At 36.0% G+C, this 72,089-nt stretch overlaps 4 protein-coding genes across 5 annotated transcripts; 1 reads left to right on the forward strand and 3 right to left on the reverse strand.

The window, feature by feature from the left end:
* The first annotated feature begins 11,183 nt into the window (after positions 1–11,183).
* On the forward strand, positions 11,184–13,787 carry LOC143533172 (transcription factor bHLH112-like). The gene is made up of 7 exons (XM_077028027.1): positions 11,184–11,476; positions 11,645–12,056; positions 12,331–12,441; positions 12,522–12,587; positions 12,677–12,742; positions 12,842–12,892; positions 13,253–13,787. The coding sequence occupies exons 1-7, from the start codon at positions 11,229–11,231 to the stop codon at positions 13,406–13,408; spliced, it is 1,110 nt and encodes a 369-aa protein (XP_076884142.1). The 5' UTR covers positions 11,184–11,228; the 3' UTR covers positions 13,409–13,787.
* An 8,669-nt stretch (positions 13,788–22,456) lies between these two features.
* Positions 22,457–23,045, reverse strand: LOC143533174 (receptor-like serine/threonine-protein kinase SD1-7). Its single transcript, XM_077028030.1, has 2 exons — positions 22,901–23,045; positions 22,457–22,785 (listed from the first exon to the last, which is right to left on the reverse strand). Exons 1-2 carry the CDS (start codon positions 23,042–23,044, stop codon positions 22,477–22,479), a joined length of 453 nt encoding a protein of 150 aa, XP_076884145.1. The 5' UTR covers position 23,045; the 3' UTR covers positions 22,457–22,476.
* Positions 23,046–23,097: 52 nt separating this feature from the next.
* On the reverse strand, positions 23,098–27,799 carry LOC143533173 (receptor-like serine/threonine-protein kinase SD1-8). 2 transcript variants are annotated; one of them, XM_077028029.1, is made up of 5 exons: positions 26,476–27,799; positions 24,064–24,231; positions 23,790–23,983; positions 23,467–23,677; positions 23,098–23,374 (listed from the first exon to the last, which is right to left on the reverse strand). In XM_077028029.1, exons 1-5 carry the CDS (start codon positions 27,755–27,757, stop codon positions 23,133–23,135), a joined length of 2,097 nt encoding a protein of 698 aa, XP_076884144.1. In that variant the 5' UTR covers positions 27,758–27,799; the 3' UTR covers positions 23,098–23,132. The 2 variants fall into 2 exon arrangements, with proteins under 2 accessions (XP_076884144.1, XP_076884143.1); XM_077028028.1 differs by having other exon boundaries at positions 23,790–23,977; positions 26,476–27,772.
* An 8,692-nt stretch (positions 27,800–36,491) lies between these two features.
* Positions 36,492–38,687, reverse strand: LOC143533165 (universal stress protein PHOS32-like). Its single transcript, XM_077028020.1, has 2 exons — positions 37,947–38,687; positions 36,492–36,786 (listed from the first exon to the last, which is right to left on the reverse strand). Exons 1-2 carry the CDS (start codon positions 38,569–38,571, stop codon positions 36,767–36,769), a joined length of 645 nt encoding a protein of 214 aa, XP_076884135.1. The 5' UTR covers positions 38,572–38,687; the 3' UTR covers positions 36,492–36,766.
* Positions 38,688–72,089: the final 33,402 nt, after the last annotated feature.

A 72,089-nucleotide genomic window follows, 5' to 3' on the forward strand; every position in this document is an offset into this window, starting at 1 on the left:
CAGTGAACAAGCATTATATCAATCCACCATTGAGTTCACTTCATAGGTTAGCGTCATAAAGTGATCACAAGATTGGTAACATATTTGTCTCGTTACATTGTAACATCCATAAAACTAAACTAGCCAATAGAGAGATCTGATCCAAAGGAATAGCCTAATAAGATAAACAAATTGTTAGTCTCACCAAATGACACCCCCCCCCCCCGGGGGGGAGGGGGGGGGGGGGTTGGCTTCTATGATTAGTGTCCAACATGAGAATCAGTAAAGGATTTATTTGCGAAAACAAAGATGAAACGAGGAGCTAGAATGAGAAAACATCGGATGTACAATGGTCTATTTATACTCCTTGATGTTGAGCCTAGCTTTTAAGGATTCTCATTGATCTTCCTTCTTCATTTTGAGGAATCTAATGTGGCTTTGACGGGAACCCTCCCACTGAGATAAGAAGATTTTCATTCAGATGAAATAAATTTACTTCTTTCTTTCGAGTGATGCAACTTGACACAACCGCTTAGTGTTGCTCTTTCTTTGCCAAATTATTGCTTATATAAATCACCTCCCCTGAGATAGGTATTAACCTATCTATGGTCTTTGTTATTATTTAAGTGATTATGTGCGGTAAAAAAAATGGGTGGAGTCTCTCAAGATGAGGTCTAATAACACTACTTGCCTTTGCTATAAGACTAGATAGAGTCTTCTAGCGTGAGGCCATGTAGTGAACCTTGTCTTGTGGCCAGGTTAGAAAGATTTACGTGAAACAAGGTTAGGTAGCAACGTATGTCTAGTGGCATGCTATGTTGAGTTGTATGGACACCTTGATTCATTATTTATTTTATATTCGGTCTTTTGTTCAAGTCTAAGTACACCCTCCCTAGGTTCTCTTTTGCATTTTTATGTACCACATTGTCTTGATTTGGTGAGCTTTGGTTAATAACATCTCATCGTTAACAAAGATAAACATGTATGGTTTCTTTAAATGTTTAAAATCTTGTACTCGTATCATAATTCTAGTTTTTAAGCTTTCATTTTCATAAATTTTATATTTTCTAAGACAAAATATCTCTTCTTAAAACTATAGTTTTTATGGTAAATTTGAAAAGTTAGGATTACCTTAATTTTGAGAAGATATAGTACATTGCTCTCTCGTGAAGGTGACATATGCTATCAAGCTTGCTTCGTTTAATTGTATTAAGTAAACGTCTAAAACTAGTAATATGAATTGGTTAGATTAATGTTGATTTCTTTTATCAGTTTCTTAAGGTTTCTTATATTGCTTGGTACTGCCTTTAGAAGCGTTTTGCTAGTCATATTCTTACTAGTGGTATCGTCGTCGTTACAGAAAATAACTTTGTCACTATATAGTTTTAATTAATAGTTCTTTTACTATCAAAAAGAAAGATTTGAAGGGATACACATGTTACATTGCAAAATAAATGTTTGATCTTTTTTGTTTATTTTAAATAACAATAAACCATTTTTTTCCCTGTTAAAGGAGAGAGATGTTATAAGTTTGGGAGGTTGGGTTTCGGTTGTTATACATTATGACCAAAAATAGAAAAAGAAAAGAAAATAAATAATTTTATGATCCTAAGTAGGATTAGTTATTAAATAACCAAATATGGTAAAGTAACGACAGGGGCGGAAAGAATGTCTCTTTCATCATTAGTACTATCCACATGTTTTAAATTTTAATCAAAAATCATATAATAGTATTATTAAACCAAAACAATGATTACGGATCTTTGCAACTAACCAATTATAAATTGTATAAAACGATGGTAGAAACTAAAACGGCCATTTAACTACCACAAAGTTATATCCATGATCTATTGATCTTATTAATATAAGGTTGTGAGTTCAATAATAATAATAATAATAATAATAATTACACACTCTGTTTTCTGCTCAATTAAATAATAATTTTATGCATTTATCGTTATATTTTTCTATTATTCACTTATAACTACTTTAAAAATTTATTAAAAAATTATGTGATATGAATAATGAAACCTCAAATTTAATTTTTTTATATAACATTTTTTTTCTCCTCTACTCACAACCACTAATAACCATACCATATAATTAATTTGCAAATCTCTCTCACATATTTTTAGGTAATGGGTTAAGAATGCTCTATGAGACAATTAGATATGCCTGATGTTTCATGCTTAAAAACATGAAGTTTAAAGTTTAATAATGTAGCCATATAACTCGAATTCGACATCATTTTAAAAATTTTAAAACTTAAATAACCTATAACTCATAAATAATCTGATTCTATACACACCTGATAATTCACTAGAACACTCACATTGGAGTTCTTATTTTGTTATATCGAAACTTTAAAAATTATCATGTATTGTCTTTTCATCTAAATCTCTATCTCTAAATTTTATAGATTTTGTTATGGTGAATCTCTATATAGAGGGATTCACTATTCATACATCTAAGATTTTGGTTTTGTATATCATGTTTATACCTAAAGAATGTAAGAAAAATAAAACAAAAGGTATTATAGATTGAGATAGAGATGGAGACTAAGATGTGAAGATTAAATATTAAATAAAGATAACTTTAGATTTGAAAGGTGATTTTTTTTTATAAATGAATATATAGATTCAAATGAAAATGTACATGAGACCAAAATGACTAGTGATGAAAACAAAAACCATATTCTAGTGACCTTGGTAAAAGACTACTAAAGTCTAAAACTCTAAAAGAAATCATGCATTAGCATTATTTATTTTTTATTTTTTTTGGCTCACCGTAGAAAATTCATAGCTTATTTAATTATATTTTATACTCATGCAACACATTAACATTTAGGAATTAAATAGAAAAGTGTGGTGTGAAACAAGATAACATGGGCGGCCATTCGTGGAGGTGAATGAGTATTGTATTGACAACTAGAAAGAATGTGCAAATTAGCAAATATTTTTTGGACCCTCACTCATTCTCCCGCTCACCATTGTTTCTTGCCTTTTCATTTTCTTATACAAAACTCCATCTTTTATGTGTAGTAGGTGAAAGAGAATGAAGACGGTGGCGGCAATTGCAGTAAAATATGGCAGGTTTATGTTCGTGTCGAATATATATTTGGTGTGTTCGTGGTTAAACGGATGTGCATTGGTTTTTGAAGGCGGTTTAATGGATAATAGGAGAACATGGTTTTGGTTATAACAATATACTAAAAAAAATAGAACAATAATAATAAACAAGCATTCATTCATTTTGTTTTAGATACATTTGAGTCCTTACCCCCGATGCTGCTACATTTTAGAAAAGGATACAGCGGGGTGATACACAGTAACTTATCGACGCCAAAGAACTATAAATTTGTTTTCAGTATGATCAAATTTTTCATTCAAAAGGGGGCAGCCAACTTATTGTCTGTTTACCGGCATCTCTATTATAATTGTATTTTTTTATTTTACAATAAACAAAATTAAATTGAAGAAAATGAGTGGCCATCATTTAATTAAAAATAATCATAATAAAGTAGCATATTATTCTGGTCAAAATACAACAAAAACCATACCATGTGAAATCTCATAAAAAGAAAGCTAGAAGGAGGGTCTGAGAAAGATGAGATGTATGTAAAACATACATTTATCGTAAAAAAATAGAGTATATTTTTTACAATAATAATATTGGTATCAAAATACAACAAAAACCATACCCAGTGAAATCTCATAAAAAGGAAATCTACAAGAAGGGCCTGAGAAACATGAGATGTATGTAAAAACATACATCTATCGTAAAAAAATTAGAGTATATTTTTTACAAAAAGGATATTGGTAATCCTTCGAGATACATAAGACTATCTCTAATGGCCTCTTAAAAGATAAATCCTTGGATGCCTTTAGCATAGGATGGTATTGTTCTTAGGAGAAGTGTTTTTACACAATGGCATGTGCCTTTATAAAAAGGTGGGCTAAAATATGGTCTATATGAATATTTTGTGTAACGAGTAGGTGATGGTGTGGAAATTAAAGAGGATACGATATTTGTAGGATCAAAAGATTGGAATTTTTAAGGATCTTTTATATGACAAATGATGTGGCAGTTAAAAACGCCTAAAAACGTACTTGGCATTGAAGATAGTCTAAGTGTATTTTTTTTTATCAAAATGATAATGTTAATCCTTGATATACCAAATGTTTTGTACATTTGTATAGTAGGACAAACTATTTGGTTATTTATGGCATTTGCATTGTTAGGGGTAAACTAGTAATATCATACAAGAGCAACCAATGGTTTGGGACATTTGCATGATGGGGGCAAATTTGGAATTACATACATTGAAGATCCATGAACATTCTCCCATGCCATAAGAAGACAACAAGAAACAACAAAAAGAGAGGATGCAATCAATACATAAGAGAAAGGAACCCTTGTATCTTTTAACCCTTTAGAGAGGTCAGCTCTTCATCAACTTTTCTATTTTTACTTGCATAGATGGTTGACCACAAACCGCCCTAATTTGACTTTTCTGGCAGCTGGTGTTAACCACCCTACCGAATTATATGAAAAATATTTACATATAATGTTATAACGTATGGTTAAAGGGCAAGTGATATCTCGACCGTAACAAGTATATGTTGGAAGTTCGTAATAAAATAAGTGATCGAAAAACTGCGCATGGGTTGTGGATTTAGCAATGGCAAAGACGATCCTTGATGTCACTTGCAAACTCTTTCAGATGAATAAACGACTTTTATGTTTGTGGAGTAAAGGAAATAAAAACAAAAATAAAAATAAAACATGATTTGAGCATAACGGTTTTACTTACTTTTATGTGGCAAAAATATGAAAACACTATGACTACCTTTAATTTCACAAATTTATATATATTTGAGCATTGTATACATGTATCGAACTATTGCTCGAAACACGAACTTTTAAATAAAATCATTTTTTGAATTACTATATAATTTATTTAATGGTGTTAACCGCTCCTTACTCGAGTTCTACATTAGTTGCTCCTTACCTGATTTAGAATCCTCTTAGACCACGCATAGTGGCAACTAATCACAACCGGATGTTTTCTGACACGTGACATCATAGTCAGCAATGACTAGTTTTACAAAAAGTGACGTAGTGGTAAAATGCCTATTTTAATCATTACACAATATTATATATAAAAACTTAAATTAAAAAGACAAATTTTTGTGATTGCCCAACTCCGTCATGTACACAACGAACCCGGCCAAAACGAAGAGGAAAAAGAGCGTGGGGGCGGTGTTCATCATGTTTCGGCCTCCACAACAAGACCATAATGTATGTTCTTATAATTTCTTAGAACTTTGTTTTATGTGAAATTATTGGCATGATTGTACGCCCAATATATTATGGTAAATAAAATCACAATACCCTGCAAATGTTTTATGGATTTATCCTATGATAAACGTTGAGTGGTTTTGGCAACCATTGAATGTTGTTTGACATAAACAATTTTTGGAATTTTGTGAAGGTGTAATGTTATTGATATGTGAACAAAGAAAATGAAGAGTTTCAAGATACACTAATTACTACTAAAATTCGTTACATGCAATATTGTCATGCTTATGGTATTAAATATGATGTCATCTAAACGCTAGCTGGTGTCATAGTGTGTAGTGAACATGGTTACGTTTCTAGTTGTGTGGTCAATTTTTTTAGAGAACACCCTAGCCGAACGTATTTTCCAAGTAAAACAAAAGAAAATAAGATTATTTTTTAATCAAACTTTAAGAAAAAACTTTAAACCAATAACAAAAGACTGTTGTGAAATTTTGTAGTTTACGTCATAATTTAAGTGAGAACTTAAGTTATTAACTAAACATTTGAGGATGGAAAAAGAAAACAGTATACTACCAAAAGTCCAAAATGAATAATTTAATTAACTTATTTAGCAAAATATAGAAGAGAGAACTATTTATGTGAAGCCATATATACGATGTGTAAAACAAAAAATAATAACAAAGAAACATATTATTCTTCCATAATATATGATTACATGGCACACGTATCATACATATCCCTTTGTTTATAAGCAACTCGAATTTTTCAACTTTTTTTAATAAAAAGAAATAAAAAGGTGACGATAAAGAATTGTTTTATCTTCGCCTATTATTCTATTAAAGTAGGTTTATATTAATCAAACTAATACAACTAAATTCTAGAAATAGGATCAAATACATTTTATTCTTAACATGAAAACGGTGAAAACCAATTTGTTGTTATGATTAGGTTTATTTTTATCGGTGTTTGTTGCTATTTTTTGTTCGTATTTGCTAATTTTCGATTATGAGACGTTATAAGTATTTGCTTATTTATATTTTGTTATTAATATTAGATGTTTTCTTTTGTTGTTATAAATATTTGTTGGTATATGTTGTTATTATTTTGTTTTTGATTTTGATTCTTTTGTTGTATTTTTTATGTTTTTTTCTTTGTTATTATAAGTTATTGTTTATGTAGATTGGTATTGTAGTTGATATTGCTTCTTACGTTCGCATTTTTAAATAAATATATAGAAGAGGGTTCAAATAAAAAACAATTGTTTTGCGAGAAATATGAGAATACTTTAAAATAAAACAAAACCACCTAAATAGGAAACTATACCATGTAAATAGGAAACTATACGATTTTTAGAAATTACTAATTTCAACCGCCAGATCTTGTATCCAAGGGTCTAGATCTCTTCTTATGCTTCTCACAAAATTATTGTTCTTTACATTAACCCTACCATATATATATATATATATATATATATATGTATGTATATTTTGTAAACCTGCATATTCTAAGTTTATGATTTTGCATATTATGAGGCATATATTTTCTTCATTTCTAGCTACATATCTTTTGAATTTTTATTTTTTTTAGTCTTAGTATTGTTTTCTGTCTCTTACATATTTTCTTACTGTAATTGATACATATCTATACAAATTTACTCCTGAGTTTCCTTACCGAATTCAAAACATTCACAAATATAACAATTGCATCCAAGCCAGCCATAAATCGAACGTTATTTTTGTGGCCGATTCCTTTCCATCACCGAAACTCTAAAAAAAATAAACAAGCTAACCAAAACTCTAAAAAAATTTCTAATTAATTGCAAGATGGACATAAAAAATAAATAAAATAAATATATATGTTTTAAAATGGGGGAAAGTGAATATGGGGTTGTTAAGCACCTAAGCTTACATGTGAAACCATCAAAACTACGTAGTTTTGATTAAAAATTTCTAAAAAACTGATTTTACTATTTTCTTAATTCTCTTTCTATCTCCACTAATTTAGCAAATTCAGTGTAAACCCCAAATTCATAGTTCATTATCATTGACGAAAACAATTAAAAACAAAACCCTATATGTAATTTGGTAGGATTTTAAATTTAGTTATAATCAAAACACAAGTAACTTTTACACCGGGACAATTACAGACTAATGGTAGATAGACGGGCAGATAGATGGACAACTTTTAAATTTGTTAAACCCTATATTAGTTTAACAAGAAGTGAAAGTCGATTAAATATTTGAGTGGATCAAAAATACATTTGGCTACGGTCTCTGATTAAATAATTGATAAAACTTTGATTACCATCTTTCAAATTGAAACAGAAAGTCTGTAATGACTGTTTTTGGATGAAATAAGTAGAAAATAATTTTTATCTTGGAAATAAATTTCTACGATTGTACCAGCCACTCGCCTATCTTGCTTATACATAAATAAATTTAATCGTCATCTTCTCGCTAAACTAATAATTTGTGGTAAATTAATGGAGAGGAAAGAGAATCAAGTAAAGAAAAAAAATGAGTTTATTTTAGAAACTTTTAATCAAAACTACGTAGTTTTGATGGTTTCATATGTAAGCTTAGGTGCTTAACAGCCTCATACTCACTTTCCCCATATGGCATATTCTTAAAAGTACAGGTTTACTTTAAAAAGTTTATTCATAAGTTTAGACGTATCTTAGGGTGTGTTTGGGATTCCTTATTTAAGTCCAAAAGAACCTTATGTGAAAAGGAATTATAAACTTATGATTTTTTAAAAAGGAGTTTGTATAAAAGTGTTTAGATTAACTTATGTTAATAAGCTGTTTTTTAAGGAGTGTTTGGGAATATTATATCATTTAAGTTAATAAGTTAGAGAATCATAACTTTTCCAAACTCTCTTATTTTGCCTTGGCCATAAGTTAAAAACCATAAGTTCTTATGGTTTGCTAAACACCTTTTGCATATTATTAACTTTTTAAAAAGTTTATAAGTTATAAGTTGGTGGAAATAAGGAATCCCAAATACCCCTTAGTTTGTCTTTATAAAGAAAGTTCAAACGTTGAAATTTCATTTTTTGAAATCCTAGTTCTCTAAAACTAATGACCCGAAAGCTTTTTTAACGCTATTAAAAAAACACTAAGAAATTAAAAAATAAATAGAAAGAAAAGAAAAAGGAGGACAACAATTCGTATAAATGTATAAATATATTAATTATTACATTAAAGTTAACATAATTATTTTAAAATAAAAAGAATATAGCACATAGATTTATCTTATTTTATTTAATAAGCTTAGGAGTGAGAAAATAAAAAAGTTTGTTTATAACACTAATTTGGTAAATATTTTTCAATTAACACTATTTTGGTAAATAGTTTTTTCATCAACACTCTTATAAAAAAAAACTCATAAAAATGGTGGTGAGTGGTAGATTTTTTTTTCTTTTCAAACTAGTAAGTTTTATCAAAAGAAAGTGGGTTCTATGTGTCTAACAAGAGTGTTAATGTGTTTTAGATGTTCCCTTATCTGAGATGGAGGAACTATTCTAATGGCACGTCAAGTCAGTTTTAACGTTTAAGTTAGAGATGACTGGACTTGTCATCTGAGATGGCTGGATCCAAGATTCCTCCATTGCACCACATGCCAGCTTAACATGAAATCCTCCATATGAGATGGAGGGATTAAACAATATATTTTCATTTTCAGCAAACTTACGTATAATTAAAAAAGATATTAAATCTCATATGGAGGTAACTTGAAAATGAGTTAAACACTCACATGAGATGAAGGGGTTGAACTCCAAGTTTTTAGTTTTGGCACACTCAAAAGTGTGGTCGTGCGATCGTGCTATAGCCATTATTCCTAAAATTTTGCGTTCTAAAAAGGCTAGAACATGAAGTTAATGTCCTTCAAGCAAAGAACCGTTTGAAAAACATCTTCATCTTTATCTTGTTGTTATTATGTTTTGTTGTTAACTCTCTAAGGTAGGAGGGTATTAGTTTGTTTGATGTTTGTTTTAGTTTCAATAAACTCGTTTGTTTAAGTCTTTATGTTTTATTGTTAACAATTGAAACAATGGTTCAAACTTGGTTTTTGTGCTTTGATGACAATTTTAACACATTAAAAAATGAATATGCTCTCATGTGAGTAGCATGTGAAAACTAAAAAATAACAATAAAAGTTACATCTATTAGCAATCCTAACAATTACATAAAAAGAAATTATTAAAACACAAATTTCTTAAACATAGATTACTAAAATAGAAATTGCTTAAACAGAAACAAATAGAACATAAATAACCTTCCTAAAAATTAAAATTACATATTGATCGACGATAAAAGTTGATTAACTTAGCCGCTATACTCGCCTTCCGACGAGTACAGATCTCTCTATTGTTCCGAGTTGTAGTAGCACCACTTTTCGTTGTAAAGTTCCGTCAATGGTTCGAAGTTTTCTGGCTCGTAAAGACAGTTCGATGGAATACTTAGAGTTCAATCCCTCCATATCATATGTAGGGATTCACTCATTTACATGTTACCTCCTATGAGATTTCATATCTTTTTTTATTATACGTATGTTTTCTAAAAATGAAAGTATGGAGTTCAATCCCTTTATTTCAGATGGAGGATTTCATGTTAAGCTACCATGTGACGCAATGGAGGAGTCTTGGATCCAGCCATCTCATATGGCGGATCCAGTCATCTCCAACTTACACGTCACAACTGACTTGGTGTGCAATTAGATCAGTTCCTCTATCTCAAATAGAGGAACACCTAAAACTCATTAACACTCTTGTCACACACCTCGAACCCACTTTCTTTTGATAAAACCAACTAGGTTGAAAAAAAATCGTGAGTGGCGTGGGTGGTGGTGTTGGCTGCGAGCAGTTATGGTGGAGGTGGTGGGTGGTGGCGGCGGTGAGTAGCGATGGCGATGGGCGGGAGCTAGGATTGATGGTTGATGGCAATGGATGGATAGGTGGTAATGACAAGCGGTGTTAGTGGGGGGGTGATGGCAGGTCGTGGTGGTTGTGGGCGGCGGGTGGTGGAGGTGGGTGGTGGTGGTGGTGATGGCGGGAAGCGATGGTTGTTGGTGGTGGGAGGCGCTGATAGTTGGTGGTGGTGACGGGTTGATGATGATGGTGGGTGGTTGGTCATGGTGGTGGCATATTGATGATGATGATGGGTGGTTGGTCTTAGCAACAGCAACGGGTGGCAGGCGGCGACGGCGATGGGTGGGTGGTGGTTGTGGTGAGAGTGCAATGGGTGATTTGGGGGGGGGGGCGTGTTGGAGGTGATATAAATAGTGTGAAAGATTGATGAAATGGAAAAAAAAACAATGGCGATGGATAAAATGAATTTGAGGTGTTTTAGAGGCTATTTGTTTACATCTGAATGGAACTATTCAGATGTAAACATCTGATTTATTCAGACTGTTTGGTTCCAAACAGAAAAACATCTGAATGGTTAAAATTATGTCTGAATCATTCAGACTTATTGTTGTTGCTAAATGGGACAGAGGCTCATTCAGATCTTACTCATTAAGATCTGAATGAACCAAACAGCCTCTTAGTGAGAATGAAATAGATTATAATAGATGATTTCATTCTATTAACCTACTAAACAGTTTCTTTTTTTATTCCCTCATAATGAACCATTTCATTCCGTCTGTCATTCTTACGTACTAAAACGCTACCTAAAAGTTCTAAAACTGAATATTAAAATTAATTATTTAAATACTAATTTCCTTGATACCAATCTTTGAAAATTCTAATTAAAAATCAATTTATTTTTGACCGACTTTATGGCTATATATGTCAACCTAATTCCAGTAGTTTACTCTCCGTGCATTCCCAGATGTTTCACATAATTATACTATACATCTTGTCTTGGTAAATAGCATATAAAACGTAACTCAACTCACTTTCTCCAATTTAAGACATAAATTCTGGTGGCCAGATTACTTCACATGGCGGAAGAATTTCAGGCGGCGGATGTTTGCGGTGGAACATGGTGGACTTCACCAAGAGCCCCCTTCAACGGCTCACCGTTTATTGGTAACGTCTATGGAGGATGTTGGCAAAACGACTTAGCTATGAACATGAAAACAAGGTCAACCGACGAGTCTTCGGGTAGTTGTGTCACCGCTATCTCGCCTGATTCAACCTTTCAGACGCCAACAACGTCAACCACCACTTGGAATCAAGCTTTATTGGTGTAAGAATACATAGAGCTTTTGTTTTTCTTTTACTTTGTTTTTTCAATTATTGTTGTTACACCTTTTAATTCCACTAGCAAATGGTCCATGCATATATAGATAATATCTTTTGTAATTATTTGAAGCAAAAAAGAATCTGATCATCACTCATTTGAAAATATTATTAGAAATGGAACAACTGAGGATCAAGGTTATAATCAAACCCTAACAGAAATCTTGAACAATATCCCGGCTGGAAGCGAAAACACATCAAGTTTCGGTATGAACCAAGAACAGACATCAAGTTTCATAACCACTTCATATGGTTACCCTTCAAGTTTGCTACAAAATTTGTTCGATTGTTCATCACCGCCACCGGTACCGCCACCACAACAACCCCTTTATGATTTTCAAGGAAATTTAGATAATATTGATAGGGTTTCAAGCATGCCTAGAGGTTTACACTTAGCCAACAAAACCCCTTTCTGGAACGCTTCTGCGGTAGATTTAAACGATAACCGAACAGGTTTTTTTGCTTCGTCACGGCCTAGATTCGTCTCCTCGACTTTTGAAGAGAGACCCAATTGTCCTAACATCAAGGTAACCATAAAGATCAAGTTTTTATTGAAAATTTTCATGTTCATCAAGATTAGGGTTTCATCAAGAGTTCAAGGACTTTGTTTTAGTTATTCTATTTAGTCTCAAAACAAGTAACAACCTCTCATAGAGAAGATATAGAGCTTGTTTTGAGCATAAATTAAATTGAGTATTTCTTGATATATAAGATATATTTGCTCTAAATCCAAAACCCTTATCTCATCCTTCTCAAATTTGACTATGAGTGTGATCTTACTGACTACGTTTGCGTGTTTAGTCTCAAAACAAGGAAATTCAAGACATGGGATTATCATTGAAGAAAGGTTCCGGTGAACCTACATTCAAGCGAGCGCGTGTCAAAACACCATCACCATTACCAACATTTAAGGTATATATATACCACTTCACTTATATAATTTTTATGTATAAAAATTTGCATACCCCTAATGAAGTCTTTACGGATTTAAGGTTCGAAAAGAGAAACTAGGAGATCGAGTCACCGCGCTCCAGCAATTAGTTTCACCATTCGGAAAGGTATTCATCTTAACTTCATCATTTTCTTTATGTGTTCTTGCAAAATTGGATTATATGTTATAGGTTCTGATGATCAAATAAATATACAGACTGATACGGCATCTGTTCTTCATGAAGCCATTGAATACATTAAGCTCCTTCATGATCAAGTCAATGTACGTTTTAATATATTTATACAATATTAATCTAATCCAATATACATTAACCATAATCATAATCATGATTTCCTAATGTATCATACATGTATATTCCAGGTTCTAAGTACCCCTTATATGAAAAATGGAGCTACTATGCAATTGCAACAAGTGAGATACTTTTCGTTATTCATACTCCCTTCATCCCACTAAAAGTGTCCATGTTATCTTTTTTGTTTGTCCTATTACAAATGTTCGTTTTTAAAATTTATTAGTCAAGTTCCAAATTTACCCTTGAACACACGTAACCAACATCAATAAACAATATTGATGGACTCATTTTCCAAGGGCATTATTGTCATTTAGTAAGAAAAAAAAGTAATCATTCAATCCACTTTAAACTTTGTGTTTTTCAAACCATGACACTTGTAATGGGACGGGGGAAGTATTATTAAACTTTTACTTAAATCTTGATATGTTTAATACACTTTGATTTAAACAACATTGTTTAACATAATAAACCATCTTTAGATGAATGCCAAATTGAAAGACAACCATGAAGGAGTTAAACAACAAGACTTAAAGAGCCGAGGACTTTGCCTCGTGCCGGTATCGAGTACTTTCCCTGTTGCTTCAGATGCCGCACCCGAATATTGGACATCAAGTTTCGGGAGCACATTTAAATAGGCACAACCATGATGTCTAAAACTCAAATCTTCATAAACTTAACATAAGCTCATGCACCCGTTGGTTGTTTTCCTTCAAGGATGGGATCATTCTTAAGCTTTTTCATTATTTTGATACAAAATGATTATTCAAATTAACGAAAAAACTTGAAGAATTGAAAATATAACTTAGTGATGAATATGAGCCACATATTGGAGTAGTTTAGTAGAAGTACAATATAAAAAAGTTGGAAAAGGAAAGGGAAAAAGGAGGATATGAGAGGGAAAAAAAAGCTACAAAGTGATCCTTGAAGGAAGGACAACCAATGCCAGTTTGATGTAGGGCTAGCACATTATTAGAATTTTATTTTATTAAAAGAAAAATGTTTTTATTTTTATTTTGTGTAATTAGTTCTAGTTTGTCTTAGATATCTGTTTTGTGTTAGTTTGATGATTGCAACTATAACTATAAGGTGTTAAATTTGTGGGAACTTTGTTGTAATAAATATGCTTACACACACATATATACATGCTAGAATGAATGTATGTGTAGGGCGAGGGATAGCTTATTGGTGTTACATTCAATTCAACTTATGCAAGCCTCTTATTAATGTGCATATATAATAAAAGTTATGTCATTAGATATTATTTAAGTTATAGAGGGTGCCTTCAGTATAACTTATTAAAATTTTATAATATAAGTTCTTATAACTTTATCAAAAACTTATTAGGAAAAAAAAACATATGTGTTTTAATAGGCATGATTGCTCTTTATATAACTTAGTATTTTATAGTAGTACAGGTAAATAAAAAATAAATAAAGTTAATGTCATTACATATTTATTAATAACAAAAATAAAATAAATGAAACTAAGTCATTAAATATGAATTTAATATAGGGTTAGTGACTAAAAGATCATTTTACTCCTTTAAATAGTTGTAGTTACTTAAAGTAAATACATTAAGTACGCACTATACCGTATGAATAAAAGGTTGTAAAACTTTATAAAAAAGATCTCTTAATGTGGCATTCTTAAATGCTTTATAATTAGGGGTGTTCATGGTTCGGTTCGAAACTGTGAAACCACCGAACCCGGTCAATGGTTTGGTTTCAGGGTTGTTTTTTTTTTCAAATTTCTGTCGGTCGGTTTCAAATATTTCAAACCGTAGCAAACGGTTTGATTTACGGTTTGTATAAAAAATCAACCGTATAAAACCGGACCGGACCGTATCAATTATACTATAAATATATATATCAATATGTGTGTAAAATATAAACCGGTAATTCACATTGCAGCCAATGCCTTATTTTATTTTGATGTATTCTAGCACCTGTTTGATCTATTTGGACTGTCATGTCATTACTATTTTGAAAGTTAGTTAACTTGATGTATTTGGCTAGCTATCATGGTGTATTTTCATATTTCTTCACAGCTTGTATTTAAATGTGACATTGGGCAAATTGTATATAGATATGTTAGACTTTTGCAAAGTATCACAAACTAACAAGCTCAAACCGTGAAACTAAACCGGAACCAAACCATAACTAACGGTTTGGTTCGGTTCGGTTTAAGAGTTCAACGGTTTGGTTTTGGTTTACAACAATCCAAAACCGTTACTAATGGTTTGGTTCACTGTTTGACCTAAAAACCGCAAAAACCGGACCACGAACACCCCTATTTATGATATATAGTATGCGTGTGCACACGCGTCCCCATGTGTTTTTTATTAGAGTGTCTTCTATATGTGTTTATATGTAAAAAGCCAAAAAGAAATTATAACATCGAATTTTTTACATGTAAAAAAATAGTTTTTTATGATCTTTTTATATGTAAAACTGATGGTTCTTCGATTCTATATTTTTTATGATGTTATGTTTGGACTTGTACTGTTTTACATTTCATGTAGAGGTGCATATCCTCTTTGTGTTAAATCTACAACTTATAAGATTGTTATATGATTTGACTTACATTCTCACAACTCTATATGAATGAATACCATGTATCACCTTAAGACCAATTAAGTCCTTTAGTAAATTGTCATATGCCATGTATATTAATTTCATTAGAAAATAAAAAACTTTAGATGGAAACTGTGATGAGAGAGATGAGACAAAAAAAAGGAGTGGGAAAAAGATAAAAAAAAATCATTCCATTTCTAACCCTTACATTTTATCTGGTTCTCTCACTATTTCAGTAATTAGAAGAATACCAGAATATTGAATAGGGCTACATAAGGCACAAAAAGGGAATTCTATTAACAATGATTTCATTTTGACACTTCTATGCATGTATGCTTTTGGAAAGGTTCTTGAAATAGATATTCGTCATGTTTCATATTGTTATCTAGCATTTCAGGAACATATTTTTGCGCGTGTATGTATATATGTGGAATATTTAACATATATATATAGTGGAATTTGCGTATAAGACAAATGACTAATCAAATAAAGAAATTTAATTATTCGACGAGGATGGTTTTAGTTGATTGATACTTACTGGGTCCGATCGATGGGTTTATATGCTGAAATTTGACTAGATCGATGGATTGTTTGTGTTGTTTCTTTAAGCATCTGGATCAGTACCTCTTGTCCTTTAAAACATAAAAAACAATATCAAACTTCCCTATCACTTTTTAGGGTAAATCTAAGACAGGAAGATTAAATACAAAGGAATACTTTACAAAAAGCATACTAGACATGCATCATTAATAATCATCAAGGGCGTGTGTGTAAAATCTAACTTAACGGGTTCTATTATCACCACTATCAATTTAATTATACAAGAACGCATATCAACATCAAATTGATAAAAGCAAAATCAAATAAATATCAATTACTATCTGTAAACAATCACTCTTTTGATTATTGAACTACAAGTTGAATTAAAGTAAAACAGGTTATTATTCAATCCCAAATACCTGAACAAAACCAAAAAAAAAAAAAAATAGTTTCTAACAACAAATATCGTTAACTTAATAACTTAAAGTAAAAACACGTAAACCAACTCTTTAGCAACCGGAAAGGTTGTTTCTTTCTAACTTGATGACCGTGCAACAGCAATAAGCAGTGAGGTCGCTGCCTCCTGCCCTAGAATCTCGTACCAGTCATCACGCACCCTGTGAAGTCTCCCAAATAGACTTGGGCATAAAATTTGGTTCCGAACTCGTCCTACCTGACCTGTGGGTACAAACCAGGTTCCAGTTCCTCAGAGAAACCATACTTGGACCTGGAGCTAAATCAGAACCACCAGAACCGGTTCCACTTCTACGGTTCTACCCGGTCAAAACCCATACTAGACCCTACCAAAAATCGGTAAAGCACAGCCAAACCGGTAAAAACCCGATTATACCCGGAACCTGTTCGTGTCGTACCTGGTTCTAGATTTTGTTAACCAAACCCTAAACCAATTTTAAAAAAAATTGTGCACCTTTACTCCCAAATCCTCTAATATGCCCTTTTTCTAGTGTTTTCACTTATTGCTAGACCATTAGTTCTTAAGGGTAGCCCATCAGTTTTAGTCCACATGGTTTACATCCTTTTCATTCTTCTCGTAGGCTACCCAAACATCTTGATATAGGACCAATACAATTAATACAGTTCTCTCTTCAACTAGTTGGTTTGAGTTTCAAATAGTAGGTTGCAAATTAAAAAATACAATAAAGTTTAATTCCAATCTATAATGCATATTTAGTTACTTTTGATAGTTTTCTCATTCAGTTTGTTTTTTATTTGTTTATTTTATTGTTAGTCCATTATTAAAATATCTTTTTTAACGGTAATTTTATTTAATGAATAAACAATAAGGCTAGCAAGAAGCTAGACAAGATACAATCTACACACCCACAACGTTTACACCATTACATTACATTTCTTAAAAAGAAAACGAACACCATTTCTCCTAATCTAACTCCGTCATTTCCCCCCTATTTTTTACCCAAAGAAAACTATGCCTTTTGATGTCTTCTTTGAGTTGATTAATCGATACCCTTGTACCTTCAAATACTGCCAAATTTCTATTCTTCCAAATACACCAACTAGCTGTGAGTACTATTGACTGAGTGGCTTTTCGCTTACTTTCTTTAACCCCATTTGTAAGATAAATCGTTAGAAGATTCTGAAATTCAAAAGCAAAAACCGATGGAATCTCATACCAAGAGCTTACAAATTGTCATATTATCGTATTGCAACATAACAAGATAAGAAGATATGTTCAACCGACTCCCTTTCGTCCTCACAAAGCAGGCACCACTTTATTTCATCTATGGCCTTTCTTCGGAAAAGGGCATCCGATGTGGCGAGTCTCCCCATTTCCGCTTTCCACCCGAAGAGGCTAACTTTCAAAGGGACCCCAAGTATTTCAATCCATAACATAAATCGATTGTGTATGTGAGTTCTTTGCACATTGCTCTCGGCAAGATTTAGTCGTGAAACGTCCATCCCCTTTGTGGCCCCATTTCCATTTATCAGCTCTATCCTCCAGAACTCGACCCGGTAGCACTTCCAAGCAATCCCAAAGTTCTTGTAATTCGATCGGAGTAAACGGGTCAGCCGACCATGTCCAGTTCCAACCATACATAGATGACCCTGCCACTGTTTTGTCCCTTACCGAACATCGTTTGTCTTTCAAACCGGAATAAAGGAGGAAATTGGCAACACAAGGGTTTATCGCCAACCCATGTGTCAAGCAAAAATAATGTGTTTTTTCCGTCACCTACATCTCCTTTGATTAATTTTTTTAGTTGCACATTTATTTCTAATAAAGTCTCATCAATTTTGGAGACATTGTTTCATACACTTGTTAATATACTTTTGAAAGGAATCAGTTTTGATGCCCTGCACATTGAAATGCATCCCTGTAACAACTCTTCGCGAAAGCCATCCTGGTTCAGTTATAAAGCGCCACCACCATTTGGGTAATAGGCTTAAATTGATGTCTCTAATGAACCAAGCCCGAGACCATCGAGTTTCTTACCCTCAATTACCCAGTCCCATTTTACCCAATGAATTTTCCTTTTTCCACCGTACTACCCCACAAAAAGTCACGACGAATTCTTTCTAACCTTTCAATAACTTCAATTGGTGCCTTGTAGAGTGAAAAAAAAGTATATAGGTAGCGCGTCAAGCACTGATTTTTATCAAATATGAGACGGCCACTCCATTGATAGCCTTGAAGCCTTCCACCTTGATAGTCATTTTTCAAGATCTCTACCACCGGATTCCAACTACTTATTAAATTTGTATTTTCTCCGACCCGGAGGCCAAGGTAAGAACACAGGAAATTACCAATTTTACAATGTAGTTGGTTCGTCATATTCTCAACTTCCCCCACTGATACATTAATACCAAAGAGGTCACTTTTGTTTAGATTGATTCATAGCCCGGAGACAAGATAATAACATCGAAGTAACCGTGCTACGTTCAACAAATTAGTTTCCGACCATCTTCCCAAAAAACAGTATCATCAGCAAATAATAAGGGCGAACGTCTCGGGCCACCATTAGGGATATCGATTGGTTGCAAGAGATTACCTGCCACCGCTCGGTTGAAGATATAAGAGAAGTATTCCATAGATAAAATAAAGAGGAAAGGCGATAGAGGAACCCCTTGCCGAATGCCTCTGTGACATTGAAATTCCCATGTAAGGGATCCATTAACGAGAACCGAGGCACGTGTCGACTGTAGAATTCAGTTGACCCAAAGTCTCCATCTATCTGGGAAATTTATAATTTCAAGAACCGAGTTGATGAAAGACCAACAAATCGAATCAAAGGCCTTATTCAGATCTATTTTAAAAAAGAAAGCTGGGTGATTTGATTTTTTTTAACCACGATAGTAACTCATATAGGATGAGTGGACCATCTAAGATGCTTCTCCCTGCCACATACACCATTTGGGGGTCCGAAATTATCGATCCAATAATCCCCTTTAATCGATTTGCAAGTGCTTTGGAAATTACCCGATGAGGCTAATGGGACGAAATTCCAAAAAGGATAGTGGATCATTGTTTTTTGGGATGAGGTGAATGAATGATGAGCCACACCCTTTGCTGATCTCCCCGGTTTCATAAAACCCCATCAGAATTTGGTAGAAGTCATTTCTTAGAAGGTCCCAAAAAAATTTTAAGAAGGCAAAATTAAACCCATACGGGCCCAGTGCACGATCACCACCACAATCCCAAACAACCATCTTTATCTCTTCATACCCTCACTCGTGATTGTTGGTCTAACCATCGGTTCTTTAAACTTTTCTTCAAAGAATTTCCAAGCCACGTTTTTTACCACCTTTGGATTAGATTTCCAAACCCCATTGACCGAGACACCGTTAATTCGATTTGTAGTTACGTTGGCATTCATGGTTCCATGAAAAAATGAGGAGTCCTCATTGCCTTCGAGTGCCCATTTTACTCTTGACTTCTGCTTTAAATCCTCCAACTCTTTGAGCTCAAACAAAGTTGAGGACCATTTGTTTAATTCAACATCAGTAGGATCTCTATTTTCTGCCAGCCTGTCAAACTCTTCACAAGCATGTGTTTTTGCTATCAACTCACTCGACTCCTCATCTTTTTTGTATATAACCCAAGCTCTGATTCCTTTCTTTATATTCCTTAGTTTAGCAACTAGTATTTTATCATCAACAGTTTCCACTTGTAAGGCTTCAGCCACCACATCTCGTATCCCCGGTTTCTTTAGCCAAGATGTGAAGAAATTGAACGGAATTGGCTCAATGTTTGCCACAATTGTTATTAACGTAATTGGGCTATGATCCGACCATAACCGCGGATGCGCATGTAAAGATGCAATTGGCCACCTTGAATGAAAAGGCATGCGAACAAAGATACGATCAAATTTACTAAAACGGGTTCCGTGTTCGGTCTCATAAGTATATTTCATTCCGCCCATGTTGTACTCTTGGAGATCGGCCATGGAGATGAATTCATTAAATGCATTCGAACTCGCTTTATGGAACCCCGTATTACACCTATCTTCATTAAAATCACTAGCAATAATCCACATCCCATCAATTGTCAATTTTAAGTTGCATATTTGTTGCCATAGACTTCTTTTCCCCACAATATCATGAGGGGAATACACATTTATCACTTTAATTAATTGACCACAAACCACCAAAAGGTTTGTTTCTTTGACGGTATTTATCACTGTAAACCTCGACGAGTCCTATATCGACAAGAGACCACCAGATCTTCCGTTTGAGTTCACCCATTCATGCTTTACTGTCTTTTTGTTCCAAATTCTTTTGATATTTATTTTGGATCCGCCGAGTATTGAGTCTCATGTACGCAAATAAAGAAACACGTACGAGTTCCCCAATCTAATCGAAGTAATCCAACTAGACTTAAAATGGTCCCCTATTCCCCTTATATTATTAGCAGATAGTATACCCATAAAAAACTAATAATGATTAACTCCTTCACCTTGAATGGTATTCTTGACCAGCTCAATATGATTTTGCAATTGAATTCCAACAACTGCCGCTACCTCAACTGTGGGTTGAATCCGGGGAGGTATGTGCGGAATTCACTAAGTTAGGTGGTAAATCTGAAGGTAGTGGCTCAGAATTACTTACCTTAGGGGCGTCTCCAGTTGGATCAGAAGAAGAAAGAGTGGCATTCTCAAATTGAGGGTTGCACAATTGCTCAACCTCGCTGACTTCAATAGGGGATTCCATCGCTATAGGGCAAATGAATTCACCTTCAGTTACCTTCCCTCTACAATCCACACCAATGTTCTGACTTCGGCGTCTATATGTTTTCGAGGTGCCACCATTAACAGAAGAACAGTTCGATTTCCTTTCTCCGGAGCCACCATCGTTTTTTGGTGGAATCTCGCCCTCTTCCATTTCGTCAACGGACAATCCATCAAGGGGCATCCCCTAAGATTTTTGCATGTTTGGGGTTCCGATCGGAAATTCAGTGGATAAAAACGATGTCGCCCAATCATATGGCTTTTCCAAAACATTCACCAAGAATTTGTCACCCCTCCATTTTAGCATGACCACCTCGTTCAATGGTTTAATACAATCTGTCATGGTAATAACACGATCATATGATAAATCACCGGTGTCGGTGGTTACTTTAGACCCTAACTTACCACCAATTGAATTGAACGTTTCTTTGTCCTAAATATGAATGGGAACTGTCAGTCTTTTACCCTTCACCACTTCACCTCCCGATACCGAAATATTGTTGAAAACCTCTTTCAGTCGGTTGTTATGTTCTTTGAGAAATTTGTTTGCATTGGCGGCAATTGAAAACTGTATCAGAACATGCAAACCGCCCACATAGTAAAGACCAACAAAACTGATGCCTAAAGCCTCAAGGACTAGTGGAAGGTTCTCAAGAGTTTGAAATGTTCGAACTTCGCCAATTAATGTTGACAGTCAACACATTTGTTTGCATTGGCGGCAAGCATGCCTCGCCCCTCCAACCATTTCAACTCCTCCCCTACTCGGCTCACCATACTTAGCCACCTCTACTTCGATCATAGCCCCATCTACTTGCATTCGTTAACCGCAGATAATACTTGTGATATGTTGCAGGTTTTATCCACTCGGATAAAACCAAATAGGTTTCCCCTTCTGTCTTTTTTTCTTGTGATATTTTAAGAGTTTTGAAACTACAATTAAAATATTTTTTTTTTGCTGAATTCGAATTGATAATTCGGATTTCAAACTCGAATCAAATTTGTGGAACCTATTTTGAATTTGAATCCTCCTTCAAAATTTTGAAAATTCGGTCCAGTTATTCAAATGTTTGAAATTTAATTGTTTGAACACCCATAGTTTTCATCACAAAGAAAGAGGTTGTCTTGATACATACATATTACGCAACTATATTTTCTGAAACAGTAAGCTTCTAGATGACACATTGTGTGTACAATATACACATTTACAAAAATAAGCAGGAGAAAATCATCTATTTATAACCGTTCATTGGTTGTGTAAAATGCGAAATAAAATTCTCTTTTCTTTTCTCATGAGAAAAAAAAAACAAATAATGCACAAAAATATAACAAGAGGGATATACAATATACAATCAATATTAGAAGATGGCTATAACATCCTAATTTTGGCTATCTGCCATGTAGTATTGTCACAGTTAGTTCGTTCGTGGTTATAGATTCATCTTGTTTACTTGACGACCCTTTTTCAGAACCTCTTTTTCCAAAACCGAATCCAGGGTGCATCGGTTGTGGCAAGTTTATAACGTCGCTGCTCAACATTAACAACACTTTTGACATATTTGGTCTATCGTCTGCATGTTCTTGAACACATAACAATCCAATTTGTATGCATCTCAATACTTCATCTTGTGAAAAATTATCCCCTATGGATTCATCTATTAGTTCTAAAGCATTGCCTTCTTTCCATAAGTCCCATATCTAAAATAAATATTGTTACGTTAGTAACTAAAATTGTAAACTAAAAGTACATGGGATTAAATTAATGCATTCAATAGTAGAGATATAATATGTAGTGTTGTAATTAGTTACTTACATGTCCAATGAGGTTCAGTTGGTTACTGGCGTGGTAGAATCCTCTATTCTTTTTACCACTCACTATCTCGAGCACTAAAACTCCAAAACTAAAAACATCAGATTTTATTGAGAAAAGTCCATCCATTGCATACTCTGGTGACATATAACCGCTGCAAAGAAATAGAAATAAGACAGTAAAGAAAACGTGCCGTGACGGAAAATAAACAAGGAAAGGCACAAAGGTATGATCCTTAGTGTGTTCCGACCACTTTCTTTGTTTCTGCTTCGGTTTGATCTCCTCCAAAATTCCGTGCCATACCAAAATCAGATATTTTTGGGTTCATTTCCTTATCTAGTAAAATATTACTCGCTTTAAGATCTCGATGGATGATTCTAAACCTTGAATCTTGGTGAAGATAAAGAAGCCCTCTTGCAATCCCGGTTATGATAGCGAATCGTTTTTGCCAATCAAGTTGTGGGCTTTTCTCTTTATCTACAATGAATTCAAGAACCATGTTAAACCTCAACTATGAAAGCTGGGTGCATATTTAGGGAAAATGTGTAATAGAAGGGGTAGAGACTCACTAAAAAGAAAAGTATTCAGACTTTTGTTTTCCATGTATTCATAAACCAACAACTTTTCTTCAACTTCAATGCAACAACCTAGTAGTCGAACGAGGTTTCTATGTTGAAGTTTCGCTATTAATCGGACCTCATTTGTAAGTTCTTCAATTCCTTGACCCGACGTTCTTGAAAGCCTTTTTACAGCTACAACTTGGCCTTCCATTAAAATGCCCTAATATAATAAACATTCGACGATAAAAATGTCACTTTTATTTTTCTACACTAAGGTGATGTCCTATAACATATGATATTTAATTTGTTTTTACAATGCATATAACATTTACCTTGTAAACACATCCAAACCCGCCTTGCCCGAGTTTGTTTGCATTAGAGAAGTTCTTTGTGGCTATAACCAAAGTCGTAAAATCAAATAATGGCAAGTCAAAATCATCTGTTGTCGTTTCACCGGAATAATCTCTTTTACTTGCCACAATAATCCCTCCATTCATCATGAACTCATGGCTTCTTTCATCTGGACCTATATCAAAGAACATATCATTATACTTACTGTTTTATAATTGGAAACTAAGACGTTTGACACATGAAAGTCAAAATTACCTTTTCTATCGATGCTGGAATTCACGGACCGTTTCATTTTCTTCCTCCATAGGTAAAGGAGTATCAACAAGATTAATAAAACAACACAAGTGCTGACTGCGATGGATACAATCTTTACAACATTGTTGTCTGAACTATTTTTAGATATTCCAACCGTGGGTGATCGGTCTGCAATTAAGTCAAAAACACCATTATGGATACTTCTAATGCAGAATTTTTAACTTATGTAATGTTAAAAATACAAAATTTACTAAAATAATGTTACTTTTAAAATACAAAGTTATAAGTTATATAAAAAACCAAGTGTGAATTTTGCTAAGATGTCTCTTCGATGTGGTTAGCCATAGGAGGCGCCATCCGGCCACCTCACTCATTATACATACACCAAATTAACCACAACATATGCCAAATATCATTCCGACGCCATTCTCTTAACCCCCCCCCCCCCCCTTTGGTGAGTAGGGTCCACTTCAAACTCATCAATCATATGCACACACACATTTACTTTTTATTTATTTTTCTTTTTATTTAAATATTAGTTAAACCAAATTAAATCATAATACGCTAGTTAAGGATGAACAATCCACTATACACGTTACAGTGACGTGACTATTTAAATATTCATTACTAGTTAAACTACAACATACAACATAACAATATGAGTAAGTTTAGAAAGGAAGCTACCATCCTTTTCAAAAATGTAACCTATAAAGTTCTAAAATTACATGTTAACCACATACTTCCTCAATTATTGTAATAAAGGAATTTTATCAGATGTTGGTGTGAGGATGGAGCCCAAATGTATTTGGGAGTAATTGGACGGACAAAGTAGGTGGCCCCACGATATTAACATGTTTACAAAGCATTTATGATTTAGGGTGGAATTGAAATATGAATTTTAAGAGAGAAAATATTTTATTTGAGGATGAAAGAAACTGAATTTAGATTGATTCTTTCAAATTTTAAATTTTATGTCACTTTCAAATAATTAATCATTTCAATCAAAGCAAGTAGTTGTTAGATATCGTTATTAGTTTAAATAATAATATTAGTCATAATAATTTTTGTTAACTTCGATTAAAATAATATTTCAATCAACAATTCACATAAAAATAAATAAATAAAATAAATAAATAAAGTCCAATTTAACTTTCCAGATTTTGGTGTCAAAAGAATGATATATGAAGAAGTAATGGTAAAAAAATATAAATTAACATTAAATAATCATAAGTAACCATTAGTGAGGGGATTGAGAATTCCTTATGGTATCTTAATTGAGTGATTTTTAGGGGATTGAGAATTCCTTATGGTATCTTAATTGAGTGATTTTTAAATGACTATACTACCCTTTGCTGTCAAAATCATAGAGATAAAATTTGAAAATGAAAAAAGTAAATCATATGATGTAAAATTAAAGTAAAGGTAGCAAAAACAGTCAAAATCTAATCAAGATGAAAGTTTAAAGGGTGATTAGAAAGTTTATGAATTTAGACAAAGTAATAAAGGTTTAAGTTGGAACTATATGGACCATATGTGCAACTTTCCACACTAGCCTGTCGGCAAGGGTTGTTAACTTGTTAATTTCACATGTAAAATTAGTAGTCCAGAATTAACAGCTTATTAGATTTTGTGGATACAAAATAACTTTTAATGCATGACCAAATTTAATTATATATTTTTCTCTTTTGCTATCTTCTTAAAACATTATTACATAAGGATGCATAAGTGTTCCTGAGTGTATATTAACTGAATCATATAATTTTTTAAAAACTTTACATTACATTTTTTGGCTTTTATTTTAACAAAAAGTATATTTGCATAATTAAATAACTTTTCTAAAACTAAGAAAAAATGGTTCTTTTTTAAAATGTTTAGGTATTTATAAAGTATTTTTTATGAAGTTTTGAAAATATGAAGACTTATTAAACAGTTGTATCGAAAAGTTCTGTATGTGAAATTAGTAATTAACAGAGTAATATATTTGTAACAATACTCATCCTTATAATTGTAAACTCCATTTTGCAAGCTCTTTATTTTCACATGGAAAACAATATAAATCAGTATGGGCATATATATTATATGCAATAGAAAAGGTTGTATTTTCCTTTTAAACATTATTACATCCTTCTAAAATAAATAATAATTTAAAACTCTTCATTTTGTCACCAAATTTGAATATTTTGGAAGGACTTTCAACCCATGTCACTATGTCACACAACATTTCCATATGTTATTATTTCTCATAACAATAAATAACCTTAAAAAAAACATTTTCCATTTAATTTGCTTTAGCTTTAATATTTGATTGTAATCTAAATTCAATGTCAGATAATAATCAAGACTTTTGTTTTCTAAACCAATTTTTTTTTAACTTATAAAATCGGTCTGACCAATGAACCAGTAAAAACGTACCCAAATCTGAAGCTGCAGCTCTCACATAAAGATCTTGTCCGCCTTCAGAATCAGCATACTGTCTCATATCCAAAAGATCCACAGCCCAAATCACACAACCCGACCCGTTTCCACTAATATTCGAATTAGCATAAGCCACACAAGAACAATTTCGTCTACAAATCTCACCACATTGACTCAAACTCAACGTCTGGTCAACAACTCCTTTCGAACTCTCGGGTAATTTCATGTTCTTCATCAGTAAAAACCCGTCCGACCCGCATTCCATCTTGGAGCTCCGAACGCACCCGTCCGACCCGTCTCGTAGGTCCCACGCTTGCTCGTTTTTCGATCGAAACCCCTTCATACATTTGCAAAGCGGGGAAGCGTTCGCATCGCAAATGCCCCACGGCCCACATTTCCTATACTCGTCACACTGGTCACGTGGAGCGGACCAGTACTCGTTCCACGTGCCAGAAGATTCCACCCACGTGAATCTTTTCAAAGAACCGGATGATGTCATAATTAACCGCGAATAAACCAACTTATCCCTCATTTCAAACGAATACGAAATCTCATTATTATTATTTTCAAACTCGAACTCGATTAAACTCACGCCTTTCATCTCGGGCACCCCGCTAAACCGTAACCCGTTCCACGGCCCGCTTCGATACACCTTTTTCATCTCCGGTCCTTTCGATAAAAAAATCTCCGGGAACCCGTCTAGGTTCATTTTAAAATAATAATCACCCGAACCCGGATCCATACTCGTCTTCCAAGACCGTAAAAACTGGTTTTTACCCGTTTTCCGGGCCCACCCGAGTTTCATCCCGGGTAATAAAGTATCCGTTGGGTTTTTAAAACTTTCCCACAAATAATTATCCGGGTTCTCATCATTTTCCAACCTAAGCACAAAATTACCCGAATCCAGAAGCTCTGCCACCGTGTTAACCGTCGGAAGTGACAAATTCAACGTCCAGATCGCGGTTTCAGCTTGGTTTAAAATTATTAAACCGCTTTTATCGCTGATCATTAACTTCCCGGATGACGAATTAACCGGGGAGTCTCTATTAGCTACCCAAACATATGTTCTTGGCTCAATTTGCTTGTACCATATGCCAACATACCGGTTATTATCGCCTACGTCGAAGAATCCTAATTCGAAAACTTCATTTTTAGAAACAAGAGTTTGATTAATATTTAGAGGGTTTGTGGGTGTGATTGTAACAATGGCTAGAGAGAATATAGGAAATATGAAGAAGAATATGATGATGGTGGAATCATAATAATGTAGTTTTTTCATTATTGAGAGAGTATGGCAATCAAATGTTTGTCTATTTTTTGTGTATTGAATTGAGGGATTTGAAATCTTCAATACATTTAGTTTGGAGAAAAGAATAATGGAGTGTTAGTTGAACTTATACATGTTTGGTAGGTGTTGATTTGTTTTTATTAGTAGAAGATTATTATCAAGGTTGAAAGTTTTGGAGACTTGAAGGTTTCTAGGTGAGAAAAGGACATAGAATATTAAAGAACCAAGTGAGTAACCTAGTTAATTATACTTGGGTTTTTAGTTTACACTATCAAGTGTAGATTTTGTGTCCTTTTTAATCTGATATAAGCATTATCGTATATCTTTTTATTTAAAACACTGTGCGTCTAACTTATTACAATAGTCGATACGATAATCTTAGTTTCTCAAACATTGTAAGATAACCGTAGTGTTATAACTGATTTTGACATACAAATTTATAACGGTGTGTTGAACATAGTCAATGGTACTTCAAACCATTAGAACCATATGTTAAAGATTTTGATGTTACTTGAATGTAATTTTGGTTTGACGCATAGATTACAGTAGCTAGTACATCAAATATATACAAAGATGTGTTCAAACCTTAAAACATTACATCAAACTTTGCAAATTTATTGTGGTGTCGAAATTCGTTTTTGACACATAAGTTAGTGGTGTGTCAAATACATACGATGGTGTGTCCATCTTTGTAGGTTAATTGATCCCCTGTAGTAATGTGTTTTGATGCGTAGTTTTTATTAAGGTGTTTAACAAATTATGACGCGTATAAATTTTTAGGGTTGAATTACTATTATAAATTCGTTTTGATGAAATGGTATATACTACTATTATAGTAGTGTTTCAAACTTTACATGTTGCAAATTGGTATCGACATTCAACTTATAGGGGACATGCTAGCGATCTATAATATTATCTATTATCTAGATTAACTAGATGTAATTCAGCCTACAATATAAAGGCATTATTTTATCAATCTACGATCATTAAAAGTGATAACTGTAATCGTAAATATAGATTTAAAAAGTGATAAAACTACACTCGAATAATATTAACATACAAATTTTTTTATAAAAAACGTTAGTTATTAAAAAATCCTTAAGGTTCTTAAATAATTTAAAAGTTTTGTAATAATACTCATCCATGTATATATATATATATATATGTGTATATATATAGGAAGGTTAACGTATAAATGAAATTAACGTGCTAAACATGATAATCAAGTAGAGTAATTATATATATAAGTAGTTATGTAATTACATCATAGAGTAGCAGGGCCAGCTCAACCGTAGTGGAGTCCTAAAGTGAAACTTAAAATTGAGACCTTTTTAAAATTTCAATATTGTAATCCCTCTTTGTTTATTTGAATTTAGAGCCGGCAACAATCAACTAAAATCCTTAGTTCGTAGAAAAATGTAAGTTAATATTGGCTGTTTAATGATATTATTTAAAGTGGGCAAGAAGGTAAACACTTTAACTACATGGATTTCGACTAGATAGTGTAAAGTAAAGAAACTAATGGGCTCAATTTAACATATACATGTATAGCAACTTTAAAAAAATGAGGCCTTTAGAAATGAGAGGCCCAAAGCAATTGTCTTAGTAGGCTTACACATGAGCCGGGCCTGTAGAGCAATTATGGTGTGATTACATAAAAACTCTATTTGTATATATAATTACTTTACTTATTTCTTACTTTAGCACATTAGTTTCATTTTTATTTAATCCAAACCCTATATATATTAAACACTTTTACGTCAATTACAATATTCTTGACTATAATTAGCCATGTTCGTTAGGATAGAAAATGATCAGACATATGTTATGTCCTACATACATGTGAAACACTGATTTACATTAAGTTTCCAAGTGGTCCCAACAACGTGTTTGGTTCAAGATTGGTTGGTTCATTCACTCTCGCGGCTAAGAAAACATGTAGAGAGAACCTTCCGGTTTGTGATAATGCAGTTGCAAAGAAGAAGCTTCCATTGGCAGCTTGTACCATAAATTTCCTATAAAGACAAATAGCTGAACTGTGTTGACTTGTTGACTTCGACTTGTTAGTATAGAGACTTCAACAAGTGGAGCATGGAATAAAGAAAAATGGAAGTGGTTTGTTAGATTTTGATGACTCGGTAGTCGGTACACTGCACATTTGTGTGTTTGGTACGTGTTCGATACATTTAATGAAAAACGACAATCCAGTTACATGCCAGAAAAAGAAAATCGAAAGTCTCGAAATGATACGTTTCAAGCTTCTATGAAAATGTGACACGTGTTTTTACTATGAAGTAGATGTTCGCTTGTAATACCGACCCAAATTCTTGTGAGATTTATTTGTGAATCTGTGTTTTGTAGATTATAACTGAAGCGATTTTTGGCAATTTCAATATCTTCAATGTTGTTTAAGTTATACTGAAGTTACTTTAAGTTTTAAGAACAAAGAAGTAATTATAAGAAACACTTACAAGTTAAAAGGTGTAAAGTACATGTTTGTTCAAGATCAATAAGATTTTGGGCATCTATTAGCCTCCAGGGTTTTGAAGGTTTTGACTCGGCTCGTATTCTGCAAATTAAAACTCCGTCACCGAGATGCTCATTTTTTATTGGTTTCTTTTCATATTTACGAATCTTTTATAATATAATTGTATCAATTTATTCTCCAATTGAATCGAACATGTCAATAAGTATATTCAAAAATAAAAATTGGAATTAAATCCGCATTTAAAATTAGATTACACAATATTTCAAGGTCAATATATCTATTAATTAATTTATTTGTACTATTCAAATAAATTATTAGATTCAGTCATTGACATATAGCTGGCTAGAAGAGAATGATTCATGGTTAATGACGTATATTTTTCTAGAGTTATGAATTTTTTTTAATTTTTCCATTTCAAATGGACTTTTAATAAAATCATAAATAAGCTATACTTTATTCATTCCTATAAACGGTGGGCGACGGAGAGCCCCATCGAGGCGGGACCCACGGGAACAACGTCATCAGGCTCGAAGAAAACAAACCGGTAGTGATACCAAATATCCCAATTCACAATGGTGACACTCCTACCACCCTACATGAATGTTTAGACTCGAATGCCATTTTAAACGATTACTGATAAAAGTTCAAGACTCGAATGCCTATTATAAAACTTTCAAAAACTTCTTGTATTTTTGCAACCATTTAATGGCTAGAAATTACTTCTTGTATTTTTGCAACCATTGTGTCTTACGTTTTAGCACGTTGTGTTATATTATTTACCATTGTGTCTTACGTTTCAGGCCATTGTGTTATATGTATTTACCATTGTGTCTTATGTTTCAGAGCATTGTGTTATATGTATTTACCACTGTGTCTTATGTGTCAGGCCATTGTGTTGTTATATGTATTCATTATTGTGTTTTACATTTCAGGTTATTGTGTAATATGCATTCATCATTGTTTTTATGTATTAGATAATTTGTTGGTATTTTTCATTATATATATATATACTATTACACAACGGTGTTATTAGTATTTAAAAAACACAATGATTAGATGAAAGACACAATGGCGAAAAAACACAATAACAAACAGAAAGACACAATGACGAAAAAAGGCACAATGACGTAAAAAAATTTTTATTACTATATAACAAAATTATACTCATATTAAAGGTAAAAAAACGCTTGTTATTATGGTGAATTTTATTTTTTTTAAAAATATCATATGAAAAAGTTATAGACGTTTAAAAATGATGGGGGAATTAACATGTGACTTGCATTTGGAGAGAGAAAATGTGTAATATTACTTTTATACCCTTTTTCCTTTGGTCCCTACTTGACACATGTCAGTTAGTTATGGTTTCTCATCCTTCTCATTTTTTCCCCTTTGTAGAATAACTTGACCCGAGCAGAGAAAGCATTAGTGACAGTCAAAACCATGCGCAATATCGTCTTTACACAGCAAATGGTGTTTCCGTTGTAGTGTTCATATACCAATTTTGGATTTTATTTGAAAACATGCCAAGAAGACAAAATAATGGTTTTTGAATGCCAAATTGTGAAATACCAAAGGGCTTTGGTCTAGTCGTATTAATAATCCCTTTATTGGAGATGAGGATCTGATCTATACAATAAGATATTAGAGGATGCGTATGAAACCGAATAACCTAATTGTAACTCAAATAACTGATGTAAACGAATAAAATTATCAAACTCAATAAAAACTGACAGCTTGATTTTATATTATTTTCACAAACCAACTTTTCGACCGATGTATATGTTTAAAATATTGAAAAAATGTATTGTAAAAATTAGATATACACTAGTTACAATTGAGGTTGTTAAGAGAAAGAGTTAAAAAGAAGTGTTGAGTTATTTTACAAAGGCCAATAAAAATGAGAAGTGTGAGAAATTATAATTAATTTATATATGTCAAGTACGGACCAATGAAAAAATGGTATAAAACTAATAGTACATATTTTCTCTCTACACATGCAAGTCACATGGTAATTCCCCATCATTTTTAAACGTCTATAACTTTTTCATATGAAATTTTTAAAAAAACTAAAATTTACCATAATAACAAGCATTTTTTATCTTTATTATAAGTATGATTTTGTTATATAAATATTAAAAAAAATTCTTCATTGTTTCTTTTTGCTTACCAATGTGTCTTTTTTGTCATCGTATCTTTCTGTTTGTCAATGTTTTTTGCCCATTGTGTCTTTTAACTGATTATTATGTTTTTTTTAAATACTAATAACACCGTTGTGTAATAATATGTACATAAATCACAATGATTATTACATATTACACAATAACCTGAAACATAAAACACAATAATTAATACATATAACACAATGACCTGAAACGTAAAATACAATGGTAAATACATATAACACAATGACTTAAAACGTAAAACACAATGGAATCCACATATTACACAATGACTTGAACGTAATACACAATGAACATTATACCATTTTTCTCAACTTAAGTGAATATTGAGCACAATGACAAAGACACAATGATAAGTAGAAAGACAAATGTTTAGCGTAAAGACACAATGACTAACAAAAAAACACAATGTCCAAAATCTATAACACAAAGCATAGAAAAACTCAATTAAAAAACACATTAGACAACCAAATAACACAATATAAAAAAACTCACTAACTTTTTTTTTTATTTTTATATAACAATATGATATTCATATTAAAAATAAAAAAACGTCTTTTATTATGGTAAAAAGAATTTCTAAAAAAAATGTCATATGAAAAGTTATAGTCGTTTTAAAATAATGGAAGAATTGCGCATTTCATGTGAAGATAGAAAGTAATCAAAAGGGGTGTTATTATCTTTATGTCATTCTCGTTAATTTTTATTCTTAAATAATCATCACCATCTACATTAAAAATTAATGGATTAGATTGTCTTCTGCTTCTAGAAGGTTGGATAAAGGTCAGAGACGACGGCTTGGGAGTGTGAGTGATTACTGTGTGCATCATTGTGTGTGTCCTGTTGTGGTGGTTAGGTTTCCTGATGGTCGTTGCGCCCCGTCCCCAAAGAGGAGCCCTGAGTTTCATGACGCCTCGGATAAGCAGACAGGTTGTTGATTGAATGTTTGAATTGTTGGTTTGAGTTGTTACTTCATGCTCGGGCTCGACTAGTATATTATTATTAATTATCGTATATACGTATTTGGGTTGGGTTGGGTTGAAACGGGTTAGGGTCAGAACAGATAAATTATAAAAAAAAGTTGTTTTGGTTTGGGTTGGAACAGGTTACGGTCGGGTAAACAAGTAGGTTGTTAGTTGAATGTTGGAATAGATCTGGATTGTAGCAGAGCCCGAATTTGACTAGGATTAAGCGAAGCTTGTTTTGACGTACGAGAGCTTGAGTTTGAGATTGGCTTGTTTCAAGCTCGGGCTCGATTAGTTTATTATTTGTTAACTAGCTTATAGATGTTAATTATTTTTACAATTAAGAATGATATTAAATGAGGGGCTAAGAACGGTTTGTGTTTGGCTGTGCAATGTGAAATTTATACATAGAAATCAAAAAGAGGTAAAAACTTCAAAATACACAAGAAAGAGCATAGTTGTCAATAGCGAGTATAGCGCTCGCTATAGCGCACCCGGTCTTTTTCTGCGGTATGATGTTTTACGTCTTCATAGCGTGATATAGCGAAAAATAGTTTTTTTTCCTGAAATATTGAAAAACCTGATTTTTAGGCATTAAAATCTATTAAACGGCACCAGACTCTTTCCACCATAAAAACTCAATTTTGTGAATAGTTCCCGCCATTTCATCGCTATCGCTATGTAGCATATAGGTGGGTCGTCGTTATTCCCTATTGACAACTATGGCTCTTTAAGGCTCGACGAGCCTAAACGGGCTTCCCATACAAGGCTTGCACTCGGGCTCAATAAGTAAACCACCTTTAGGGGGTGTTTGGCCAAGCTTTTTCTTTTTGCTTTTTTGCTTTTGGAGGGGTAAAATGTCCAAAATACCCCTCCAAAAGCTCCAAATTAAAGCTTTTTTGCTTTTTGGAGGGGCATTTTACCCCTCTAAAAGCAAAAAAGCAAAAACAAAAAGCTTAGCCAAACACCCCCTTAATTTAGGCTCAGGCTTGAAAAAAGCTCGGCTTGTTTCGTGATTTTTAAGATCTTAAGGATTACATCTGAATCTATTGTTAGCAATCAGTAACATTTATTAATGAAATTAGTTACTAATTTGTGATGGAAGCTTTTTGCAGATTTGGAAAAGCCTTCATGAAACCTGTGAATGATTTGATGGATTCAGAAACTGAGAGGATGATGGAGTGCCCGAATTGACGAAGTTGTAAGCATTTTGAAGCGTTTATTGTTGGGTGTTCTTGTTTTTCGTTCTGTGTTTGTTGTTGTTGTTGTGTGAAAGTTAGGGACGATGAAGAGGTTGGTTTCGGTTTCAATCTGTAAACTTGTCGTTTATGTGTTGAATCATCGACTTTGCCTCGTCTAGTTCGATTGTTCATGCTTAAACGTTAAATCGTAAATAAATTTTATGTATATAATATTTTTGTGTTTGCGTGTAATTATAAATGTTTTGATGTTCGTATTTAAGTGAAAATGCTCTCCGTATTGACACAACTCGAAAGAGCATAAATGGCTCCACGTCACCCAATCAACCCTCTTCATATATTATAGATGTCTTTAATTCAGGGTTTCTATTTATTTTTAGTGTCAACATCACGTCTACTTGATTTGCTATTTGAGACTGAGTGTTTTTGTGCGCTTATATGTTTTTAGAGTTAAGAGTTGCGGTGTAATCAAACCATAACACAATACCTTACGGGGTTTAAAGAGGTCAATACCCGTTTCCGACAGCTAGAAATGGATTTATAACCGTCAGAAATTGGTTGAAAAGTTTTTAACGGTTTTTATAAAAGTTCCTTTACGAACTGGTTCCCGGAACAAACCTACTCGGTTAATCCCCCCCCCCCCCCCAAAAAAAAAAAAGAAAAAAGTTTCAACTTTAAACCGGTTTTGACTAAGATTTATTGGTTCTGTTTCAACCCGAACTGGCTCGGTATAAACCAAAAATATGCACCTTTAGTAAGGTGTTTGGTTTCAACTTTCAAATCTAATGATCTCGTGTATTATTACCATAATACTTGTCGGGCACGGAAGTTTAGCATCCTATACATCATACATGTGTCATGTGTTCATTCACATATTTGGAAGCCAATTTGCAGGCGAAGGCAGAACTAGGCCTAAATAAAATTTGCAACCCATTAGCCCAATACATAATCTCGTCAGCCCAAACCAAATTCTTTTAATTTCTTTCATGTAAACAAGTTAACAGATTTTTTTGATAGCTTCTAAACTAAACCTATTTAGTCTGTCTAATTTTATAATGTATTAGACAGACTAAATAGGTTTAGTTTAGAAGCTATCAAAAAAATCTGTTAACTTGTTTACATGAAAGAAATTAAAAGAATTTGGTTTGGGCTGACGAGATTATGTATTGGGCTAATGGGTTGCAAATTTTATTTAGGCCTAGTTCTGCCTTCGCCTGCAAATTGGCTTCCAAATATGTGAATGAACACATGACACATGTATGATGTATAGGATGCTAAACTTCCGTGCCCGACAAGAATTATGGTAATAATACACGAGATCATTAGATTTGAAAGTTGAAACCAAACACCCTACTAAAGGTGCATATTTTTGGTTTATACCGAGCCAGTTCGGGTTGAAACAGAACCAATAAATCTTAGTCAAAACCGGTTTAAAGTTGAAACTTTTTTCTTTTTTTTTTTGGGGGGGGGGGGATTAACCGAGTAGGTTTGTTCCGGGAACCAGTTCGTAAAGGAACTTTTATAAAAACCGTTAAAAACTTTTCAACCAATTTCTGACGGTTATAAATCCATTTCTAGCTGTCGGAAACGGGTATTGACCTCTTTAAACCCCGTAAGGTATTGTGTTATGGTTTGATTACACCGCAACTCTTAACTCTAAAAACATATAAGCGCACAAAAACACTCAGTCTCAAATAGCAAATCAAGTAGACGTGATGTTGACACTAAAAATAAATAGAAACCCTGAATTAAAGACATCTATAATATATGAAGAGGGTTGATTGGGTGACGTGGAGCCATTTATGCTCTTTCGAGTTGTGTCAATACGGAGAGCATTTTCACTTAAATACGAACATCAAAACATTTATAATTACACGCAAACACAAAAATATTATATACATAAAATTTATTTACGATTTAACGTTTAAGCATGAACAATCGAACTAGACGAGGCAAAGTCGATGATTCAACACATAAACGACAAGTTTACAGATTGAAACCGAAACCAACCTCTTCATCGTCCCTAACTTTCACACAACAACAACAACAAACACAGAACGAAAAACAAGAACACCCAACAATAAACGCTTCAAAATGCTTACAACTTCGTCAATTCGGGCACTCCATCATCCTCTCAGTTTCTGAATCCATCAAATCATTCACAGGTTTCATGAAGGCTTTTCCAAATCTGCAAAAAGCTTCCATCACAAATTAGTAACTAATTTCATTAATAAATGTTACTGATTGCTAACAATAGATTCAGATGTAATCCTTAAGATCTTAAAAATCACGAAACAAGCCGAGCTTTTTTCAAGCCTGAGCCTAAATTAAGGGGGTGTTTGGCTAAGCTTTTTGTTTTTGCTTTTTTGCTTTTAGAGGGGTAAAATGTCCAAAATGCCCCTCCAAAAAGCAAAAAAGCTTTAATTTGGAGCTTTTGGAGGGGTATTTTGGACATTTTACCCCTCCAAAAGCAAAAAAGCAAAAAGAAAAAGCTTGGCCAAACACCCCCTAAAGCTGGTTTACTTATTGAGCCCGAGTGCAAGCCTTGTATGGGAAGCCCGTTTAGGCTCGTCGAGCCTTAAAGAGCCATAGTTGTCAATAGGGAATAACGACGACCCACCTATATGCTACATAGCGATAGCGATGAAATGGCGGGAACTATTCACAAAATTGAGTTTTTATGGTGGAAAGAGTCTGGTGCCGTTTAATAGATTTTAATGCCTAAAAATCAGGTTTTTCAATATTTCAGGAAAAAAAAACTATTTTTCGCTATATCACGCTATGAAGACGTAAAACATCATACCGCAGAAAAAGACCGGGTGCGCTATAGCGAGCGCTATACTCGCTATTGACAACTATGCTCTTTCTTGTGTATTTTGAAGTTTTTACCTCTTTTTGATTTCTATGTATAAATTTCACATTGCACAGCCAAACACAAACCGTTCTTAGCCCCTCATTTAATATCATTCTTAATTGTAAAAATAATTAACATCTATAAGCTAGTTAACAAATAATAAACTAATCGAGCCCGAGCTCGAAACAAGCCAATCTCAAACTCAAGCTCTCGTACGTCAAAACAAGCTTCGCTTAATCCTAGTCAAATTCGGGCTCTGCTACAATCCAGATCTATTCCAACATTCAACTAACAACCTACTTGTTTACCCGACCGTAACCTGTTCCAACCCAAACCAAAACAACTTTTTTTTATAATTTATCTGTTCTGACCCTAACCCGTTTCAACCCAACCCAACCCAAATACGTATATACGATAATTAATAATAATATACTAGTCGAGCCCGAGCATGAAGTAACAACTCAAACCAACAATTCAAACATTCAATCAACAACCTGTCTGCTTATCCGAGGCGTCATGAAACTCAGGGCTCCTCTTTGGGGACGGGGCGCAACGACCATCAGGAAACCTAACCACCACAACAGGACACACACAATGATGCACACAGTAATCACTCACACTCCCAAGCCGTCGTCTCTGACCTTTATCCAACCTTCTAGAAGCAGAAGACCCAAACCCACGGCTACCCATAATCACCGCACTTAACCCCAAGCGTTCAACCTCCAAACACAATCGTTCCTTCATGTCATGGTCTTTGACGATATGGGTTTTGTAGTTGATGTTGGCGTCGATTAAGGGTTTGGCGAGGTCGTGGGTTTTGGTTAAGGTGAGTGAGTCGAAGTCGTGGTGTTGGTGATGGGTTTTGTCGTCTGGGCCCCAGTCGGCGCCGTAGAGGAAGGAGGTGGGGCTGACGTGGAGGAGGATGACGTGGTCGTCGGGACGGAGGTAGTTTTGGACGGCCCAGTTGACGGCGTAGGCGCTCTCGTCGCTTAGGTCAACGGCGATGGCCACTTTGCGTTGACTTCCGGGGGTTAATGTGGTGGTGGTGGGTTTTGGGAAACGTGGGGATGATGGTTGGACGGTGATTGCTGGTGGTGGTTGGTGTTCGGGTGACGTCATTATTGTTAATAATAATAATAATAATAATAATAATAATTTGAAGTTGAAGGTTGAAGTGGGGGTGATATGATATGTGAAGTTGCCGAGGTGTAATGGAGAGAGAGTCTAGAAGGTTGAAGAAGAAATGGGGAGATGATTCGGTGTTGATGGTGCTTGGTAACACACAGTGGGGGTGAGTGGAGGACACCCGTTAGTAGTGTTTTAAAAACTGGTTTAAACCGGCCGGTCGAATCAGTTAAACCAGATTTTGCAAAGCATGTCGGTATTTAGAGTCTGGTATTTTTTACCAGTTTGCTTAAACATCGTACCGGCGGTTTTTGTCTCAAATACCGGTTTTAAGTCCGAGAATTTTTTGATTTTTGCGGCCCATATTTTTTCAAAATTACTTTTAACCCAACAATTAACATTCGAACGTATAAAATTTAAAACCGTGCTCATTACTATATTCATTTTTCTTCATTTTTTCACGTTTTTGTAAAACATTTATCTTTTTAAGAGCATTCCCATCCAGTCCACCATCTCTCTCGAATGTAGAGATGAGCTTGGAGAACTGACTATACTGAATCCAGTAACGATTAGGTACGGTACGGGTTCAGTAAAGGTACCGGTTGGGTATTCACTCATCCATACAAATGTGTTAAAAACTCACTTCAACCCATCCCGAATGTGATATCACTTCATCCCACCTATTATTTCTCTACCCATCCATATATTTCTTTACCCATCATATATGAACATCTATTATTCATTATTATCTAACAAATTATTATGAGTGTGTAAGAACAAGAAGTATAATAAAATAATTATTTTTGAATAAGATATAAATGATGAATGAGTTGTGCTAAGGCTTTTAAAAATGAAAGATACATTTTAAGAAAGCATGATAGTTAGTTAAATTTTTTACCAAATAATATTCAAAAGTTTAAAGAGGTGACGTGATGTTTAAAAAGATAATAAAGGGTGTATAAAATGAACTTTACAGAAAAGTGAACATAAAAATAAATCAAATAATGTTGATGCTTTTTAAAAAAGATGAAGTTTGTGGGACGTTTATTAACTTGTAACATACTCGACTAATTAATTAGAATTTAGAACCCAAAGTAAATGCTAACAAAGCATTGTGTCACTGTCACATCAGATTAGTATTTGGTGTTTGTATTGTTGCTTATGGTTCATGTACAGATACACGAGGAAGAATCGTATATTTGCATGTTGGATAAAGTTGAATCAGGTAATGATACTTGTTTTTCTAGAATGTGGCCGATGTGTTACCGAAAACCAGACGGCGAATATGTTGATCGATAAGTGAAGATTAATAGTTGATGTAATTTGACGTGGGTAATTAATATTTTATGATCGTTATTGCTTTTGAATAATAATGTGACCCAAGCTAAAGATTTTTAGTTTTTTTACCAACCTTGGTAAGGTTATCAACTAAATATGCTGATGATTAAATGACCCAAGCTAAAGATTTTTAGTTTTTTTACCAACCTTGGTAAGGTTATCAACTAAATATGCTGATGATTAAATGACATTTCTGTCAAGTATTCTAATATCTAAAAAAAGAAAGTTATTATTTATAAAAGAACAGGTATGTTTATAATTTACGGATATTGATTTTTAATACTCCCTACTTTTTTTCATTGGTAGATAACACTTTTAACTTTTGATTTGTCATCCACCACTCCCAACTTTTACCCTATTTTCGTGTACAACTCCTCGTCTAAATGAACACTAACCTCGTTAATGTTTTGGACTAAAAATGTCATTCAAATTAGTTGAGGGGGTAAAACAAAAATTTTATTTTTAACACACAACCTCCATTTCCGGTGACCTCGTTTTTCTGGCGACCTTATTTTTTCCGGAGAATTTAAGTTTTTCGGCTATCTCGTCTTTCAGAATACCATATCCATCATTTCACCGAGCTTCACATATGAATTTGAGCTTTCCGGCGAGTTGCAGGTTTCCGGCGAACACCATATCCATCATTTCACCGCCCACCGCCACAAAACCGCAACCCCCGCCCCCGCCACCACCAGTGTCTCACCCAGCCACCTTCCGGGATCGCCTGTGTGCCAGAAAATCGAGTTGCAGGTTTCCGGCGAGCACCATCTTCATCATATCTCCACCAGTGCACAATCTTCATGATCTTTATCACCTTTTTACACGTCTGAACCATCTCCATTTTCTGAAAGACGAGATAGTCGAAAAACTCAAATTCACCGGAAAAAAAAAGGTCGCCGGAAAAAGGAGGTCACCGGAATTGAAGGTTGTGTGTTAAAAATTAAATTTCTGTTTTACCCCCTCAACTAATTTGAATGACATTTTTAGTCCAAAACATTAACGAGGTTAATGTTCATTTAGACGGTGAGTGGTACAGAAAAATAGGGTGAAAGTTGGGAGTGGTGGATGACAAATCGAAAGTTAAGAGTGTTATCTATCAATGAGAGAAAGTTATAAGTATTAAAAATCAATATTCCTATAATTTATTTTAGAACGACTAATTTGGAACCTCTAAATCTACTCTTATATCTATGATCACGTCAACGCCCATAGGATCGGAATCCTTATTCATTTAGAAATAAACACATGTAGAATACATATTGGTTTCGTTACGATGTGATAAAGGTTGTTGACTTGTGATAGGATCGGTGAGTTGTAATAATACTTGCAAAATTAATAATGAGCCTAAAGGCAATCAAATAAAGATTCTTTAGTTATTTTATCAAACAATTATCTTATAATTTGTTCCGTTACATACAAGAAAATTCTGGAAATTTAACAATGAATAATGTATAGTTAACTAATTAATCACACATATACACACACATGTGTGTATACAATAATTTAGTAAGACATAGTTTTGAATTATTAAGTGGTCCAAAATATATAATATATAGACAGTATAGAACTTCGAATTCAGTCTATGAACTTGCAGCTACGATTAATGTTTCTACGATTCTAAATTTTCCTCTCTGTTTTCTATAACATCACAAATATGAGATTTTGTATATGATGTAAAAACGATGGTTAAAAGTGAAAACAATTTATATAGCATAACCAATTATCTCAATACATGTCTTTGTGAAATGTGACCAATTTTAACTAGAGTAAAACTGTGTGGAATAAAGTTTTGGTGATTAGAAATACTAGTTAGTTGATTTTGATGATAGTCCAAGACTTAGTTACAAAAATTATAGCTTTTGGTATTGATGACGGGGGTAACTCAAAGTCTGATAAAATGGCTTTCACACATTACCGCTAAAAAGGTTAGAAGGTTAAAATTTAGTTTTCCAGCCCAAATAAGGAAAACAAGTACGTGAACAGTAAAAGCGTGCAACAGTACCACGTCAAATCACTGTTCACATTATCCCTCAGCCGTAAAAGAGGGGACACGCTCAGAAAAGTATTATTATTATATATCGTTAATCGAAGGTCAAAAGCTTCCCGCCCATAAAATGGTCAACCCTCTACCAAACTGGAGGTTCATTAGTTTATCCATCAGACAAAAGGCTTACATTCCTTTCTCTATAAAAGGACATAACTCAGCCATTACAAGAACACACCAGATCTGAGAGCTTAACATATACTCTCTGATCTTCTCTTCTTCCTGGAGAAGCTTGCACTTTGCATGCTTCTTTCTTACTCCAAAAACTACATAGTTTCACTAAGAACTCGCATCCAAAACCAGTTTCAAACATCTCGGTCTTGGATCCTTAGTGAACAATAACAATAACAACTAAACTAGTGAACCTCTCTCTAGGTTTTGCAAACGTAAAGGGACACGACGACCTGCGTCAGGTTAACCGGAACCCTTGAAGCTTGTTAGCCTAACCAGTCCATTCACTATCATTGGTCTTATAATTGTCGTAGCAACAAGTTGGCACCCACCGTGGGGCTACGCCGCTTACTTTATATTAAAGACCAGTAGTGTAGCTCTATTTTCATCAAAATCATCATGTCGGAAAGTGAATCTCCCGAAGAAGTTGACCAAGTGTCAAGAACGGTGACACCAAATGCCGACCAGCAAACTCCTGCCGCCACCACGCCTCTTTCCACTCCGAGAAGTACTCCGACGGGACCTTCGTTACTCGAGTTTTCACCTTTCCGAACTCCAACCCCTTCACGATCCGGAGTTCCTTCTCCTCACGTAGGAACCTCGAACAATTCGGAGCGAGTTGACTTGACATCGAAAGGTGTATCACGACATTTCTTACAACTAAGATCTCTTCTTAACCAACACGTGAGCCAAGAAAGAGAAAAAGGGATACGATTAAGGCTGGATTATGATGATCCGGAAGCCTCACTATCACTCGGATGTCCGCCTTCCCTTTTGGCCAGCTCACGACCAGCTGCATCTCATTTTGAAGCTGGCCCAAGCGTAACCTGCCAACCTTTTAACCCGTCTCCTTATACCTACGGGAGACCAAGCACAACAGCTTTCCCTCTGTTCACTTCACAACCCCTTGGGCATGAAACCACTCTTGAACAAATATGGCAGTCACCAGCTTCAAGTGTTCCTCCTTTTACAGCCATTACATGGGAGCAAGCTGTGTCGGTCTTGCCCTTGGCTCGGAGTGCAGCAATAGCACCCCCATGGGAACAAACCAAACAGCAGCAACTACTGAAAGCTTTCAAGGCTTTAACCTCATGCCTCAAATGATGGCTCAAATGATGGCACATTTTCCGTAGACCCAACTCATCAACCAAGCGCTGAGCACCCACCAAGGAACAACAAGTCATAATCCCGCTGCAAGGCTAGAGGAAGACCTTGCAAAGCCTTACAAGCCCGGTAACCTATCTTGTTTCTCCCAACAAATCACCGATTATGACTTTCAAACGAAAATCAAGATGCCATCCCAAATAAAAACATATGATGGGACCGAGGATCCCGAAGACCACCTCCAGATCTTTACCGGTGCTGCCAGAATTGAAAAGTGGTCCCACGCTGAATATTGTTTAATGTTCATGCAAACACTTGTCGGGTCAGCCAGGATATGGTTCAACGACCTTCCTGCCCAAAGCAATCGAAGCTTCGATGACCTGAGCAAGGGATTCTTGGCCAACTTTTCACAACAAAGGAGGTACATCAAGAATGCCACGATAATTTTTCAGATAAAACAAAAGGATGAGGAAAACCTTCGGGAGTTCATCGAAAGATATAAGAAGGAAGGGTTGACATATGTGGGGGCCGATGAAAAAATGAGGGTGGCTGGCTTCATGGACGCCATCACCTCCAAATACCTCACTAGGGACTTTAACAAGTGCCTACCTAAAACCCTTGAAGAGGCTCTCGAACGAGCTGAGGCTCATATCAGAGGAGAAGAGGCCGTTGATTTCAAAGAACAAAGAAAAAGGGCTCCTAGTTGGCAAGGCAACAGCCCCAACCGAAAGAAAGGGAACTTCAGTCCCTATGATAAATATCCAAGGAACTCAGATCAACGAAGGCCTGAAGGTCGGAACCCTCCAAGCAGGGAAAAGACTGTGAACTTCACAACCTTAACCAAAACCCCTCAGGAGATCCTTGCCACCGAAGAAGTGAAACACAACTTCCGACCTCCTCGACCCTTGCCGAAAAGCAAGAAAAATGAAAGCTCCACCCAGTTCTGTGAGTTCCACGAAGAAAAAGGTCACCACACCAACGATTGCTTTCAACTCAAGAGAAGAATTGAGGAAGCTGTTAACTCTGGAGAATTGACCCATTTGGTGAAAGGGGTCAAAGACAAGATGGCCGAAAGAAAAACAAAAGAAGTGAATATGGTGAATATAGACCAATATGTTCCCCACAAACGACAACACTTGGAGGCTTGGGAGCTTCAATGCGTCTGCTTCCCACCACCTCAAGGTGACTTACTCTCAAACCCTTTGATGGTGGAATAAAACGTGGGGACACTCAAAACAAGCAAAGCCTACATTGACACAGGGGCGGCCACAGAGATCATGTATGAAAGGTTCTTCAACCGACTAAGTAAGGAAGAACGTTCAAGGCTTCAACCCTCCGGGTCATCTATAAAAGGTATCGCCGATATACCCTTGAAGCCTTTGGGCCAACTAACCCTTGATGTCTGTTTCAGTGAAGGCAAGATGAAGAAAACCAAACCACTCACTTTTGTGGCTATCAACATACCTTCTAACTATGATGTAATCATAGGAAGGCCAGGACAATGTGCGTTCAACATGGCTGTCTCAGTTGGTCAAGGTGTTGTAAAGTTTCCCACCGACAGGGGAATTGCAACCCTTCAACCTACCCAAGAGGTTTACACGGTTGAAGGGGAAAGTTCAAAAAACGAAGACGAGTAACAAGGCTTGATCATAAACCCCAAGTATCCTGAACAAAAGGTACGGGTAAACACAAGCCTTTCCAAAGAAACTATCTCACACCTCGAAAAGCTGCTGATACACTATAGTGATGTAATTGCTTGGTGCCCGGAAGACATGACGGGCATCCCTCGAAGCATTGCAGAGCATGAGCTAAAAATACCCCCGATGTCAAGCCTGTTGTCCAAAAGAAACGGAGCCTAGCTGTAACATCCCGGATTTTCAAAGAATAATATTTAAATATATAATTTATTTATGGAACAATAGTTACTCGGACTAATAGAGAAATAATAAAATGATAGATAAATGAAGGTCCATGAAATTATAAACGAGTGTTAATAGTTAATTAATATTAATTAAAGAAATGAATATGGACTTAGATTAATTAAGGTGGGTAGAAAAGGGAATGGGCTTAGAGTCCATGGGCTTAAAGGCGCGATATAAATAGCCCCTTAAACCATTCTAAAACCCTAACTCTCATTCCATCCTTTCCATAATCTCTACACACACTCCAAACACACACACCTCCTTTATTATACATAAACGGCTAAGAGAGAAAGAAAGAGATCCAAGGCCAAATCAAGATATCTATTACTAGATCTTCTATATACAAGTTAGATCCAAGGTTTAAGATTCATAAACAAGCTAGCCGAAAGCAAACGAACCCAAAAAGGTATGTTCTTGACCCTTAAAGATTATGTTTTCATTAACGTTTGGCCTTGAAACTTAAATATAGAGTAGATCGGGTATAAACAAAATGTAAAGTTGTAAACTTGATGTTAGAACCAATAAAACGAACCCGAAAATGGAAACGGCTCGTTAAAGAATCCCTAGATCTAGTCTTTGACGTTTTCGTGTTTAAAGGTCCAAACTTTATAATTTCCCGAGTCAAGTATTACCCGGAAATGGACACGAGAACGCTTAAGGGGTAAGATAGGATCATGTTAAAGGTTTGTGTTAAATAATAATAATAATAATGATAATAGTAATAATAATAAAAGTAGTAGACGAGCTGTAGGTGGAGACTCAAGTCACTGTTCACACCTGCACCCATCAATTTCACTCTTTCCAAGTCGCGTACATGAAACCCGGTCACAATAAGCTCGATTACATCGTAACTCGCTCACAACCTGGGTTCGATTACATTGAAATCGATTTCAATAGGAGTATACATACTCGCATACATTTCGCTTAGATCTGATTCTGGATAATCGATTACAAAAGGGATCGATTACAAAACAACTCGATTACACAGATGGCAGTCGCTGCAGTGGGGTTCGAATACTAGCACTCGATTACAACTGTAATCGATTCATAGAGGAACCCGATTACAATTGTAATCGATTCATAGAGAGACTCGATTACAATTGTAATCGATTCATAGAGAAACTCGATTACAAATGTTTAAATCGATTACAATCTAGATTCACATACACACATAATCGTATACACTGAAACTCGATTACAACAACCCTAAATCGATTACAAACAGCCATCGATTAAATGAGATGACTTGTTTACAAAGGATCGATTACATGATGGATTCGTTTACTATAGAACCCGATTAATTTTGGAGCTACTGTCGGCCAACAAGGGAGACTCGATTACATTGAACCTCGCTTACAATAAAACTTGATTACACAGATATAAGTGATGTTGGGAGTCTCGTTTATTTGGATCTACTACTAGATGAACAAATAAAATGAAGAAAGAAGAAAAGAAGATGGATCTAATGATTAGATAAGGGATGTTGGGCCTCACCTTATTTTATCCATACCCGGCCCAAAGCTTAGCCAAGCCCAAATACGAACCCGAATCCTATTACACTCCGAACCCTCGATCGCACCGTCACTCAAAACACTTAGAATATATAAACTCGATTACAAAATAGATAGACAAGCTCACTTACAATGTCTTGGATTATTTATAATATAATTAACAATAATAAAGACCCGATCACGTTAAGACCCAAATACATTGTATTAAGTACATATAAGTACCCTTGAGTTAGATATGGGTTTATAAACATACGTATACGCGTACCCACGTCACTATACGTCAAAAGAATAATCTAGGGTGTTAAGCTAAAACATTAAAGAAAGAAAATTGGAATATTAAATAATTAAAAGTTGTATACCTTGGATTTATACGAAATAATCTAGGTATAATGTAATCTAAAACAATGCCCATAGATTACTCCAGACTTAGCACGAATATTAATACGTGTATCCTATATACAGTTAGCAAGGCACAATTAAAGAAGGGAATTACGATAAACAGAGAAAGAAACAGGATCCAGGTGAGTTTCTAGCCCCATTTATGTGTTATGTTTTCGGGGCTGTGTGCATACTCGATGTGATTGTTAATACATTTATCCTAAGTGTTAAGTGTATGCCTTATGTGATTATATGAATTGTAAGAACAATTACTTGTCGGTACGTGAACGATCTTCGGATATTGCACATGCTGTTAAGTGATAATGCTATGTATGAGATATAGATGATGTGTATGTATGATATGAAAGTAAGAGATAGAAAGGTAGAAAAGGGACTAGACCCTAATAATATCCAAGGCAGAAAAGGGACCGAGCCCTTTAAATCTCGAGGCAGAAATGGGACCGGACCCTGATAACTTCTGAGGCAGAAAAGGGACTGGACCCTAATAATATCTAAGGCAGAAAAGGGACCGGACCCTAATAATATCCGAGGCAGAATAAGATAGATTAAAGTAGAATTTGATTATGAAAGTATGAATGAAAGTATGTATGTATGTATGTATGTATGTAAAGTATGTTATGTTATTAACTAGAACTCACTCAGCGTAGCTGACTTTTAGTATGCACGCAGGTGAGTAGAATGAGACAGCTCGCATGAGGGGAACACGTGGCATTGAATAAGAGGCTGGCATCGGAAGACTCAAAACGTGTTATGTTTTAATTATCTAGTTTGTTTAAGACAAGTTTTGGATTGTTATGAATTGTTTTATGAAAGTTTTATTATTCCGCGTATGTTTTTATCAACTCTGATGACTAGAACTATGTGAATGAGTAAATCCAACGTCCAAATGTGAGGCACCGGTAACAGGGCCTTACACTAGCTCCTGAAAGATGCTTGGCAACATGCCAAGAGGTTGAAAAGCTTGTCCTAGCTGGGATCCTACGAGAGGTCAAATATCAATCTTGGGTGGCTAATCCAATCATGGTTCGAAAGCCTGATAAGTCTTGGAGGATGTGCATCAACTTCAAAGACTTGAACAAAGCATGTCCGAAGGATTGCTATCCCTTACCCGAGATGGACCTCAAGGTTGACTCTTTAACCGGCCATCCCTTTAAGTGTTTTCTTGAAGCTTACAAGGGTTATCATCAAATTCTCATGAAAGTGGAAGATGAAGAAAAAACTGCATTCCACACGGACAAGGGTATTTTTTATTATCAAAATATGCCTTTTGGCCTACGAAATGTGTTAGGGTTTGACATATGTGATGATTGTGAGATAGAGTGAAGATCGGATATAATAGAGATAAGATGAAAGAAACGATTGTATTAACGAAAACGTAAAGAAGGATTACAATAGATTCTCGGGCCTAGCCCTATCTCACCGCATACGCGGGAGCCATGGCAATGCCATCTTAAAAATAATCATACTCTCCTCTCTCTATTGACTATTCATACCTATTTATAAAAGTATAATTACACTTAACCCCCTCTCAAAATAGACAAATGATAATTAAGACTAAAACTAGAATATGATTCCTATCATTACTTCCCCCTTCAAAACAGTCTTGTCCTTAAGACTGGGATTGGCTGCGTGTCTGGTAGCCGACCTTGCCCATGCACCACCCACAACTGATATGATCCAACAATTAACGCAACAGGAATTGCAGTTTTGTACCCCCAATGAATACCGAATAGGTTTGTAGGAAAAAAAGTACCAACAAATGTAGCAGCCAACTTCTCAACAATATGAAATTGACAAAAAGTAGCAGCCAACTTTTGAGTTTGATGAAGACGACTTGCAGCAGAGAGTTGGCGGTATGGTTTGAGCGTCACATAAACCAATTCTCCAACCAACAATTGTACATCATGACATTTCTTGTCAAATTGCATATTCATAGAACTGTGAACGTTGGATAAATGAAACTTAAGATGTTGCAGAGCTTCATAACGATCCTGAAGTTCGCGAGCCATCGACTCCACTCGAACTTCTCCATGAGCAATTTGTAAAACAGATATAGGGCTGGACATTGCATCTTCAATTGAACCAAAGTCCCTACCCGGTTTCCATTCAAAGGTTTGAACATCAAGCAGCTCACTACCAATTTTGTATTGACTTGGATGAACCTTAGGTGCAATATTTGTAGGCCTGTGCAATACCTGAGCAAAATTCGTTGAAGTGTGAATGTAAAACTTGAAATAACCAGCTTCATTGATACGTGTATGCAGGTGTCCCATTGATAACAATTGGGAGGAAAGAACAGGGGATTCCGAATGAAATGCTAATACCGCCTCTGGAGCAAAAAGAAGCACCGTTGGAAGGGCATCAATTGGATTCTCATCTGAATCGTTAAAGGAAGCTAACGAAGAATTAGGGTTCGGTAAGAGCTCGAACACATCTAATGGAGAATTACCAGAATTTAGAGGACTAGCAATTGCAAGCCCCAGATTTTGGAATATCCACACCTGAATCATAACATGAAACAGATCCCTTCTTAATTTCAAACAAATCAAGGTTTGAGGAACTTATATCCTCATCCAATTTCCCTTTTGAATTGTGAATTTCGAGGCCATCAAAACGCAAACGCTCTTCAAATCTGGAAACGAGCGCCTCCAATTGAGCTACTATAGATGAAAGACCACCGGACAAATCCCTATCGGAAGCAGATTTGGGACCAAAATCCCTATCAGTCACAAATTTGGGACGAGAATAAGGAAATTCCTCACTAAAATTGCCTCCCGAACCAAGCGGCTCAGCAATAGTCTTCTGCTCTTGTTGTTTCATCCAGTTCAACACCATGTGTCAAAATTCGCTGGATTCACCACGATCAACCTCCAATTCTTTTAGTGTAGCTTTAATCTCAGAAACATCAGATTGTAATTGTTGAATCTAGTGTTCGTGAGCATCCAATTGAGAATTCAGATTTATGGTTTCCATGATTGAATAGAATAAATTGGCAGGTCACAGGAAGGTCGGACCAATGTTAGGGTTTGATATATGTGATGATTTGAGATAGAGTGAAGATCGGATATAATAGAGATAAGATGAAAGAAACGATTGTATTAACGAAAACGTAAAGAAGGATTACAATAGATTCTCGGGCCTAGCCCTATCTCACCGCATACGCGGGAGCCATGGAAATGCCATCTTAAACATAAACATACTCTCCTCTCTCTATTGCCTATTGATACCTATTTATAAAAGTATAATTACACTTAACCCCCTCTCAAAATAGACAAATGACAATTAAGACTAAAACTAGAATATGATTCCTATCAAAATGTCGGGGCAACCTATCAACGTTTGATTGACAAAGCATTTGCCATCCAAATTAGCAGAAACCTGGAAGCTTATGTCGATGATCTGGTAATCAAAAGCAAGACCGAGCATCAAATGCTCCATAACATACAAGAAACCTTCCAAAACCTGACGAAGATCAACATGAAACTCAATCCCGGAAAATGTTCATTCGGGTTCGAAGAAGGCAAGTTTTTGGGACACATCGTGGGGAAACAAAGTATAAAAGCCAATCACAACAAAGTCAGGGCTGTTCTTGAAACTAAATCTCCACAAAGCAAAAAAGAAGTGGAAAGTCTGAACGGAAGGCTTGCAGCCTTGAAGCGTTTTACCTCCAAGCTCGCTGAGAAATCCTTACCCTTCTTCAACACACTAAAGGGTTGCACCAATAAAAAAGATTTCATGTGGACGGAAGAAGCGGAAGAAGCTTTCAGTCAAATGAAGCAACACGTGGCTTCACTTCCAGCTATTGCATCCCCCGAAACAGGAGAACTAATCTATGTCTATCTCTCAGTAGCTGAAGAAGCATTAAGCGCGGTCCTAACCATCGAACGAAACAAAGTTCAGGTACCCGTTTATTTCTTTAGTAAAACGTTAAAACTGGCTGAGATCAAATATCCTCCTTTAGAAAAACTTGCTCTGGCTTTAATTCAAACTGCCAGAAGGCTTCGAAGGTACTTTCAAGCACACCCTATACAAGTGGTCACTGACCAACCCATCAAGAGTGTGCTTGAAAAACCAGAAAATTCAGGCCGATTGGCCAAATGGGTTGTGGAGCTAGGTGAACATAACATCACCTATGTCCCATGAAAAGCTATCAAAGCCCAAGTCTTGGCGGATTTCATTGTAGAAATCCCAAAGCAAGTCATTCCTGAAATACATACAACTTCCACTGAATCTTCTGACCCCGAAGCCTGGAAGCTTTTTACCGATGGAGCTTCCAGCATTGAAGGGTCAGGAGCTGGGCTCATTTTAATCAACCCCGAAGGGTTAGAATTCACATATGCTCTCCAACTTGAATTTCAGACCACCAACAACGAAGCTGAATATGAAGCGTTGATCGCTGGTCTGAAAATTGCCAAAGAGACGAAGATCCAAAAGCTACAAGTCTTCACAGACTCGTTGCTTGTTTCAAGTCAAGTCAATGATAGCTATGTAGCAAAAGAGCCCAACATGAAGAAGTATCGTGATAAGGAAAAGGAATTGATGAACACGTTTCAAGAATGTACCATCAAACAAGTCCCAAGATCTCAAAACAAAAGAGCCGATGCCCTGAGCAAACTAGCATCCCTCACATTTTCACACCTCACCAAGAAAGTATTGGTAGAAGTGTTGAAAACTCCTTCAATTCAAGAATTGGAGGTTCAAAATGTAATCACTGAAGAAGGTCCCAATTGGATGACTCCCATAGAAATGTTCCTAAAAAATGGTGAGTTACCTCTGGACCAGACAGAGGCTGAAAGGGTTCGAATCAAGTCCCGACGGTATGCGTTGCAAGGAGAAACCCTTTATAAAAAAGCTTACCTTGCACCACTACTAAGATGTGTGGGCCCTGAACAAAGTCAATATCTGATCAAAGAGGTTCACGAGGGGATATGTGGAGCTCATTTTGGGCCAAGAACGATGGTTGAAAAATTGATGAACATCGGATACTTCTGGCCCACGATGCACCGAGATGCAACAGAACAACTCAAGAAATGTGAAGCTTGTCAAATTCATACTCCTGTTCCCAAAAGCCCAAAACACGATCTAGTCTCCATCTCCTCGGCTTGGCCATTCCATAAGTGGGGAATGGATATCGTTGGTCCATTCCCACCAGCCAAAGGTGGAGTAAAATTTTTGTTAGTAGCCGTCGACTACTTCACCAAGTGTCCTGAAGTCAAACCACTTGCAAAAATAATGGGCAAACAAGTCATCGACTTTGTATGGGAAAACATCATTTGTCGCTATGGGCTGCCAGGAGTGTTGGTCACGGATAATGGGAAACAATTTGCTGAGAAGCCTTTTAGCCCATGGTTTAAGGAATTTGGAATCACCCAAGTGTTCAGCTCAGTTGCATACCCACAATCCAATGGCCAAGTTGAAAGAACAAACAGAACCATTGTGGAAGGAATCAAAGCAAGGCTGGGAATACATAACAACAATTGGCTTGAAGAACTTCCAAATGTTCTATGGGCAATAAGAACAACCGAAAAAGCAAGTCACAAACGAACACCTTACAGCTTAGTATTCGGATCGGGAGCCATAATCCCAGCAGAAGTCGGAATTGTGACTCAAAGAACACTCAACATGGATCTTGAATCAAACAACAATGAGACCATGTTGAATTTGCAACTCCCTGAAGAAATTCGAGATCAAGCCGCAATACAAGAGGCTAAGTACAAACAAAAAATGGATGCTTATTACAATGCAAGAGTGAAACATGAACGTTTCAGGCCAGGAGATCTTGTACTCCAAAACAACGAGGCCAGCAAGAAATAAAACCAAGGAAAACTCGGCCCAAAGTGAGAAGGACCATATACAATCCTTGAGGCTCACAAGGGTGAATCCTACAAACTATCCGACGCAGAAGGCAAAAAGCTTCCAAGACACTGGAACGGAAAAACCCTTAAAAGGTTCCATGCCTAGTCAAGATCTTAAAATGTATTTCAAGAGATGTATAACTCTCCTTTTTGTAAACAATAACCTCTTGAATGAATGATGAAGTCTTTATCATAACTTGTCTTTACTATCCTTTAATCAGGTTGAGAACCTAGCAAGAAACTCCATGGCAAAGGCCATGTAAGGGGATGAGCTCCCAGGCCACATCGCTCAGTAGGTTCAAGGGTTAAATGAACCTATATAAGGGGTGAGTTCCTATACCAATCCAACTCCATGGGACTTAGAAAATTTTTCAAACAAAACTTGTCTCATAGACGGGTCTGAATAGCCTACATCAATTTGTTCCTTAAGATTTGAAAAAGTTTACGAAACAAATATACACTAAGTAATGATATAAAGGATAGACAACATGTGTTATTTACCTAATGAAGCCTTGAAGCCAAAGTTACTGCAGCACTAAAACTTCTTAAGGAAAATTAGTTAAAAACACATCAAATAAACAAGACAAGCAACAAAAATACAAAACATCGAATATTATGATTCATAAAAGAGGCTTTAAAGGCCATAACTAGCATAATCCATAATAGCCATTCAGGCTAAACAAGGAATCACAAAGATTCCCATAAAAGTGTTCAAACGGTCAAAAAGGCCAACCACAACCATGAAGCAGAAACCTTAAGGGTTTCATGCTAATCCTAAATTGTTTAAGATACATAACATTTTTCAAAGTGCTAAGATAGCTACGAATCAATTGTTCAAACATCAGAGACAGGCTTTGAAGTACTAGCCTCACCACTCTTACCTTTCTTAAATTTCTTCACTTTTGGATCGCCACCAATAACAGCTGAACCTTCGAGACTAGCCACATGAGACCCGTCACTATCTCCGGATAAGGTCTCTTCACTATCACCAGAATGGGAACGCTTCTTAGACAAAGACTCAAGCACCTCAGAGCACACTTTCTCATCAAGCCCAACTGGTTTTAGACCCTGCAAAACGGAAAGGGGTTTACCGAAACAAGATGAAACTTCACCCACGTAGGGGTAAGTAAGCCTTTCCATTACATGAACAGAATCCGAAAAATGCTTGGAATCTTCACGGTTGAACATAGGCGATTGCTCCAAGGTTTGACCAGATTCATGAAGCTTGAAGCCAACAACCAAACCCAAATGTCTCCCATAGCTCAGCAGCTTTGTGTAAACACCACCCAAAACTGAGTTAAATTTGGTTGAGTGAAGAAGATAAGTCACAACTTGGTGAAACCCATACTCAATCAGCCAACGGTTGTCATTAGTAGCTTGGCTAACAGAAGCCTTCAAGCCTTCCTTCTCCATAGCAAAGGCTTTCTTCTGAACCTCCAACGCTTCCCTATCTGCTTCCAGCTTAACTCTATCAGCTTCCATCTTCTTTTTCAACCCGGCAATCTCAACCTCATGGTTACGGGAAAGCTCATCAATCTTTTTCACCTAATCCTCCTCCTTCTTCGAGAAACCATCAATATCCTTAGCCATCATCTTCTCCTTCTTCTTGGAGAATTCCTCATACTCTTGTATCCCTTTCTGAAAGCGAGTAACGCCCTCAGCTGTAACATCCTAAATTTTGTAATATTGAATAAAGAAAGTTACGTTTAGTGATTTCGCGTTATTAATTAATTAATATCGAGTTAAGAACGGATCATGGACTTAGATTAATTAAGGTGGACTAAGTGGTAATGGGCTTTAGGTCCATTGGCTTCAAGGGGTATAAATACCCTCTTAAACCAACCTAAAACCCTAAACCCTCATTTATATCCATCCAAATCTCTACACACTCAAAAACACGCACCACCATATTTCGGCCGAGAGAAAGAAAGGTGAGGTCAGAGCAAGCACACGCGATTCAAGATAGATACGAGATCTAGAGTTCCTAAACAAGCTAACCAAGATCGAACGAGACCAAAAGGTATGTTCTTGACCTTTAAAGTTTACGTTTTATTGAACGTTTAGCCTTGAAGCTTGAAAAGGTGATAGATCGGGTCTAAACGAAACGTAAAGTAGTGAACTTGATTCTAGGACGAACCTAGTAAACCCATAAACATGTACGGTTCGTTTAAGATAAACCGTAGATCTTGTATTGAACGTTCATGAAATTAAAGGTCCAAACTTTACGTGTTTTCGGGTCAAATCTTCTCCAAAAACGACCATAGGAATGATCGCGGGTTAGTCAAATACCACACCCATGGATTTCTTAGTAAAACGATGATGATTTTGGGGGATTAAGATTGAACAGAGGCGCAGCTGGGCAACTTCGCCTTCAAGCTTAACTTCGCCTGCAAGCTAAGTTCGCCCAGCCATAACTTCGCCTGCTAGCTTAACTTCGCTTGCAAGCAAGTTCGCCTAACTGATAACTTCGCTTGTTGACAAGTTCGCCTATGATTAACTTCGCTGGACCCCAAGTTCGCTGATGTCTAACTTCGCCTGCAATTAACTTCGCCTGGTGATAAGTTCGCTTGATGTTAAGTTGGCTTAACACTAAGTTCGCTTACAGTAAGTTCGCTTAATGTTAAGTTTGCTTATTTTTAAGTTCGCTTAATGATAAGTTCGCTGGAGTTAGCAAATTGGAAAATAAATTAAAAACCTAATGAAAAATGTGTTAAGACAGTTAATGGAAATAAAATTTTTCCAAGCTGACTTGGAAAAATTCTTATAAAAACCATTAAATTTCTAGGTTTCGAAAAATCGGGATGTTAGAATTATTATCCCCTAAAAAAATAATTTTGTTCTCGAAATTTATCCTCAAATACAAAATCCAAGAACAATATGAGTTTTAATCAAGAAAAGAAATACAAGGTTCATTCAATGACGAAAAGATTCAAACACTGAAAAAAAAACGAAGTTTTCAAATCAAACAACAAGAATTTAAACTTAGACAATGCTTCAATTCTTCACGGTTCTCGACCAATATCATCATAGCCATGATGTTATATTTTCCTGAAAGCGATGTGTGTTTATTGTCAGCGGTTAAAGCAAACACTCTCCCGCCAACATAAGATGGTATGGCGTTTGTCCCGGTAGCAAGAGTGGTCTTCTTGGTGTGTTTCTATAGATACGAACAGTCTTGGACTAAATGCCCTGTTTGTTTACATTTATGACTTATAACATCCACCAATTTCTTTAAGGCATTCACTTAAATGGAGTTTTCCGTATGTTTTGCAGGGTGGTAACGGATCTCGGTTTTGTGTAACACCGGTCTTATCATTATGCGAGCAATGTTGCGAACTTCCATTCTGGTTATTGTAGTTACGGTATGAATTCAATATATGACTAGCGGAAGATGGAGTTTGGGTGGAAGCTTAGCCGACATTCAGAGCGAGATTCTTTAAGAGGTTCCAGTCATACTAAGCTTCATAGATATTTTTTGCAATCTCTAGATTTGGAACTGCATTAGCCACTTGAGTAACGCCGTTAAACTTTTGGTTAACAATAAGCCACTTAATCCTTTTACATAATGCCCATTTCAATTTCCCGGCTAGTTCTTTTGGGGTTCCGGTAGGTCCGGAAAAATTGGCCAATCTTGTGAAAGGTTCAATGAATTCAATCATCGGTTCGTCTTTCCTTTGTTTAATGGAAGCAAACTCACATATGTACTCCTGTCTAAAAGTGACGGGGAACTACTGTTGGAAGAATAAGGCTTTCAAACTATCCCATGGAAATGTTGCATCGAATTTATCACCCCTCTAGCATGTTTAACGAAATTCCACCAAGACATTGAGTTATCCTTAAGCTTATAAGCAACCAATCTCGTATTGAATTCATCATTGACATCCAAAACTTCAAAAATATTCTCTACATGAGAAATCCAGTTTTGTGCGTCAAATGGTGTTTTTGTAGCGATAAAAGACCTACTTTAGAATCTAGAAAGCCATTTGTGAATGCCAGCTGTAACATCCTAAATATTCTAATATTAAATAAAGAGAGTTGCGTTAAATTGTCGTGTGTTAAATAATTAATTAGTGTTATATAAAGAAGAAGGATGAACTTGGATAATTAAAAAGGATTAAAGGGTAATGGGCCTTAGGTCCATAGGCTTTAAGGGATATAAATACCCCTTAAACCATCCTAAAACCCTAAATCCTCATACTTTCCATCTTATTCTCTACACACTCAAACACACACACACACCCTACACCTCTATATACGGCCGAGAGAGACGAGAGGGACTTGAGACCAAACGAACGTTAGTTTGTATTAGATCTTTATTACACGAGCTATATACAAGATCTAGAGTGCATAAACAAGTTAAACGAGATCTAAACGAGCACTAAAGGTATGTTCTTGACCCTTTAAAGTTACGTTTTTATTAGCGTTTAGCCTTGAAACTTAGAACGAGAGTAGATCGGGTATAAACGAAACGCAATGTTGTAAACTTGATGATAAACATGAGTGAAACGAACCCTAAAATGGAAACGAATCGATTAAATGAACCCTTAATCCTAGTTGGAACGTTTTAGCTTAAAAGATCAAACTTTACGATTCGTTCGGGTCAAGATTGGGCCGCAATCGGTTGAGGGAACGGTTGGGGCTAAGGCCGAACCATAATAAGCGAACAAGGGTTGCAAAATGCGTGTTTTAGATCGGCGAAACGAACCCTGGCAGCAGCAGCAGCAAGCTTGCTGTATAATTTTGCTTATGGCGTAAGTTCGCAACTAAGTAACTTCGCTATAAGGAAGTTCGCCCAGTAAGTTCGCCCAGCAAGCTCGCCAAGCCAAGTTCGCCAAGCTAAGTTTGCATAAGGATAAGTTCGTTTAAAACTAAGCTCACTAGTGTTAACTTCGCTGAACATAAATTTCGCTGAACCTTAAGTTCACTTGTATACAAGTTCGCCTACTGTGAACTTCGCCTAATACAAGTTCGCTAATGTTAAATTCGCTTAATATTAAGTTCGCCAAAAGTTAAGTTCGCTGAGAAATGAATTAAAATCCTAGTGAAAAATGTGTTAAGACAGCTCGACCCCAGCCAGGGGCTCTGCCCCTTGGACCCTGCTAGGGCTGCCGCCCCTAGACCCCGCTGCCAGGGGCGCTGCCCCCGGACCCCCGTTCGTTGTGGTTTATATAAAGATAGAAATACAACATGAGTAGTAGTAGTTAATTGATACGTGTAAATATTATACAGTTAGCCGTGCACAACTCAAGAAGGGAATAACGATTAACGAAGAGCGTAACAGGATTCAGGTGAGTTTCTAGCCCCACTTCCTTGTTATGTTTTTGGGGCTGTGTGCATACTCGATGTGATAGTTAATACACTTATCTTAAGTGATAAGTGTATGCATTGTATGATTTATGTATGATGATTGCTTGACGGTGCGTGAACGATCTTCGGATATTGCATGAACCGTCAGGTGGTAGTTAAGATATGATTGATAAGTATGATGAGAGATATGATGTATGTATGAATATATGATGTATGCATAATGTATGTGTGTTATGATGATGGTACGTGAACGCTCTTCGGAGATTGCACGTATTGTCAAGGAATGTATGTATGAACAGGTATGGTACAGTTACACGAAACAAAGGGACCAGACCCTAATAATATCTGTGATGTTAGGGACCAGACCCTTATAATATCTGTGATGTTAGGGACCAGACCCTTATAATATCTGTGATGTTAGGGACCAGACCCTTATAATATCTGTGAGGTTATAGGGCGAAAGGCTCTTTAAAACGTATGATTATGTATGTAAAGAAAGTATGAAGGTAAGAATGAAAGTATATGCACTTATGTGTGTATGAAAGAAAGTTAAGAGGTTAAGTATGAAATGTAAGAAGGTATTGTATGATTATGTGATTAACTAGAACTCACTCAGCGTAGCTGACTTTTAGTATGCACGCAGGTGAGAGAATGAGGCAGGTAGCTTGAGGAGGACACATGGCAGAGTTGGACGAAGCTGGCATCTGAAGATTTTGCTATGATGTTTTATTTTAAAAGACTATGTTTTGTTTTTAAGTGACTATGAATGCTCGATAAGACAAGAATTATGGTTATGGAATGTAATGGTTGAATGTTTTTAATGTTCAGCGAATGTTTTAATTAACTCTGATATTTAGAACTGCGTTCATGAGTAAATCCAACACGAAAGTAGGGCTACCGGTAACGGGGCGTTACATCAGCTAAAAGGGTAGAAAGGTTGCAAGAGCTAAGAATTAACCTTGAAAGCATGGCATCACCCTCTATCTCATAAATGGTATTACGAACCCCAGGGGGAGCAAAGTTAGCCAAAACCTCAGCACAAACCTCCAGATCCTTAAAGCTATCACTAACCTTAACATTCCAATCAGGGACATAAACCTCATATCCACTCAACCCTTGAACAGTGGATGCCGCAAACTTTTTACCAACCGATTTCTTCTTCTTCGACACAACCAAACCTTGCTCCTTCTCCACCTCTACACTCGGACCCTGATCCTCAGCAACCTGAACATCATCGCTAACATCCACAGGCTCATGTGAAGATGATGGACCAGAAGACTTTAACAAACGCCGATTGGATCTACGGGTAGAAACTTTAGGAGCAGTGGACTTAGTGAAACCCTTAATGTTCGGAACACCAACATAACCAGAGCCTTCAAACCTATGCTCTTTTCCTCGAACAACAACATTTTCACCAACAATAGCCGCATCATCCCCAAATCCAACTTCTGAAGTGTCATCACTCTTCACAAAATCCAAAGCCGACATAACTATAAAAACAAAAGAAATTTGTCAAAAAAAATATCATAGAATCAAAACAAATGCAAGATAAGCAAACACATACCTTTATAATTTCTCATAAGCACGGGATCATGGTTAGGCTTATCCCACAACTTGCTAATTCCTAACAAAACAAGAAGATGTTCGGGAAAAGGACGAAGACGTGACGGACACTTCCTAATAGATTTCAAAAACACATCGTTCAATTCCGAATCGGAAGGCTCCGGTTTATTCAAAACAGCCTCGGGTTGTCTCCAAACAAGTTTGAAAGGAAGAATGGAATCGGAAACAAAGAAAAAACGATCCTTCCAGGAACCAAGGGTCGTAACCGTCGAAGATATTAAACAAGTATCAACTTGAGTATGTTCAAAGGTATACCAATCGCCGTTCTTTGCTAAACGGAAGAAACGGCGAAATCACAAAAGCGACGGATTAAAACCTAAATCCCTACATAAAAATTCAAAATGCAAAACCCTAGCTAGCACTAACGGGTGAATCTGACCAAATGACACACGATAATATTCCAACACATTCAAAAAAAAGATCGAAAACGGATGACGGAGGTTAGAAAACTCAAAATGGCGACAATAAAGAGCAATGGATCCCGCCGGACAACGATCGATCGAGGCTTCAGCCGACGGAGCAACCGGTTTAAACTCTAAACCTATAACCCAATCAAGGCAAAACAATTCAACTTCCTCTTGGGTTAATGTGGAATAACTCACCAATAGGTCCTTACGAGCACCCATAATTTCGAAAGAAAAGGGAAGGATTTGAACTAACCTGGTGAAAGATCGAAAGGAACTTGATGAGTGTGTTTGGATAATAGTGTGTAAGTTTAAAGGAAAAACTGAACAAAATGAGCAATTATTATCATCAATAGAGCAATAATTGGGAACTGGTATTTGCAGAAAGCAACCAATCAATCACATAAACTGTCCCATCAGAAATTCAAAAAATAACCAAAACCGTTCAAAGCCTCGAAGCCTTTAAGCAATAACAAAATGGTGGCAAAAGTCAGACGCCTTTGAGCCTACTTCCCAAAAACCTCTGACTTGGGGGGCTGATGACGGGGGTAGCCCAAAGTCTGATAAAATGGCTTTCACACATTACCGCTAAAAACGTTAGAAGGTTAAAAGGTTAGTTTTCCTGCCCAAATAAGGAAAACAAGTACGTGAACAGTAAAAGCGTGCAACAGTACCACGTCAAATCACTGTTCACATCATTCCTCAGCCGTATAAGAGGGGACACGCTTAGAAAAGCATTATTATTATATCGTTAACCGAAGGTCAAAAGCTTCCCACCCATAAAATGGTCAACCCTTTACCAAACTGGAGGTTCATTAGTTTATCCATCATACAAAAGGCTTACATTCCTTTCTCTATAAAAGGACATAACTCAACCATTACAAGAACACACCAGATCTGGAAGTTTAACATATACTCTCTGATCTTCTCTTCTTCCTGGAGAAGCTTGCACTTTGCATGCTTCTTTCTTACTCCAAAAACTACATAGTTTCACTAAGAACTCGCATCCAAAACCAGTTTCAAACATCTCGGTCTTGGATCCTTAGTGAACAATAACAATAACAACTAAACTAGTGAACCTCTCTCTACGTTTTGCAAACGTAGAGGGATACGACGACCTGCGTTAGGTTAACCGGAACCCTTGAAGCCTGTTAGCCTAACCAGTCCATTGACTATTATTGGACTTATAATTGTTGTGGCAACAGGTATAAACAACGATTGACGAGCAATGATGAATTGATTAGTTAAATAATTGAATTGACTAAAACTGGTTGTAAATTATCAATTGTACTACGTGTATAAAAGATGATATTTTGAGAAAGCTAATCAAACATCAAAAATAAAAAATTACACAAAAAATAATAAGTTTTGAAGTTACTCGGTTCAAATTGCTTTTACCCTTTTATTTTTCATTACATTCCAAGAAAAGAAAAATGCACTATGGAATCAAAGATTTGTTTCGTTTTCAAGCTATTGACTTTAAATATAGTTTCGTTCCTAGGCTTCCAAATGACCCACCAGGTAATAAAGATAATTCCTTCCACGACCTGTTTCTTCTTCTTACGTAGATGAGTGTTTTCAAGCCAAGTATAAAAGTCTTTTGGTTCAATTGTGTTCAGCCCGATTAGATTCAACCAGCCGAGGATCGATTTCCAAGCCACCGAAGCAACTTTACAGTAAGTAAATATATGATTATTTGATTCCATGTCTCTCAAACAAAAATTGCACATTATAAACGGAACATATAGATTCTTCTACACGTCTCCTTATAGGGCGACACTAATCCGAATCCCAACTTTGATCATGTCTCTTATCTTTTTATTAAACATGTTTTCTTGTTTTTAAGGTTAAACAGTCTTGGATAAGTTGAAGTCAACGTATTCTTTCTAATTCATTTAAAACAAGATCCTTTTCACTATTCTATTCCAAACATCAATGCCTTCCTGCGCCGTTGTTATGCAAGCTGACCAAAATTGTTTTTGAGGGATTTTGTACTAGTGAAATTGGTTTATTATGTCACCTACTTTTAGGAGCCTCATATTGCGGTAACACTGTTAAACCGAAAAAAACAACACATGTAAAAGCGTTGAACTACTCATGCACATTAAAGCGTGTAAACTTTCAAAATACATATCAAAACGTAATACATTATTCTATAAAATAGGAACCAAGTCGAAACGAAAAAAACAAAAATAAAAAATAATTCAAATAGGGATTGAAAAATAAACAATTAAATTAATCTTAAAAATATAGGGTTTGTTAAAATTAAACCTAAACCATAAGGGTTATAATCAAACATAGATCATGGATTTGAAATTAAACTGATGTAGTCAAAAATGCATGTTAAATGGCAGTCAACAAATTAATTAGACCAAGCGTAAGGGGTGGTTTCCCCTAGCGTTTTGGCCCAAAACGCCATAGAACACCGCCCCCTCGGCGTTTCCGACAAAATTTTTGGTGGATTCTTTTTCACCACAACGTTCGCACGCTCTAATTTTAAGAAAATGGACAGTTGGACCAACGGCTACAAAATAAAAAATAATAAGTAAAAAACATTTTATTTATTATATAATATCACCCCATTTCATTTTTGTTAAATCATCTTTCATCATCTTCTTAACCAAAAAAACCTATTCATTCTCTTTCAATTTTTTTTTAAAATTATTTAAACGAATATGAATCAATTCAACAATCATATGCTTGGTTTTGGTCAATACTCCTGACAACCCAACTCAAATAATTCTAACCAAAATAATCCACAATCGAACACTGATGTGTGCTGCGCGTGGCGGTTAAAATATAAAGGATGGGATGATTTGCTTTTGCACAAGATTGTGTTTTAAATTTATAAAAGTGATTTCTACAAAGACTAAACACACACAAAATAGGCAAGTGTACTTATCGTATATGTAGAATAGTATTGGTAAGAACCATGTATCGATCCGTGGACACAAATATTTCTAATAATAAATCGTTGTTTTACTTTAATCGGAGGTTTTAATCATTTTGGGGTAAATTTTTGAACTTTTTATGAAATATAAATACTTATATATAATATATAAGTGACCAAGACAAGAGATTCTAAACGAGTTGTTCAATTATTCGAAGGTTACCATCTAATATCAAGAATCCACTCCATTTTAGCATTGATAATTAGTATGTAGACATGTGATAAACTTGCCGTAGCAATATATGATAGATAGCTCCTTAAACCTTAAGTGAGCATCTTTGGCACTAAGGAGGTAACGTGCGCATTTTAAAGTCCACCCTTTCCTACTGTCACTCCACCTCAATGATGTCAATTTAAGTTGGCAAGTAGTTTCGTAAAGTAGAAAGATTAAGATTGACTCCGATTTCTCAAATACCAATTCTAACAACTTCGGCTAGTTAAGTCACACAACCTCCCCTTGGTTGATTTATGCGGGTTATAATTACACATTCCGTTAATATATGATTTCTTTAACTAAAATGATATCCTAAGCAAAGCTATTTTCGGATTACCAAGACTTAGAAAAATACATCATAACTTATATCTCATCATTTCTAAGTACAATATAAGGATCCATGTTTCGTTAATGTATCAAAGTATTTCTATCTTTCAAGAACATGAATCGATCATGAACGATTGCCAATAGAATTGACAACCACTAACTTTGAATTAGTGATTTAAGATGGTGAAACATTTCTCATCAAAAGATAATTATAATATAATCATGTACTTTACTAGACTACACCACATGTCTTGTATAATTATCAAGTAAAACAAAGCTTCTTCATAGATTTTAGATGGTCAAAGGAGTTTAGCTCATAGTGAGCATGATGATAAACATTAAGATAAATGATGATAACAAATACATGATTAAACTTGGAACAATCTAACCAAATGTAGATGAATCTTCCTTCTTAATGATGGTAATGATGGTTGATGGTGATGACCTCCAAGCCTTCAAACTCTTCACTAAATCTTCTATTTGAGTGTTAGTGTGTGTTTTTATAAGAGAGAACCGGATAGAATTCTTTTCAAGGCACACCAAATGAGTGCAACATGAGCCACTATTTATAGGTAATCTGGAGTGTGAGGCACGGACCCGTGCTTAAGTAGGCACGCCCCCGTGCATTTTCATGACGTGTGCCAGATTTGTTTTGTCTTTTCTGAAAGGTGACCACGGCCCCGTGGTTTAGAGGCACGGCCCCGTGGTTTTTAGGGACATGTGCTAATTATTTTTTCTCTTTTATGTGTTCACGTCCTTGGCCCCGTGGTCGAGAGGCACGGCCCCGTGCTTTTGCTTCCAAATTTTGTCTTTTCTTGTGTTTTCTTCTGTTTTTCTTCGTCTTTTTGCTCGTTTCTTCGTTTGGGGCTTGGTTTCACGTGATATTGTGTTTTATTATGATAAGTTGCCTTTTATGCTATGTTATTTGATAGAAATTGCAGTTTTTAGAGATTATTTGATGCCGAAAAGATGTATATTTCTATGTACATCAAACATCCCCACACTTGAACATTGCTTGTCCTCAAGCAATCTTCTTATAAATATCCTCTAAAAATAGCAAGCTTAGATTATAACCATCCCTTAGGTGAGCTCCAAGAAAATGAAACAAAATAACCAATTTTTATGTTATATATAAATAAGAAGGAACTTTTGTTTTTATGAGTTTCCGTTTATGCAAAACGTCACATTCTCACAATGTTCACTCACACTCGGTTTTATATCTGATCATACCTGTGATGTATGTATGTGAACGCTCTAGTAAAAATGCAACCTGTGATAAATAAGCTTGTAACAAGTTCAAATCTCCACCTTTGTTTAAGGGTTGTATAGATCAGAAGGTAAAATGGGTTGGTTTTGTGTGAGTAGGGTTTTGGTATTTTGTGGTGGTTCAAGGGTTTAAGTTAATGAGGATGGTAAATACAACTTCTACTGATTGTCGGGAGTCTTGATATGTCTTCAATGGTTAGCTCCTTTTCTCCGATTTTTTTTATATACCTAATGACTCATTTAAGGTCAGATCGTCAAGACCAATTTAATCGATGATGTGGATCAACTCTTCCTCAATCCTGTTCTGAACATAGCTTCCAACTCTAATGGATCGTTCGGCTTTGAGCCTAATAGCCCCCACCCTCATTAGTTCGGTATATTCATGCTGAGACTGAGTTTGACTTTTTCTACATCTTCCTTCGTGGACCAGTTTCCGCAACCTAAGCATCGTTCATATCTTTTGCTCTTCTCTTCATTGCGTTTTTGGAAATTCCACAGAATGGTGGCCTATGTTGATCTTGGCGCCACTTTTTCCTCACCTCATTGCTAAAGAGAAAGATTCTCTGCCTAAGTTCTGGAGGCAACCTAGGTTTTGTGAAGTGTATGCAGCAAAAGAAATTGAAATCGAAAGAATGCATTTCAGTTCTTTAGGGTCTGTCGGTCAAAGACCAGTGTTGTATTTTACCGGTGAGAGGGATACAATGATAGGGTTTTTGGTTAAGGTTTTTGGGTTTTGTAATTTGGCAATGGGTTTGATGGAATTGTGTCAATAATACCTTCTTCCTTATACAACGCTTCGTGTGGTCTTGAAATGAATAATTGCGAGAAGTTCTAAATCACACGAAACGTATGACTCACTCAAAGCTTCTAAAAAAATATTTATATGGCATGAGGTTTATCTCACATTAACGTAGGAATTGGGTAATAACGTCATATTTTGCATAAATTTATTCTCAATATTACAAAACTTCTTTTTACTTTTTCACTTTTTTGTAATGATTGGTTATTTGCAAAAAATATTTCTTGGTTTTCTCTTTAGGTTTTAAAATAATCTTTGTTTGCTGCAAAAATATTTGTTGATTTAGATAATTTTTATAATTAATTGAAGAAACAATTGGTCAAGTAATTCCCCTCCCCACACTTGAATCTCACATTGTCCTCAATGTGAAAAGATTCATGAAAATATAAAAATTCTAATTGAGTATTATGGGTTAAAATGGAGAGTTACTTCCCAACGGGTTAACGAAATTTCGACAGAGCGTCCCCTGTTTATCGTTCGTTTTCCTGTTTTTGTACCTGTATAATATAAAACTGCAAACAACCACAAACAACCAAGCATAAACTGCTGAAAATTAGGTATGGAATCATCCATCCCTTGCCCTATCGGGCTAAATTAGTACCTACCATAATGTTTTTGGCACCCACGGCCATAAAAATATCCAAACCAACACATAAACAAACAAACAAGCACAACAGAAAGTAAATTGTTTAAAACACACATAACAATAATGTCATAAGATACTACCAACCCATGCACGTGCCCGACCTACCAGTGTCGCCAGTCATTAGTAACCCGTGTCCGGGTCAAATGGTCCCCACTGCCTGTCCATGCGATAGCCCAATCGTTCAATCTCTCGCCTCGTTTCTTCATACTCGGCTGCTCGCTGTGCGTCGGAGGCAGCCTTCTGCTCTGCAATCCTGTTAAATGAGGCGGTAATGTTAGTTGATAATTGATCGATAAGTCCATATATACCCTCCAAAGAGTATCGGCTGTCGTGTGATGAGCTTGGGCCGGACCCTGATGAAGATGGGCCTCCTCGCTGATGGTAAGTTCGGCGGCGGCTCTGTCTGGTGGTGATGTCCTTCTCTCGGGTACATCCTGTATCATCATTTCTGCCGGGTCTTCCGGATCCCAAACCTGGTTGTACTTATCACAAACCTCCATACATCAGGGTTTCGTCCTATTTGCTGAATCATTTGCATGTTTTCACAATAGTCAAGGCTGAGGGCAATTGGATCTGAGCTTCTGGTCCCTTCTGTATCCACATGATAGGCGACATAGAGGTTGTAGATCCATGGTCCACCGAAGATCGGTGTGTTGCCTCTGGCATTTGCATTAGTTGTGAAAAGCTTACAGAATAGATATGTGATGTTGCACGGGACGTCATTATTATGCAGTAAAGTGCCCAAAGATCCTTTAAATTAACAACCCCCTCGCTTTGACCTCTGGCAGTGACACTGTGACTGAGCAATCTGTGAATGTATCTCATCGATGGGTCTCGTAGTGCAGTACTCTTTGAAACACTCGCATTGTAGTTATTGGTTCCGTAGCTTAGTTGTTCCCAATCCTCTAATCGTGTGTTTCCAGCTTCACCATCGTCATCCTCGTCTTCATCTGCGAAAGTTGTTCCAGCTTTGAGTGAAAGAAGTTGTATACCACTCACCCCCACACCTAAATTCAATGGCGTCCTCATCCCACATGTCAGGTTTCTTGGTCTTAATTTGGAAAGAAGCTAAAAATTCTTTCGTTAGTTCCGTTACTGCCTCTCCCCTTTGACTTAGAACCTGTCTCCATGGTCCTCTCACAATGTTCTCATAACGGTTCCATTGGTTGACGTGTCTCAGAGTGTCTTCGCATGAATAGAAGTTTGCTTCTGGATATCTTCGGTTAAGGTAAGTCAGTCTTGTCTGGGCCCTTCTGTTTCTCGCATCACGTCCATTGAAGACTAGGAATGCGTGAATGTCGTCTCCATACTCGGCCATCTGCAAATTAAACCCAAATTAGTCAAAATTCGACAAAATTTATCAATGTGCTGGAACAGAGAGCAAAGCACGGTGGCGTGCTTTTAGAAGCACGGCCCCCTGCTGTTGCTACTCTTTCAGTTTCCTATGATTTTTGACTTTTGGTTGACCACGATTCGTGTTTTTTTGGGCACGGGTCGTGTTTTTAATACTGACTTCTACCTTATTCAGATTCGAACCCTCGTTTCTAACCGGTTATATCAATTAGGTTTAATGGTGTGTCGGGTGTTTATGCTAACACCCAAAACCCAAATTGTCTCCTTCAATTAAACCCTAACCATCAAACATTCAACAATCTATTCATCTTATACTAGCAAAATAACCCATATCCTTTTCGGGTTTAGACCTGATTTGGTTAATTTGAGCGATTTTAGGGTTAAACTAAACCTAGAATGATGAATTTGAACAATGCAATTGTTAAATTAACATACCTTAGGTTTTGAATTGAAGATTTGATGAAAAAAATAGCGAACTATTGGATGGTCGGCGGTTTTCGGTCCAGAAACGTAGTGAATGTTAGGGTTGGAGGTTGGAAAAGGTTATTTTAATAAGTTAAAATTCGTAATTGCTCTGAATCAAAAGCACAGCGCCGTGCTTTTAGAAGCACGGTACCGTGCTGCATAGTGCAGACAGTATTTCTTTTGATTGTTGTTTATTTGTCTAGCTGGTTCGTTTTTAACTGGTTTTATTTTCTGGTTAGTTCAACATAGTAATTAAAAATCCTAAACTTCATTAAAACATGAAACATAAAACTAAAGACATAATTAAACATAGATAAAATGAAAAGTACAATAACAACTCTCGATCCTAACACATAGTACTAGCGGGAACAACTTCAACATTAAACAAAGTCAGAACTTCAACGACCACCACTTCCGAACAAGTCCTGGATGTGTAGTGGTGCTCGTTTGGCTTCCAAAAGTTCATCAAGCTTTTTGTTGAGCGTAACGATTTCTCGGTTGAGAAAGTTAAGTTTGGAAGTCACATCTTTGTGGTGGCCATCCACAATATGGAAGTTCTCGAACCTAAGCAGGTCGACTTTGTTAATTAACTCGACTACTCGAGCTTCGGTTTGAATGTTGCTCTCAACTTGATCTCTTATGGTGCATTGGAGTCTCATGACCTCCTCCTCAAGGTATGAGGAGGATTCATGTTGTTTCCCCTTTCTTACTGGCCTCCATTCAACCCTTTTTCCTTCCATTTAGGTAAGTTGTGTTTGGTGTGAATGGAATAGTGAGTTTATGCATGCATTATATAGAGACTGGAAAGTTGAACACGGCACCGTGCTTTCAAAAGCACGGCCCCGTACTGCTAGAGGAATAAATGTTTCTGAGTCAGAGAATTGTATGGAGTCAGCGTGTATCATGCTGAAGATTCTGGGGTGACCAAGGCCTCGTGCTTAGGAAAGCACGGCCCGTGCTTTTTGTCACGGTGAATTTTCTTGTAATTTTCAGGAAGATGCGAGATCTGGAATTCTTATAATGACGTTTATTATGATAATTTAGAAGTTTGGTCATCTAAAAATTACTTTTCATTAAAATTAAAAAGGTCCTAAAATAATTACGGGATAAGCACGGTTTTCCTAGAAATAAGAAAATATTCGGGTTAAGCCCGAAGTCCTAACACATTGTGCTTAATGCACTTGTTTACACATAAAAGCAGAAATTTAAGTTTCCTAGATTTCTCCGAAGGGCTCTCCTCCTCCGAATGGTCCTGGTGGTGGAAAGTACGTGAAACCGAGAAATTGAAACTGGAGTTGTACATTGATTTCTCGGAGTTTCATTTTCATGTTTTCCACTGATTCGGTTAGTTGAACGAGATGCATCTCAGCAAGGAGATTCATTTCGGTGAGTTCCTTAACGAGCTCTTGAAGTTTCAAGAGAAGCTCGGTTTTAGAAACATGGCGGACATCATTTCTCGGGTGTCGGAAAACGGGGATTGCTTCACTCATCTCAGTTGGCATGTTGAATTTTTAGAGGTTATTAGTTTGGTTTTGGTTGGTGCAAGGAATGCAATGACACAAGGTGCCTTTTATAGCCAACCAGCAAGCCAAGCACGGCCCCATGCTTTTGGAAGCACGGCCCCATGTTTTTGATCTAACAATTATGTTACAAACCAGTCAGACTGAGATTTTTGCAGCGAAGATGCCGATCCGCGATTTTTGGCACGGGACCGTGCTTTTGGAAGCACGCCCCCGTGGTTTTAACTTTTTTTTTTGTTTTTTTTTTCAAAGTAATTTATTTACAAGGCCTAGTTTTGTGAAGATCTTGGCCAAACCTTGTTTCTTTGACTTCTTATTTAGGGAGTTGGAGGGTTAATACCTCCAGAACTTTTTCAATTGGACCATCGATATATGGCTTTAATCGATGTCCATTTACTTTGAACTTTTGGCCATTTCGATTCGAAATTTCAACTGTCCTATAGTTAAAAACTGATTCAACTATGTATGGACCTGTACGCGGTCGCTAGATTAAAATTTTTTGTTTCCTTTCTAATGGGCGTCGTGCAAGCGTTTAGTCTTTTCCTTATAAGACCATGAATTTTCATAGGCCAATGTTCTAAGTTCCTCGAGCTCATGAATTTGATCTTCCCGTTTATGCCGGCGGACGTTAGATCAAAGTTCACTGCTCTGAGAGCCCTGTAGGCTTTGTGTTTTAATTCTACTGGTAGATGACATGCTTTCCTGTAAATGAGTTTGAAAGGTGTCGTTCCTATGGGGGTTTTGTAAGCCGTCCTAACGGCCCACAAAGCGTCATCTAACTTCTCTGCCCAACTTTTGCGATTCATTCCTATAGTTCTTTCTAAAATCCTCTTAATTCCTCGATTTGAGACCTCTACTTGCCCACTAGTCTGAGGGTGATATGGCGTTGCCAGTCGGTGGTGGACCCCATATCGTGCTAAGACTTTGTTCATAAGAGCGTAGAAAAAGTGGGTACCTCTGTCGCTGATTAGGGCTTTTGGAGTGCCAAATCGTGAAAATAATCTTTTTAGAAATCTTATAACCACTCGAGCATCGTTAGTGGGAAGAGCTTGTGCTTCTACCCATTTAGATACGTAATGGACTGCTACAAGGATGTATTTATTTCCGAATGAGTTAGGAAATGGGCCCATGAAATCTATTCCCCATACATCAAAGATCTCACAAATTTAAAAGCCCTTTTGAGCCATTTCATTTTTGGATGAGATGTTCCCGGCTCATTGACAAGCATCGCATGCTTGGATCAAAGTATATGTATCTTTGTATACAGTGGGCCAGAAAAATCATGCATCAAACACTTTTCTGACCGTAGTGGCGGTACCATGGTGTCCACCAGTTGGTCCTTCATGGCAGTGTTTGAGAATGTCTAAGGCCTCCTTGCCTGCTACGCACCTACGAATAACTTGATCCGCACCTATCCTAAACAAGTATGGATTTTCCCAGAAGTAAAACTTAAGGTCGGAGAAGAATTTCTTCCGATGTTGGTGAGTAAGCCCTTTTCTTAGGATTCTACAAGCTAGGTAGTTTGCGAAGTCGGCATACCAAGGACTTTAGTCCTTTTCCTGCATGACCGCTTGAATGTGCATGAGAATTTCATGTGAGAAATTATCGTTGATAATTTCTTCGTGAAGTTTTTCAGGAGTTGGGCATTCTAAGCACGAAAGGTGATCTGCGGCGACATTCTCTGCTCACTTTTGTCTTTAACTTTAAAATCAAATTCTTGGAGTAGCAAAATCCATCGGATAAGTCTGGGTTTGGCATTTTGTTTGTTGAAGAGGTAACGTATTGTGGCATGGTCGGTATAAACTATGGTTTTGGAAAGAACTAGATAGGATCTAAATTTTTCAATGGCAAATACTACTGCTAGTAACTCTTTCTCTGTTGTGGTGTAATTTTCTTGTGCATCGTTCAGAGTTTTACTTGCATAGTAAATTGGGTGAAAGTGTTTTTCTTTGCGTTGTCCGAGTACGGCACCAACTGCAAAGTCACTTGCATCGCACATGATATTGAATGGAAGGGTCCAATCGGGTGTACTCATGATTGGTGTGTTGACAAGTTTTTCTTTTAATGTGTTGAATGATTCAACACATTCTTCAGAGAAGACGAATGATGCGTCTTTCTCCAGAAGTTTGGTAATAGGTCTAGAAATTTTGGAAAAGTCTTTTATGAAGCGGCGGTAGAAACCTGCGTGACCTAGAAAACTTCTAATGGCTTTGACTGAAGTTGGTAGTGGAAGTTTGGATATGGTTTCTATTTTGGCTCTTTCAACTTCTAGTCCGTCTTGAGAAATCTTGTGA

This window comes from Bidens hawaiensis, unplaced genomic scaffold (genome assembly GCF_021521415.1).
Source record: "Bidens hawaiensis isolate Kalapana, Puna unplaced genomic scaffold, B.hawaiensis_p1.1 tig00009621_1, whole genome shotgun sequence".
Classification (NCBI taxonomy): Eukaryota; Viridiplantae; Streptophyta; class Magnoliopsida; order Asterales; family Asteraceae; genus Bidens; species Bidens hawaiensis.

Excerpts from the sequence above, each read along its gene's own strand:
- LOC143533165 (XM_077028020.1), bottom strand. The coding sequence starts at position 38,571 with ATGACGTCACCCGAACACCAACCACCACCAGCAATCACCGTCCAACCA. Across the intron at positions 36,787-37,946 it reads CGCCTCGGATAAGCAGACAG|ATTTGGAAAAGCCTTCATGA; the intron begins GTTGTTGATTGA and ends AGCTTTTTGCAG.
- LOC143533172 (XM_077028027.1), top strand. The coding sequence starts at position 11,229 with ATGGCGGAAGAATTTCAGGCGGCGGATGTTTGCGGTGGAACATGGTGG. Across the intron at positions 12,057-12,330 it reads CCAATTGTCCTAACATCAAG|TCTCAAAACAAGGAAATTCA; the intron begins GTAACCATAAAG and ends TTGCGTGTTTAG. Across the intron at positions 12,442-12,521 it reads CACCATTACCAACATTTAAG|GTTCGAAAAGAGAAACTAGG; the intron begins GTATATATATAC and ends TACGGATTTAAG.
- LOC143533173 (XM_077028029.1), bottom strand. The coding sequence starts at position 27,757 with ATGAAAAAACTACATTATTATGATTCCACCATCATCATATTCTTCTTC. Across the intron at positions 24,232-26,475 it reads AGCTGCAGCTTCAGATTTGG|ACCGATCACCCACGGTTGGA; the intron begins GTACGTTTTTAC and ends ACTTAATTGCAG. Across the intron at positions 23,984-24,063 it reads TTCCAGCATCGATAGAAAAG|GTCCAGATGAAAGAAGCCAT; the intron begins GTAATTTTGACT and ends TCTTTGATATAG.
- LOC143533174 (XM_077028030.1), bottom strand. The coding sequence starts at position 23,044 with ATGTCACCAGAGTATGCAATGGATGGACTTTTCTCAATAAAATCTGAT. Across the intron at positions 22,786-22,900 it reads AACTGAACCTCATTGGACAT|ATATGGGACTTATGGAAAGA; the intron begins GTAAGTAACTAA and ends TATTTATTTTAG.